This window comes from Myxocyprinus asiaticus, chromosome 9 (genome assembly GCF_019703515.2).
Source record: "Myxocyprinus asiaticus isolate MX2 ecotype Aquarium Trade chromosome 9, UBuf_Myxa_2, whole genome shotgun sequence".
Lineage (NCBI taxonomy): Eukaryota > Metazoa > Chordata > Actinopteri > Cypriniformes > Catostomidae > Myxocyprinus > Myxocyprinus asiaticus.
In genome coordinates, this window is record NC_059352.1 from 47,639,207 (window position 1) to 47,711,295 (window position 72,089).

At 36.9% G+C, this 72,089-nt stretch overlaps 2 protein-coding genes across 2 annotated transcripts; both read right to left on the minus strand.

The window, feature by feature from the left end:
* Nucleotides 1–29,529: 29,529 nt before the first annotated feature.
* LOC127446237 (POU domain, class 4, transcription factor 1-like) lies at nt 29,530–32,371 on the minus strand. The gene is made up of 2 exons (XM_051706990.1): nt 32,050–32,371; nt 29,530–31,753 (listed from the first exon to the last, which is right to left on the minus strand). The coding sequence occupies exons 1-2, from the start codon at nt 32,170–32,172 to the stop codon at nt 30,770–30,772; spliced, it is 1,107 nt and encodes a 368-aa protein (XP_051562950.1). The 5' UTR covers nt 32,173–32,371; the 3' UTR covers nt 29,530–30,769.
* Nucleotides 32,372–33,901: 1,530 nt separating this feature from the next.
* On the minus strand, nt 33,902–39,876 carry LOC127446256 (ORC ubiquitin ligase 1-like). The gene is made up of 6 exons (XM_051707016.1): nt 39,738–39,876; nt 39,293–39,428; nt 39,003–39,094; nt 37,641–37,862; nt 37,224–37,312; nt 33,902–35,396 (listed from the first exon to the last, which is right to left on the minus strand). The coding sequence occupies exons 1-6, from the start codon at nt 39,807–39,809 to the stop codon at nt 34,271–34,273; spliced, it is 1,737 nt and encodes a 578-aa protein (XP_051562976.1). The 5' UTR covers nt 39,810–39,876; the 3' UTR covers nt 33,902–34,270.
* Nucleotides 39,877–72,089: the final 32,213 nt, after the last annotated feature.

Consider the following 72,089-nt stretch of genomic DNA (forward strand, 5'->3'; position numbering starts at 1 on the left):
TATGACTAATTAGTATTAGCTAATTAGGCCTTACAAAGCTGTTCCTAAAAAATTACTAAAATCTTGTATTAAGGACAAAATTATCTAAAGTGATAATTTTACCTATTCAACTTATTTATTTATTTACTTATTTATTTGCATTATTAGGTGTCATTCAAGTTTATTTATATATATTAAGACATATAATTATGAGGGGGGCCTGGGTAGCTCAGCGAGTATTGACGCTGACTACCACCCCTGGAGTCGCGAGCTCGAATCCAGGGTGTGCTGAGTGACTCGGGCCAGGTCTCCTAAACAACCACATTGGCCCGGTTGCTAAGGAGGGTAGAGTCACATGGGGTAACCTCCTTGTGGTCGCGATTAGCGGTTCTCGTTCTCAATGGGGCGCGTGGTAAGTTGTGCGTGGATCGCGGAGAGTGTCACATGCTGTGAGTCTCCGCGGTGTCATGCACAACGAGCCACGTGATAAGAATCGCGGATTGACTGTCTCAGAAGCGGAGGCAACTGATGGTATGTTTACACGACAACGATGTACTAAAAACGGAAAAGTTTTTCCTTTGCGTTTTTGAAAAGTTTGACAGTGTTGACAAAACGATCCCCGTTCACACGGATCCGCGAAAACGACTTAAAACTGTATTATGCATGCCAGGCCAGTAGCTGGCGACGTCACTTTATAAAGAAACACTACGCGCCTGCGCACATAAGCATTCTTCCACAGAGCGGTGAATACAAACAATGAAGATGGCGAAAGCATCGATCAGTTTTGTCTGGATGGATGATGAGGTTGCTTTAATACTACAATTACTTTGCTGGAGTCAATAAACTCAAAATCTTGAGCAGCACAAACACAGTCCTGTAGTCCACCATTGTAGTTTTGAATGTCTCGTGCGTTGTTTTGAAGGGCTTTTTTTTTATTTTTTTTATCCTTTTTTTATTCCATCTGTTTTTTGTTTTTTTTAAGCTTTATTTAGTAAGAAATCACACAATAATCAAATACAAAATAACAATGACCATAATTGCAAGAAAATCAGTAAAAATAACAATACAAATAAATAAATAAAATAAAACAACAAAATAATTAAAAAAAAATAAGAACTATATACATAGGGGTATTGAAATCAAATCCATATCTCTAATTGCAAAATAAATACAAAAAACCTTAAAAAGGATAATATTTCAAGGCTTTACAACAATCTGTAGTCTTTTTTGCTTTGGTGTTCCTTACACCCTCCAATGCTTTAAGATACTGACAAAGCTCAAACTTAAATTGTACAAAACTAGGTGTACTTTTTGACCATCGACATTTATGAATGTGATATTTCCCTAAAATAATAAACAAATTAAGAATGTTTTGAAGTACTCGCGCGCATGCCTATAGACTGAACACGTAATACGCGTGCGCATGACGTCATCGTTTTCACAAATCGTTTTTGGATGTTTACACAGAGACGATAACGGCATCGTTTTCAAAAACTTGCACTTTGAAACCCGTTTTCAAAAGTGTGCGTTTTCAGGCCCCAAAACGCCGTTGTCGTGTAAACAAACAGCCAAAACGCATAAAAAGTTTTCCGTTTTTAGTTGAAAACTTTGTCGTGTAAACGGCCCCTGAGACTTGTCCTCTGCCACCCGGATTGAGGGGAGCAACCTTGCCACCATGAGGACCTACTAAGGAGTGGGAATTGGGCATTCCATATTGGGAGAAAAGGGGATACATAAAAAAAGAAAAAAAAAAGACATATAATTATGAATAATTAGTATTGGTTTTATGAATAAATTGTTATAGTTTTGTATTAAAAATAACTTGACCTCCTGTTCTAGTTACATTTATACCTACTCAAGTTATTGGATTGTTTCGCACTTATTAGGTGGTATTTTATTCGTTTATTGAACTGTATTAAGACAGTAATTATTAGTACTGGTGTTACTAAATTGTTACTCATGAACTGCGTTAATGAACTACTACAAATGAACCAATTTCATTTAGTGAAATGAATCTCAAAATATTTGATTAATTTGGTAATATTTTTGACTAATTTTAGGTGTTTTAAGTATTTGCAGTAAACCAAATAAATCTGTTTTATTTTAATTGAAACGTGCAAAAAAAAAACACACACAAAAAAAAACACTTTCATTAGTAACAGATTTGAAAGGCCAACACGACTGTAATTAGCCTTAATTACTGGCTTCATATTATATAGTCAAATTAAAAAGTGTTCTTTGAAACAGAGCATTAATTGCATTACTTTTACACAAAAATAAGACATTCAACATGTTGAAAATTATGACTAAGATGAGCCTACATTCAGTTAATTATTAATTACTGTCTTATTCATGCTTAACTAGTGCATTATTGTGGACCCTTAAAATAAAGCGTTACCAAAAAATAAAAATAAATCAAAAATGGGACATTTTTATTAAACATTTACTGTTTATCAACAATTGTTTCATTTATGTCTATTTTTATTTATCTTAAGGAATTTTAGGAGAAACATCTGAGACGTTATTTTAAGTTAATACTTAAATTAAACATCTCATATCTGAGAGCTCCATAAAGTCTCCTGAGCGTTAAAAGAGCAACATCTGAGCAGTAACATGTTCCTCTGGGGTTTCTGCTCGGATCTGTAATGTAATTTGTCTGTTGTACGCCCTCAAACGAATGTGTTTGTTTGTTCTCGTGCATTCTATAGTCCCACATTTGATGCCCGCTGTAACAGTCTTCTATTTCTCTTTGTGAACAGCAGGTGTTTATTTAGTGCTTTCAGTCAATGTGGTGCTAATGAAGGAGTGATAGTGGACAAGAGGGCTGGAATGCACAGAGTGTTTTTTTGTTGTTGTTTTTTTCTAGCAGAAAAATAGGCCGATTTCTGTCAGAAGGTTTGCTAGCTCTCACACTTAAAATGTGCTTAGGTTCTGTTGTCTGGTTTCCAGTCAGCTCAGGCAAAATGAGAGAGATTCTGCCAGCTTGCTGCACGTTCTGTGCTGACAAAGACTTTTTATGACAAAAGATACAAATTTTTAGCGGCCTAAGAGAAGTGTTAGCTGGAGGGAATATGTGTGTGTTTAAGAGAAATTGAGAGAGACAAGGCAGATAGAGAGCGGGGTAGAACATGAAAGCTTGTTTTCATGCATACATCTACCAGTTACACATCAGATATAGTATTAAAGGAACAGTTCACCTAAAAATTTAAATCATTTAATCACCTTCATGTTGTTCCAAACCGAAGTTACTTTCTAGAGAATTAATGAAATTTAATGTGGAATGGGGTTGTCAAGCTCCAAAAAAAAAAAAAAAAGAAAAGAAAAAAATCTAATAAAAATACCATAATACTGTAGATTGAAAAGACTTTGGATATAAGATCTATCAGAGATTTTCAGTCTATAACTTAAATTTGTATCTATTCCTGACACAAACCAATCATATGGCTTCAGAAGACTTGTAATTTTGTGCATAAGTCATATAAACAAATTTCATGGTAGTTTAATGTTGTATTTGTTGACATTTTGAACCTTGACATCCTCATTCACCTTTCACTTTCATTATGTGAAGAACGACCAGGATAACGACCAAAAATGCATCTTGAAGAAAGTAAGTCATGCAGATTGGTTTGGAACAAAATGAGAGTGAATAAATATTGACAGAATTTTCATTTGTGGCTGAACTAGACAGTAGATGCCATGCTTTCGAGTCTTTTTGTTGTCATTTAAAGTAGAGGTGCCTTAAATGAATTTGAGCATAAGTTCTAAGAAAAATCCAAGTTTCATACTGTCTGACATTTCTCTCTCTGTCCCTCTCTCTCTCGCCCATGAAAGCGGCGCCCGTGGATAGTTTTGCCTTCCTTTGGCACAATGAAAGTTCAGGGTCAGCATTGAGTGAAAATGATACACACTCCCAGGGGAATTTGTGCACTTTCCAAAATGTAAATCGCCCCTCAGAAAAGAAATATGCTTGTTTATGTGTGTGTGTGTGTGTGTGTGTGTGTGTGTGTGTGTGTGTGTGTGTGTGTGTGTGTGCGCATTCGCTCCACTGCTATTCTCTAAGCTAGAACTGCTCACCTTTAAACAGCACAACAATAATCAATGGGCCGTTCTTAATGATAAAAGTCATTTATGTACACAGTTCTCGCCTCCCGCAGGGCTCGATACGACTTTGTAGTTGTAGTGAAGCATTTGTGCTTGATCTGTGCGCTGTATTGGATTCTTCAGCAGGGCATCCAGGCTGACTTCAGTCCTCTCCAAAGCATCGAGAGGCTATCAGCTCAATCGCACAACGGATTGATCCAACCTTTCAGAAAATATGGATGTGCTCGATGCCAAATGAATTCAGCAGGACGGCTGTAATATGGACATTTCTTTGTTTCAATCTCAGTGAACTGAAAATCAGCGAGGCAAAATGTTTGATTATATTGATCGGAAATGTTGATAGTCGCCCGTTCTTCTCAAAGGCATGGGACATTTGGTTTGTAACAGACAAGAAATGGATTATGTTACTGATATCAGGGAAGCAAAATCTCTTTTCTCTGAAAATATTATAGAATCTAAATCAAAGAAAAGCAAGCTTGGGGAGCTGTGAAAAATATTAAGAGACAAAAGTTTTTAGGTTTTGTTCCACAATTTTAGCCATTATAGGCTTAAAATTGGCTTTTGGATCTCTCCAAAAGATAGTCAGAAACATTATGCTGGCTTGAAAGACACCTTTTGCTATGTATCCTTCATGGTAAATGCAATCCTGAAATGCATCCTAAAAATTCCATCCAAGATGGCAGATGGAGTTAAGTAAAATGTTCATTTGTAAATTACTTATTTCATTCACCTTATGTCTAAAAGTATCTATAAAATTGTCTAATTAGAATTTAAAATGTATTAATTTGCTAAAATATTTGTGTATGTTATGGTAGTCAGGGGTGGATTATGACTAATAAGAGCCCTGGGGCCAATTTTCTTTTAGGGCACCCCCTGTCCAATTATCTTTTAAAGTTGAGATCTACACAACCTATTTTCATTGATTTAAGTCTCTTTTAATACCTGTTCTGTAATTTAATGTCAGATTAATTCAAAAACACCACGTGTGTGGTAAAGAAACCATTCAACCGAAACACATTTGCTGAACGGCTACTGTTCTTAAAGAGACAGTACCATTTTAAAGTTTGTTATACATAATGTGAACTCAATGTAAATAATACAAATTATGCATAAAAAATGCATATATTTACAGGGACCATAATAAATTATGAAATATTTTAACTTCATCAAACACTTTAAACATTGATGAATTTAACAAATACTGTAGGCTCCTACAGTAAATACACTGTAAAATCTAATTAGTTGACCTTACTTAGATTTTTCAAGACAATCGGTTTGCATGCTTTTTCTAAGTAAACATACTTATTTGGTTCAAGTAAACCGAACTTAATTTTTAAAGTAACATTAACTAGTTACAAGAAAACCTAATTCATCTGTTATTCACATGTATTATACAGTGTAAAGGAATGTATGACTGGACTCTAGGTTAGCCATATGGCACACTGCCATACATTTTTAAACAAAAAACAAAAAAGTATTATTTTTCTACATACCTGTAAGTTCCCTTGTTTTAAACAAACATACATAATTTATTCAGATGCAGGGGCTTATGGGTATTCCACACAGCTGCAAATTTGTACTTGATAATTTTGAGTTACAGTAGTACTTGATGCCAAAGTTTAAATAATGTATATTTTTGAGTTATGATTCCAAAATGTGACATTTCAAGTACTGTTTAATTAGGACCACTTAAATGTTTTTATTAACGACAACTTTAGGATTTAGAGAGTAACAGGAACTTAATTAAAACTAGTAAGAATAGTAAAAACTTAAGCTCAATTGAGTAAACTATTTTTTTTTTTACAATTTAAGATTACTATTAGTGTTAACAATGTATGCAAAGGTTTGGTGAAATTCGGCAAAGAGTTCAGGTAGTTCTGGCTCGCACTGCTATATCTTTTCTAACTCATCTGAATGATGGAGTGTGTTCCATTCAGAAGTGATTATCCCTATACCCTATTTCCTACAAAGACTTTACCCTCCATTGTGAGAGCTTTAAAGGGCTGAAAGGTGTGGGGCTCAAAAATAGAGGTAATTTGGTCATTTTTGGGGAAATTCTGTTTGGAACGACCCCACAGCTTGGCTACCATTATTATTCTTACATCGAAGCCCTGCAAAGGCATCATTTAAGCCTTTTCAAAGTGTCAAAAAATCCCCTATACATTGACACAGTACATTGACGGAATGTTAATATGAGTTACGAGTCTGTTTTGGAATGTTCGTAATTTCAAACTTCAGCTCTCAAAATTTACACACTAGCCCATTAATCTGCTTTAAGATGCTCTCTTCTCTCTTTCTTTTCACATAAAAATGATGTGCATCAAAACATGATGGTAGCTGTTTTGGAGAATTATATAACAAGGTCTTCTACTTCCAGTACAGCATGGAAACTTTCACCAGGAGACAGTAGACATCTCATACAGATCGTGACGATGATGTAGAGGCTTTAGAAAGTCATGTATCAAATATGATACGCGCGGCATTATAAGGTTAAAGAGTTGCTCAAAATTTTTTTATTAGAAACAGGAAGGCAAAATAGTCTTATAAGAGGGCTGGGGACCCTCATATTTAAGCATATGTAAATATTTGTTGATGGGCCCCCCACCCCCATGCCCCTGGTAGTCAAGGGCTCCTGAGCACTTAACAACAATTATCTAACAATTTTAAATAGAGACTTTCATTTTTGTTAACACAGTGTTAATTGTTCCCTTTTGTTTTCCCTTTTCAAGTACGTTTTGTTTTACTGAGCGACTGACAAATAGAAAATTGCTGCTTGATTTCATGTTTACTTATGTTTAATGAAATGATTGTTAATTGCTACTTAATAAATTTAAAATGTATGATTAAATGTAGCAAAACATTTAATGAGTAATCCAAAAGTAATCACATTAGATTACAAAAAAGTTTAATCTATAAGATTACATAACGTAATGTCATTTTTCATCAGTACCGGATTACATCTCAGAAGTAATCAACCCAACCGTGATGTTATGTATGTATTAAGTTTATTAAACTATTTGACCATTAGCTTAGAAACATGCTAATGTCAAACTCTATAAACATCAATTGTGAGTCAAGTTTCCTGTGTGTTTCATGTAAGACATAATATTTGTGTGTCACATAGTGTATTTCTTTTTTTTAGCTTACATATTGATTACCCAATGATTGCATTGTCAATAACAGTGGCAAATCTGTGTCCCACTCACTTAAAGTTTCTTTTAACATCTGGGCGACACTGGGTTTCAGAACGGTTTGCAAGAGTTTTGGCTTGTATGTTAACTTTCCGAACCAAATACGTTTTTGTTTTCGTTACATTTACGCCACTCATCTACTCTGAAACTGTGTTTCCTCCAACTAAAATGGAGCATTAAGGAAACGCTCTCCACTACCGCATACTTTGTAAAACAATGACTTTAGGAGACTGACAATGGGAGTTTTCAAATGAAAATGGATTAGTGTGGACTTCAATATCCACTGGTTTGCTTAAAATGTGCTTGGTGAAAACGAAGCACGCCACTTTCCTTTACATAGAACAGCGCAAATGACATCATGTGATCTGCGACTAGTATACACAGGCCCAACTAGTGGTAGAACTATTGGTACATGCTGTGGGAATTAAAGATAAATTCAGAGTGAAAGAGAGAGACTGAAAGAAAAAAAGAGAAAAATCCCAGATCACAGTTCATTACACTAGCCAAGCATAAATCATATTAATTATGAAGGCAACTCTGTATTAAGAACTCATGGTAGGAAAATGAAATGATCAAGGCTCATCTCTGGCTGGAGTTAATGAAAATACTAATTACCTGATGATAAACTGAGAGCTCAAAGAGGAAGAGACACAGAGAGTGCATTTGTATTAATCGAGAGGTAATAATGTTTCCTTTTTATGCTGAGTCACACTGTTTGACTGGTTAATTGACCATCGCTACACAGATTTTATTGGTCAATAACAGCTCAGCATCTGATGACAAAAACTGTACCATGCTCAATTATTTATCATTCATTATAAAACAGATAGTTTCTAGATGGCGAATGGTCAATGCAGCGTTCCAGTCATACTAAAATATACACTATAGGAACAGTGTGTGTGTGTGTGTGTGTGTGTGTGTGTGTGTGTGTGTGTGTGTGTGTGTGTGTGATTTTGATAGTATGATCATAACATGAAGGGGACGCTAATTAAAAATAGAATAATGTTGCATATCATATAGAATTTAGCAGACATCATATGTCTGCTAAATTCTATATGATATGCAACATTATTCTATTTTTAATTAGCGTCCCCTTCATGTTATGATCATACTATCAAAATTATCTTGAGTATCTAATTGTTAAAGCAAATATACTTCCGTTTTTCATCGAGTCGTGACAAATTTCAGACATTCTGGCTTAGTTTGTACTTTTCCAGGTAAATCATTGCCAACATTAGCGCAAGGGCTTGCTTGGGTTGGCGAGTTACCAATTTCAAATTTGCGTAACAATAAGGTGTGTCAGAATGTGACATCGCCCTGTCAGTGCTGTAAATCATGATTCAATTCTTAGCTACATATCGTACAGTCTGACGTAAAAGAATGTTAATGTCCCACAATTTGTTTTGGCCTTCACTGAAGATCTCTTTGGGACCTTACCATACAATATGAAAAGCTACAATCGTAAAGGACAGAAAAAAAATTGCACAATGTACACCATATCTTCTAGCGAGCCTGATATCATGACAAACCTTTTTGCTAAATATTACGTGGCTCCATACACTTATTGCGACATTTCTGAGGTGAAATATCAACTTCGTGGCGCTAAAAGCGAGTTACATTTTCTTCCAAACTGATGAGATAAAATTTCAGATGCCATGAATTTTAATTTAAGGTTAATGCTCTATCGTGTTTTAAATCAGCAAAACCTACCCTAAACCTTAAACCTAACCAGTAGTGTCAAATACCACAAAAAGCTAATGTGACATGAAAAGCGCAATTGCTGAAGCCAAAAGCCTGAGGAGCAAGGCGAAAAGTCATGAATTAATAATCTGCTTTTTTCTCATGATTTATGTGAAAGAAAGTAATAGTAATTGTTGTTTTAGCACCACTAGTGTTCATTTCACCAGGAAAGTCCTGTGATCCACACAACAAGCCATGTAAAAATCATTTTGCAAAGATGTTGGTATAGTAACTTGATACTATGAGACCCGGTAACTTCTAGCGGAAGAATGGCATGAATTTGCATAAAGTTTCACTGAAATTCTGTGTCCTTAAAATATGTAATTTAATAATGTAAGTTACAGTAGGTTGTACTATTAAAGGGATAGTTCACCCAAAAATAGAAATAAATTCTATCTGAAAAGACTCTTATTGGGATTAATAAAAATGTAGAAATATTTCTATCATTTGGCGTAAGCCCCGACCTACGATTTAGCACACTGATAATTGCTTGAACCATCGAATCCTACCAGAAGCAATGACATCAGGGAAGTGGAGCTTTCCCCCACCCAGGATGGGACCTAAACTGGTGGTGATGGGGTGGAGGGGGGTGAAAACAACGAAAGTAAGCCAACAATGAGAAACACCTGAGCGGCCTTATAAAGCAAAGGCTGTGTGTGATTGGATGAGATGCCTGATAAAACGAATCCCGAGATCTTCCTGTTAGAACTACGCTTACTCTTACATTTTCGCTCTTATAATTTACTTTTCTTCATACCATTCCAGATGTGTATGACTTTCTTTCTTCTGATGAACACAAACGGAGATTTTTAGAAGAATATCTCAGCTCTGTAGGTCTATACAATATAAGTGAATGGTGACCAGCACTTTAAAAGCTCCAAAAAGCACATAAAGGTAGCATAAAGGTAATCCATACAACTCCAGTGATTAAATCCATATCTTTATAAGTGAATTGATACAGTAGTTGTGGGTGAGAAACAGATACATTTTTAAGTCCTTTTTTACTATAATTCTCCACTTTTACTTCCACATTTTTCTCCTTTTGTTTTTGGCAACTTGTATTCTTTGTGCATATCGCCACCTACTGGGCAGGGAGGAGAATTTATAGTAAAAAGTACTTAAATATTGATCTCTCACCTCTCACCTTATCACTTAAGTGCTACTATGATTGATTTTTAAGCTTGCTGTCTGGATAGCACAGAATATATTAGAGCATATTTTTTGTCAATGACAGCACTACAGTGTTTTAACGCAACTGATATGATAATCAGGTTTTCCAGGGCTCCACAAACACACACACAAACCTAGATCCAGTCCTGCAATCATCACAGCACCTCTCTCGTGCTGTCTTTGTTTAATTTGCAGTTAATATCAGATTTTTCCCCCATTGATTTCCTCTCTGTGTTTTCACTCTGAATAATTCAGTGACATTCTTCACCTCTCTCTCTCTCTCACTCTCTCTCTCTGTATAGTCATTTAGGGCTCAATAAGTGAGGGTAAAATTGGACGATGGTGGATGGGGCCGGGTTTGACGTGTGGTGGTGTGGATTTTGTCCCCTAGGGGTGCTGCACGGGTGGGTGGGGGTACAAGGGGCAGTAATACAGAGGAACTGTGTAAATTTAGACAGACGACAGAGCACCGCAGTCAATCAGAGCAATCAAGACATACATCAATAGTGGTTTCCCCTGTCTGAGCAATGGATAACGGACAGAGACCAGACATAGAGAGATTGAGAGAAAACTGAAGTAAACTGTCATTCAGACTATTTACACAAGTGGTGCTCAAAAATATTAATATAATACACTTAATTCAACCAAAAATAGTAAACAAATATTCCAGTTAAATAGACCAAATTCCAGGTCTTTCTCTACCATAGACCAAAAATACATATAACATCATCTGCTTAGGGCATATACCAATTTTCTTCCAATTAAATGCTTTCAAGAGTGAGAATGTGCAGGGGCCTGGGTAGCTCAGTGGTAAAAGACGCTGGCTACCACCCCTGAAGTTCGCAAGTTTGAATACCAGGGCATGCTGAGTGACTCCAGCCAGGTCTCCTAAGCAACCAAATTGGCCCGGTTGCTAGGGAGGGTAGAGTCACATGGAGTAACCTTCTCATGGTCGCTATAATGTGGTTAGTTCTCAGTGGGGCGTGTGGTGAGTTGAGCGCGGATGCCGCGGTGGATGGCGTGAAGCCTCCACACACGCTATGTCTCCGTGGCAACGCACTCAACAAGCCACATGATAAGATGCGCTGGTTGATGGTCTCAGACGCGGAGGCAACTGGGATCCATCCTCCGCCACCCGGATTGAGGCAAATCACTACGCAACCACGAGGACTTAAAAGCGCATTGGGAATTGGGCATTCCAAATTGGGTGAAAAAGAAAAAAAAAGAGTGAGAATGTGCCCAGTAACTTTCGCTTGATATCAATAACAGAAATGATACCAAAAAGGGATGTGGCATAACTATCTGTAAAGCACTTTTTTGTTTACATAGAGAAGAGTTCTGCAAACTCCCCTCAGAGGAATTACAAGAAGCAAAACCAGATTAATCTGCCTAGAAACATAGTCTCACCTCAAAAGGACAATTTAGACAACTTTACAGTTCAACTAATAAGATTTTACTAAATTAATGTCAAATACAAGCTTTGCATTTCTATTTTTAAACCCACCGGGATGCTTGCCCCATAGACTTTCATTGTATGTGCATAACCTTAAACACAATTTTCATTCATTTTAAGTGAGGGATGAGTGGAAAATATTTTCTGTGGATCTAAAGAAATATCCCAGTTTAAATACACAACCTAGTCTATTAGAGTAAACGTTACTATAACTACATTTTTGAAAACTTTTACGTGCTGCATTCTATGTTTCACCGCAGTTTCCTGTTGAAATGAACATTAGAGGCGCTACAACAAATGTAAGTTTGATACACTTCACACAAATCACGAGTACAGCTGATTATGACTTTATGAGCTCTTATTATTCGCTCTATTACTCACACACTATGATGTTATGATATCGAAACACTTTTACTCTTTGACGTGGTTGCTTCAGAAAATTTGCTTTTCATTTCGCATTTGCTTTTAGGACATTATCGGTTAGGTTTAGGTTAAAGTTTTAGGTTAGGGAGGTACGTTTTGCTCATTAAAACCTCCATCTAACATTCAACTTAAAAACTTCATCTGATTTTGACATCATTTTATTCACTTATAGCGCCCCTCTCTGGAAATTTCACTAGGAAACTGGAGCTAAATGTGTAATGAAGCACAATTTTGTTTTACAAAAATGTTGCCACAGTCGCTTAATTTTCATGAGATCAGGCTGTAAATACAAGTTAATCGCATTCACAGCATCTTTGGCATCTGTTGATTACCACAGACAATGTTGGTCGAAACACAAATATAGAAATGCACATACAAAAAAAGTACTCCCACCTTAAAAGGACAACGTAAACAAATATACAGTTCAAATTATAAGATTTGTACTGAATTAATGTCAGTAAAAATTCATGCAAGTGCTTTAACAAAATTCCATCCTTCACATTTCTGCTTTTAAACACTTCGGGAAACTTGTCCCAATGTTATTTTCTGTGGTATTGAAAGGAATATTACTCTTTAAATTAAGCTCTATCCACAAAGTTTGTGGCATTTTGTTGATTACCACAGAAACATTTTGAACTTCATCTGAAGTGTCCCAAAGGGTTTAAAAGCAGAAATGTGAAGCTCATATTTTTGTTAATATAATTTTTTTTAAATTTTCTTTTACTTGGAATGTAAACGTTATGGACTGCAGCAATATGGTTACTGTCTCTTTAAGAGGGTTTTCGAGCATGATACAATACTGAAGGCACTCAGTGCAGTTTGTTTCATTGAGTTTAATCTTTCGAGAGCTGTAAAGTCTCATTATTTTCGTACTGTGTCGTGCTGTTGCATCTGTGTTGATTTACTTTAAGTATTCCTTTATTTTGTGACAATAAACAATATTGTTTTCATTCTGCAATGCTAGGAATGAGGGTTTCAGAGATTAATGGATTGAGATTGTGAGACTACAGTCAGTATTAAACTTGTGAGGATCTTGTACCTGAAGCACGTTCATCCATTCAACTAATAGTATCTGTTCTCGCTGGATATTCAGTAATCCTTCCCCCGCTGTCAAGTGAAGTGTCCGTGATGGCGCAACAGCCAATGTGTCTCTCACAGCCCACTCTCTCATTTGTTTGGGTGTGAGCCAATAAAATTCAGTAGAGACTGTGTCTGCTATAATATGGAATGCAATTCTGATCCCTTAAATACTGGATGACATGGACAACAACTGTTATGCGACACATGATAAAAGTTTATTATGCGGACCTGCTGGCCCAATTGTTGACCGGACCACCAGGAATTCTCCCGATCCACCCAATTAGCCACTCCGGCCCTGCTTGTAATCTAGAATATTCCTTAATTGGAGTTCTCTTCATTTTTTTTTTTTCCAGCTCTTTTAATGACTCTGTTCAGGAGTATGTCAAAGATTGAAGGTAGTGCTGACGGTCCACTGATGATGTTGTTTCTGTTGATGTGACCTCTCATTCACCTTCATTTCCTGCCATCACCCTGACAGCTTGATCAGGTCGGCCAGATTTAGGAGAGCGTTAGGGGAGCGTTAGGGTGATGTTGAGAGAGCACAAGGGCAAATCCAGCTCACCGCGGATCCGGCCTTACCTGTCTGTCTGCAAGATTGTGGGGGGGGGGGAGGCTCATGGTGTCCCTGGTGGGCTCTGGTTAGAGACAGTTTTCACTGCTGATGACCCACGGCCGTCTCACCCAGACACAGAACCGACATGCTAATCAATGACGGCCTGTCAGTATGACGGGCTGATAAGAGTTGAGGAAAATGACTGGGAATGAACTGCAGCGCTGTGTGAGTATGTTTCAGGGTGTTGCAGGTGTCTGCTCTGGTTTGGTCATGCCGTGTAGAGAAACTGCCGAGGAAGTGATGCTATATTTGGCCAACAATTTCATTCACATGTTCAGATTGTGAGGAGTTTGTCAGGACTAATTTGTGTTTAACTTGCATGGTAAAAATGGGCTGAATGGGACTTTATTCTTATGACTTTTTTATTTATTTAATACAATAGGAATAAAATTCCTTGAATTTGTTCACATATGGTATCGGAAAACAAACAAAATAATTTTGACCATTTTCACTTTCCATACAATTTATTGGTTTTATTTCATTGTTACACCTGTTGTGTTCCCGGTCAAAAATGACCAGCCATTGGAAACTAATGGATTACACTACAAAATACAGAAATATTAAGTGTTCAGCACCATCCCAATCCTTTAGATGAGCACATATGTGGATGTGTGTTTGCACACACAAAGTCCTCGGACATGTGCGCACACACACACACACACACACACACAATGTGTGTTGAGCACCCTTTTGTGCATCGTCTTTCCATGTACACTCTTTGAGGAATACTTTCAAGATCTACTCATCATATTATGTTGTGTTTGAACTCGTTTGAATCAGGATAGTCTGCTGTAAGTTACGATACATCATTGTCTATGTTATATGTATGTTTCAGGAAGTAATAAGGAAAAAACTTGACAAAAACACACTCCTGTTTATTACATTTATGTGAGTTTGTGGGAGTTTCATACACTAATACTCACCGCAGTTTGGCCACTGAGTACAATTTTCTCATTGCATTCTACAAGAAGACAAATAAGACCTTTCCAACAATATATAACACATGGCTATCTCATATTTTGTTTATGTTTTTACCAACTCTGAATATAATTGTTGTGATAACAAATTTGCAAATTATGAGAACAAAACAGTTGTAATTTGTCAGCCAATTAAAATGCATTAAGAATTGGTAGGATCAGCTATATGCACTGTAAAGTCCAGATTCTAAGCTTTAAAATGACACCTATTTTATTTAGATTAAGCAAGCGTTTATTAATTTATTACATAATTATTATTATTTTTCAGCAGGGAGTGCTCCCCACTAGTATAAGCTCAGTTCAATTAATCCTTCTATCAATAATTGATTTTTATTTTTTTAAATATGTTCAAAATAGGAGTACAAAACCTGTCATAATTACTAAAAAAATAAGTTGACAAAAAGACCTAATGCAATATATTGGGATAATACTGTATATGCAATATGAGAGATTTATTAACAATCTTAGTGGGCCGGTCATTTTTGACCGGGAACACAAAAGGTTTTAGCACAAATGAACACAACACAACACAAGGGTTAAAGACTACTGTAGTTACACTAAGTAAACCCATTCAGATGTCAGCTCTTAAAACATTGCTAGGTTAACCATTTCAGAACATTTTAAAAAAAATCCAGCAGTTTTAAACACATATACACACTCATCTACACGATTTGTTCCATCATGGGGGCTTTCCATTGACTTCTGTTGTTGTTATACTGAGCTAATGATATTTTCTTTCATCTACCCCTAAACATAATCCTCTCAGAAATATTTTTGCACTTGCAGATTTCCATTAACACATTATTTTGAAGGTTTATTAAGCCCCCCCAAACCCATCACACACACAAACCAATCAGATGTTTTTAGAGACTTTTGAAAATTAGCAGAAAATATAAAGCATCCATTGAGGAACAAAACAACTCTCCATTAATTTTGACTTAATGCTTTTATTCTGAATATAAATTTGTTACATTTCCAGAAAAACAGCATTTCCGTGGGTCAATATGTTATAATCGTCATCACACACAATCTGTCACAGATCAAAAACAAACTCCCTGACATTGGCGATGCCATCAATTATTCATCAAGTTCTCTTTAATAACCAAGCAAATATTTAAAATATTATTATTTAATAATTCATGCACACAATATGAATTCATGCACAAACTGATGTGTAGTGTCACAGAGTTCACTAAACAAAACAGAAATCTCTTTGATTAAAAATAATGCTTTTAATAAACATTAAATTCAAACCATATTTTTGCATTTTCTGAAGACAATATCAATGGTGTTTCCCTGTGCAAACTCTTTTTCATTTTTGATGCTAGGTTGTTGTGGATGGTTTCCATGGCGTTGCTATGCAGTTGCTATGGTATTCTGGGTGGTTGCTCAAGTGTTTTGAGTGGTTGTTACCGCATCGCTATTCACCTTATTCAGCCCCGCACCCTTTCCGTGCTCCGCTCTTTCGAATATTGTCATCTAACTTCCTGTTTGTATTGATGTGTACTGAGTCGATCAAAATGGATTATGTGTGGTAGCATAGAAAGTAGTTTTCACCAAGAGTTGGTGGTGTGAGTCTACAGCACCCCTTTGCTATGTGAAAACGCTCATGAGTTGTTTTTTTCTGTCACTCTAAATGTTCATTTTTCCCGACACCCGCAGAGGTAAATTGGACCTGGCAGATCACATTCGGACAGCTATGACACACTGCACTTTTTCATGATACAAGCGTTTAATTGTTATACGTATAATTCTGCTTAATTTTTAGGTTTCAACTTGTTAATAATTTGTGTTTAAATGTGTAGTTGACATTAAATTTCAAACAGTGACAGTATTTCACATGTATTTATTAATTTGTCACCCTACATGTTTTAGAGGCTTGAATGTGATTAAAATAGTTGTAAACAGAATATCAAATAAAACAAACACTCACATGTTTGCGTGAGTGTGTGTGTGTGTGTGTGTGTGTGTGTGTGTGTGTGTGTGTGTGTGTTTCTGGGCAGGTTTAAGTGGTTTACAAGGACATTTTTTAGGTTACAACTGGTAATTACAAGGGTATTATGCTATAAATGTGGTTTATGAGGACATTTCTAGTGTCCCCATAATTCAAATAGCTTAAAAAAACATACTAAATGATGTTTTATTGAAAATGTAAAAATGTTAGGTTTAGAGTTAGGGGATAGAATCTATAGTTCATACAGTATAAAAATCATTATGTCTATGGAGAGTCCTCATAAGGTTAGCTGTACCAACATGTGTGTGTGTATGTGTGTGTGTGTGTGTGTGTGTGTGTATAGTTGCACCCTTCCCCCGCCCCGGTATAACACTCAAAAATCTGCTTGCCTTAACAATAACACGATGGGTGAAGGACAAGAAATGATGGCCAGAGGTTTCTTACAGAGATATTTTTAATGACGTTGTGTTGTCTCCTGGAGTTTCATGAGCACAGAAGAATATCAATACATCCACAGCATGAAGGTGTCTTGTGGATTTATGAATGAAGTGCTCTAGTTTTAAAATCTCCCTGCTCAGTTTCCAGTTGTTATGACATCCCCTGAACAATTTCAAATACTCATGATAGCTTTTGACATCTTTATAACCGGTAAATCCACTTAGATAGCTATTTACACTTTGACATCAACACAATAAATATCTTATAGAACCGCTAGAACGGAAGTTCCGAGACAAAATTTTCAAGATGGCTGCGTGCTAGTTTCTCTGGCGCATAAGGTTGCTAGAGTCATTAGCACATTACTATGAGATTTATTTTGGGTTCTGTATGTTTTTTAGGGTATTCTATGATGTTGATAAATGGTTGTTTACTATCTTAAAGGAAAATTCCGGGTTCAATACAAGTTAAGCCCAATCGACAGCATTTGTGGCATAATATTTATTACCACAAAACATTATTTTTGACTTCCCTCCATTTCTTGAAAAAAATTTGGGTTACAGTGAGGCACTTACAATGGAAGTGAATGGGGCCAGTCTGTAAACGTTGAAATACTCACTGTTTCAAAAGTATAGCCACAAGACGTAAACAATTTGCGTGTTAACATGATTTTAGTGTGATAAAATTGCTAACTACCCTTTTCTGTGTAAAGTTATAGCCAATTGTACAACTTTGTTGCCATGACAATAAAATGTCAACAAACCTTAAAACCCTATAATGACAATTTAAACAACTTTACAGCTCAAATAATACATTATTCCATTGAAAGTGCCTCACTGTAACTTCCATTTTTTATTTTTTGCAAGTTTGATTCTTAGGGTTAGGGGCTTTTCCAACCACTACTGATAATGGTTATTCATGTGTGATTGTTAAATACATATATATATATATAATATAAAACAAAAAACCAACATGAAAACCACCTACCTAATATTGTGTAGGTCCCCCTCGTGCCGCCAAAACAGCATCAATATCAACCCTATTCTTCTCACCACAACTGTACAGAGCGGTTATCTGAGTTACCGTAGACTTTGTCAGTTCGAAAGAGTCTGGCCATTCTCTGTAGACCTCTATCATCAACAAGGCGTTTCCGTCCACAGAACTGCCGCTCACTGGATGTTTTTTAGTTTTTGGCACCATTCTCAGTAAATTCTAGAGACTGTTGTGCGTGAATATCCCAGGAGATCAGCAGTTACAGAAATACTCAAACCAGCCCGTCTGGCACCAACAATCATGCCACGGTCCAAATCACTGAGATCAAATTTTTTTCCCATTCTGATGGTTGATGTGAACATTAACTGAAGCTCCTGACCCATGTCTGCGTGATTTTATGCATTGATCTGCTGTCACACGATTGGCTGATCAGATAATCGCATGGATGATTGTTGGTGCCAGACGGGCTGGTTTGAGTATTTCTGTAACTGCTGATCTCCTGGGATTTTCACGCACAACAGTCTCTAGAGTTTACTCAGAATGGTGCTAACAACAAAAAAACATCCAGTGAGGAGCAGTTCTGCGGATGGAAACGCGTTGTTTTTTTTTTGTAGTTGTTTTTTTCCTTTTCTCCCCAAATTGGAATGCCCAATTCCCACTACTTAGTAGGTCCTCACGGTGGCGCGGTTACTCACCTCAATCCGGGTGGCGGAGGACAAGTCTCAGTTGCCTCCGCTTCTGAGATAGTCAAGCCACGCATCTTATCACGTGGCTCGTTGTGGATGACACCACGGAGACTCCGCAGGTGGAGGCTCATGCTATTCTCTGCGATCCACGCACAACTTACCACATGCCCCACTGAGAGCGAGAACCACTAATCGCAACCACGAGGAGGTTACCCCTTGTGACTCTACCCTCCCTAGCAACCGGGCCAATTTGGTTGCTTAGGAGACCTGGCTGGAGTCATTCAGCACGCCCTGGATTCAAACTCGCGACTCCAGGGGTGGTAGTCATCGTCAGTACTCGCTGAGCTACCCAGGCCCCCTGGAAACACCTTGTTGATGAGAGAGGTCAACAGAGAATGGCCAGACTGGTTTGAACTGACAAGTCTACGGTAACTCAGATAAACGCACTGTACAATTGTGGCGAGAAGTATAGTATCTCAGAATGCTATTCTGAGATGCGGATTGGTGCTGTTTTGGCGGCACGAGGGGGACCTACACAGGCAGGTGGTTTGAATGTTGTGGCTGATTGGTGTGTATATATATATATATATATATATAAAAGACAATACAAAAAGTGGCTTTAAAATCCTATGTATTGTTTATTTCTATATTACTGAAAACAAAAGCCTATCATTGGTTTAGAGTTCACAGCATTCCATTTTGCAAAGGAATTCGTTAATCAGTCCGAGATTTATTATAAGGGCTTGTTTAAAGCTATACTATGTAACTTTTGGCCCTCTAATGGTTAAAAAATAAAACTGCATGCGTCTTGCGGAAGGACATTGTTTTGGTTGTGCTTCGGCTCTGCTCCTCTGCACAGATGAATGTGGTTCGAGGCACCGGTGTACACATTTATACAGGACATCTTATCAGAGCGAATTGACAAATAAATAACTAAAGAAAGGAAATCGGATATCCAAAAACATGTCATCTGAGCAGGTAAGTGCCATATCTTATTCTGTTGTTTTGACTTATTGGAAACATTGATGTTTTGAAATAAATTACGTTACAAAAGTTAGGGAACGTTCGTTAACATTAGACATAACGACTGCAGGTCAAACGTTGTAAAGTTTTTATAACTGCAGGATATTCTGGCCAAACAGACCATGGTAGTAAAAAATTTATAGATTGTCATTGTTACCAACCAGCTGCAACATCATTTCAAGACTCACATGTACTTGGCAAGCCTAGGACTAAAGGATTTATTTATATAAATTATTGTCGTTATTAAGACAAATACACACGTGTGCTAGCAAGTGAAAAGATCTGCACCGATTACAGTATAATTATTGTATTTCACTACACACACACACACACACACAGATGTGTGATTACACAACTATACATAAACAATATCAATAAAATATCTTACCTGTTGAGTAAGAAAAAAGCCATCTCTGGGTCGCTTTTAAATCCTTTCAGTTGTCGCCACCTCTGAAAAGCCAAGCTGATGTTGATTCGGGTTTTATTACGGACTCTGTTGCTTACCCTTTTTGCTTGTAGACTCTGCTCTGTTCAGGGTTTCTTTGATTCCCCGGAGGTTTGCCGTTTTTAATGATCCATGGTCAATTTTTCTCAATCGTTGTGACAACAAACTTTCAGCTTCATGCTACTCCCATACACGCTACAGTAGCCGGAGCTTATTTTCTCTGTGTACGGATATGACGTGAACATGCATGGGCGAATGACGTACAGTATGTATACAATTTCCCGCGAAATCCATCCCGACAGCTCTAAAATATAAATTATTATTATAGGTTTATCAAAGTGTATTTGGGTAAAGATATGGTTTGGAAGATGGATTTTTGTTGCACTCTCTTATTAATAACATTTTGTTATTTTTTAATTAATAAAAGTTACATTGCATAGCTTTAAGGACGAATCAACATACACCTGCATCAGACAGAGGCTTTTGGAGTGTCTCGGTGGCATCGTGTCATAAACGTACTGTTTTTAGGTTGCTGTGTCAAGTTAAACAAAGTTTGAAACTTAGAACTACATCTCTTGAGATCCATGCGTTCAGATTTGCGCTCCGTCAAGTTGCGGTTTACGTTGCCTATACAGCTGAAGTTTCGCTTACTGCCCCCTGGAGAAAACAGGTGGTACTACAAGCTTGAATAACTCAGATATAAGGAATATTCCTTATTACGGTCTGGGGACATGATTAATTGCATTTAACATGTTATTTTTTATATAATTAATCGCACCGAATTAACATGTTAAATCGACAACCTTAATATATATATATATATATATATATATATATATACTGTATATATAGATATAGATATTATGGAGTGTTAAGCCAAGCACACTGAGTGACAATACTAAAACACACATCTGACTTCTCCTTTTAAAGCTCTCTCTCTCTCTCTTACTCTCTCTCTCTCTCTCTCTCTCTCTCTCTCTCTCTCTTTGGGTGCTATAAATTAGTTGGGCTAACCTCTCTGACCACGCTCTTTCCTGTCTCTGCTGAACCACACATCTCATGAAATATTTAATGTGCTTGGGAGTGACCGACCTCTCCTCTCTTGTCTTCTTCTCTTCAATTCATTTTTTCCACCAATCTATTTCACTATTCCTATCCTGTCAAGTTCACTCCTGTCCTCAGACTGATCCTCTCCTCTGCGTTCTTCTTAAAGGAATAGTTCACCCACAAATTTACTTACCCCTGTGTCATCACAAACCCATAGGCTGTTATGTTTTCTGTTGAACACACAAAAAAAAGAACTTTTGAAGAGTCTTTAGAAAGCCAAAATCACCATTAAAGCACCATTAAAGGAGTCCACTAGTTGTGCTTTATTTTCCAAGTCTTCTGAAGCCATATGCTAGCTTTGTGTGAGAATAGACTAAAATTTAAGTTGTTATTCACTGAAAATGTTTCCTCCGCAAGAACTTTTAAATCAAATATGGCACCTTAAGATGCATCATTGCCAGGTTTGGCGTCATTGGAGCACTTTTTCAGCCATCTTGGTTTCAGATGTTTTTATCCCATTCATTTTTATTTATTTTTTTCATAGGGATTTTATTAAATCCTTCATAAAAGAGTTCAAAGCCATGAGCCAAACCAACCAGCTCTGAGGTGAATAATAAAGTTACAAACTTTTGGACAAAATGTCAAAGGTACAAGACTGTATAATTTATAAGATGTCTTAATTAACTACAATTACTACAAAGTAATGGAATAAAAAAGCTATGTAAAAATATAAAACTATCCACTTAAAGTTGTTGATTATAAGTATTCTGACATGACCTCTCCACTATCTCATTTCTTCTCTGTCCTTCTGTTTTTCTCTCCCATCATCATCTGCATGTCTAAAGTCACACCTAAAAGGCTGCTGTAATTCTGATGTCATGTCCGCCAACTCACGCTGACCTCATACTGCAGGACATTCCATCCTATTTCATTGTGTTTTTTTGCATATGGTTCGGCATTCTAGCACTGTGCCACCAGATCTGTGGCTGGTATCTTGTTTAATCAACACTGATGAATATTTGATGGTGTGGTGGTGAGCACAGGGGTGGCCCAAGCCGGTTCCCTCATTATCTACACACACACACACACACACACACACACACACACACAGCCTTCTTCTCAGCCAACAACACACACACACACACACACACACACACATACACAGATGACCTTTAAGCCTGAAGAATGCACACAAAGTTATAAACCAACTCTAGACTCAGTCATTCCCGCTAGTTCACGCTTATCCAGATTGAGATGTGACGACTCAATGAGTTTATAGTGACACGTTGTTGGCCCGTCTTGTCAGATCTTGTTTGGGATATGTTTCATGCATAATGTATCGCATTAGGGCTATCTTTACCCCTACGTGCAGACATCTGTGATCGATAAGCCATTCATTGGGATAAATGATCAGCTGCCTATTTTTCCCATGTACGTATTTTTGTGTCTACTAGAGTCGTTGGCTTTCAGACAATAATGGATCAAGGCTAATAGCCTCAATGGTTTAACATAAACTTGCAAAAAGTTGTATGCAAATCATTTTCACATGGAAAAGGACACTATTTTTCAGTACTGTGGTAAAATGATGTTTATAATCTATGAAAAGGGGCTATTTAGTAGACAATGTGCCTAGAAAAAAAATTATCATTTTATTACATTTCCATGTGTTAAAAACAGAATATAACAGAACATACATTTTACAGAATACTAGTATGTAAATACTGTATATGCTCGGATGGTAACACTTTACAATAAGGTTCCATTTGTTTAGATAACTAACAATGAACAATACTTTTACAGCATTTATTAATCTTGGTAAATGTTATTTTCAACATATTGGGATTTTTTTAAATCAAAAGTTGTATTTGATAACATTAGTTAATACACTATGAACTAACATGAACTAACAATTACTAATATGAACAAAGATTAATAAATGCTGTAAAAATATATTGTGCATTGTTAATTCATGATACCTAATGCAGCTAATGTTAAAGAACGGGATCTTATTGTCCTTTGGTCTCGAAAGAATTTGATCAGAAATGTTCATATTGAAATTTTGGCTGTCGATTTCATGCGTAAATTATTGCGATTAATTATATTTAAAAATATTGTTAAAAAAATTACGCAATCCATCATGCCTGAGGCACTGTAAAAAACAAACTAAAAAAAAAACTAAAAACAGCCATTTCGACTCTGTGAAGTATCGGCACTATAGAGCCACATGTTTTTTCTACATATGTAATACTTTACCTGCTAAAAATATACACTGATGTGGGTGAAAACACTGTGGACCGGAAGTTGAAAACAGGCGAATCCTGGAATTCGTGTTCAGGAAAAAGGTGGATTCACGGCTGTCTCTAGAAGGTAATCCCCTGACAGCCTAAGTCTCTCGAGGGTCTCATTTGCTGTTACTAAGGTTAGGTTTAGGGTTAGATTTAGTGGTAAGGTTAAGGGTAGGTTTAGGGGTAGGTGTAGGGTTTCTGTAGGACTCTAAATAAACACAAAAAACACAGTTTGTGAACATTCAATGCGGCTCTCGTGAGACTAGGTAACTGGGGGGTTACCTTCTAGACACGACCCTTATTCACAGTAACAGCCACCTTTGATTTCTGACTGCATGAAAAGGAGGCTGTAAGGAATATAGACTTACTGTCTCTTCAAGGACATGCACTGTATAAAGCTATCAAAAAGCTCCTGTAGATCACATCTAATTTAGCCACAACTCGTGTTGTCTGGAGTTTTTTGTCTACTGAAATTTCTTGGAAAGATTTGTTCAATGTTTCGTCAGTGGATGGATCAGAAAACATTTTAAACATCTGTACAACCCACTGAAGAGTCTGTACATCTATCCCTCACAACCTCATTGTCATTCCCACCAAAAATCAAAGGTGGCACTGCTGTGAATAAGGTCTATGAGAACCAGGACCCACTCATGAAAGCTTGATGAATTGGGGGGGGGGCACATGGGGTGCCAGGCTTCTGTCAGGGGGGGAGGGCCACTACAACAAGCAATTACAGTTTATTATAGTTATACCATGATCAATGGAAACATATAAATGCTTCACGCTGATACCCCCCAATATTCAAGCCAAATCTACACCATCGTCTGAAATCATGATGGAGAAAACAACATTTCTTCAGAGACATTCCACATTGTTAAAAATGATGTTGTCATACATATAACATCTCCAAAACACTTTCTCCATGCTTTCTTTAGGCAACAAAAAGGGTTCAAAACTCCATCTGAAGGGCCCATTTGTAAATAGTGTCACCCACAGCTGGTTTGTAAATATCTCTGCGCTTTTGTGAAGAGGGATCGGTGGAAAAAACGATGAACTCCGGAGGCAAAATGAGGATAATGATGAGGGGCGAGTGTGTTCAATAGAAGGTCAAAAAGTGTAGGGCCCGGGGCCACGAGAGCGTTTAAGAGACAGGATGAGAGAAAGCACTTGACATTTATACAGCCCTTCATAAAGAAACAGACTGACAGCTACTCTAACAATCCAATGGGAGAGTCAGATCACCCCTCAATTCTCACGTGCTTAGACCGTATTTAGATATTGTTAGGCAGAAACCTTTCTGGCTCTTTCTGTTAGGAAGGATGCATTTGCTTTTGGAGTCAACCTGTCTGTGATATCGAACACTGTTTGATTCACAGATAAATGCAGAGAGCAGAGCATGTTTTCATCTGCATAAAGACTTTAACCTCTATTTCCTTTAGCTGCAGTGAAGGCTCTGGTTTGGCATGGGATGGGGGATTGGGGGGGTCAACCTTGCTTATCAAATATTTTTCAACTTAAATGATGGATTTATTAAACAAACAGGTTTTTGGTGTGTCTCTGAACCCCTTGTGATTGAAATATGCCGTTGTGTCAACAGCCTGGGCTCCACTCAACGGTGAAGATCACTGAATAAATACAAGTTGGAAATGAATACAGATCCGGGAGGATTCACTCCTCCAACCCCCTGTCTGATATTTCCATCCATAGGCCATCCTTCACGGACATTGTTATAACCATATAATATAGAGAAGTGCATTTGCTCTGTCTGTGCATGTTTCCCTTAAAACAGAGCACTTTGGTTGCTATAGTGGCCAAATTACTAATTACACTGATTAGAAAATATAATCAAATAAATAAAAAAATATATAATTAGCCTACATTATTATAGCCTACATGTTATTATTATTTTCAAGCAGCCACATGAAATTACGTGTATATTTGTAATACAGGCTAAGTGAATGGGGAAAGTGGGACACATACAGATTATTTAAATAGTCTATATAAATGCTGTATAACATGACATTATACCTTTATAGAAAGCTTAGGATGTCTCATACCTTAGTCAAAAGCAAAAATTAAGAAATATAAAATACTGAGAAGAAGAAGAACCTTTGAAGACCCTATTTTAAACCAAATCCCAGATTTTTTCAGCCAGTACTGGTAAAGTGGGACACTTCATCCCCCCCCCCCCCCCCAAACAAGCTAGACAAGGTCCTGTACGTGGACATAGTTTAAAGTAAACATTTATTTTGTTTACAACCTAGGCTTACATAAATATGAAATATCCACTTATTAAATCAACTTAAATTGACAAACTCACATTGTTAATTTCCCTAAAAATATCCATTAAGATTAAACATTTGTATTGTTTTTAAATATTAGTGTAAAAAAGAAATCCCTCTGAAAAAGATCAACACAGTTCAGAATTAGAATCATTTTAATGTTGTTGCATTTTTATACAGATATTGTAACAATGCGTTAATTCGATGAAAATGGTTGCATATTGGATTAAAGGTTTTATTTAAATTGTTCATTTATTATTTCTTTCATTTTTATTTATTTAATAAAAAATTAAATTAGGTGAATTCTGTTCCCGTAATAAAACAACTTAAATTTCATATAAATCTGCTAAGTGTAAACCAAAAGGGAGAATATCCTGTGTAAACACGAGATGGGATTTGATTTATCTCCGATAGAAAAGCAGCAATGGTTCTTTAAAATCAAATTATCCATTTGAAATCAAACTATACAGGCTATTCGTTAATAATCAAAACGCATGAGTTTCTGCAGGAAAGTTGCAGCATTTTAAATTTGATTTCCTTTTTATCAAAGTTTTTGCAGTGACAATGATGCTCGTGATTTGCTCATTCACACTGCTTTGTAAATGCATGTAACAGCCTGCGTAAAAGACAGAGCCTGAAAACTACAAAATGCACACTACACAGTGGGTTGTTGGCTCCTTCACATCGCTTTTTTTTTCCCGCTTTCATATCAATCCACAGTGCACGTTTCTCTTTTTGCACTAAATGGGTTATAGCTGGTGTTTTTGTTGTTGCTGTTTTGAGCGGCTGAACTTTGAGGGTGGGATGCTGTTGTGTTGATGAAGTATCTCTTGATTAATAGATCCATGAGGCAAACCGGCTGACATATGGCTCATGAAGCAGCTGGGATCTGTACCTGCGGCATCCCCTCCGGCCATTAACATATTAGAGGCTTTAGTGCAGGCAGAAAGACAGCAGCACCCTAGAGCTGTTTGATATAGACTCTCAATAATGCATCACTCTTCAATCTGCGAGGGAGCTGTTCGTGGTGCTGAAATATGGTGCTTGCGTTCTATTCGGTGCCGTGAATTGCAGGCAAAATAAAAAGGGCCTTAGAGTACTTTTTAAATGCATATAAAAGGGAGGATCGGCCAAATCTAATTACAGAGCATGCAGAGTCGGAAAAACAATTAGAGGTAAATGTTAAAACTTAAATATAAAATATAAAAAAATATATAATAAAAATATCGTGTGCCTATAGCTTCGTTCATCTGTAAAAAAATAAAAAATAAAAAATAAAAAAATAAAAAAATGTGTCAGGTAGACTAAACTAAAAAAATAAATAAATACATAAATAAATACAAATCGTGATTGTTATTATCATAGCTTAGAATATCCTTAAAGTAATTCACAATCCAATTCCACATTTTCATTTTTCAAGCTGTATCTTTCGCGTATTAAGAACACATGTTCACCTAGAAATGCGCTTCATAACATCTAAATTAACTGGTTTGATTCTCTTATAAATAAAAATAAATTCATTTAACATCACTGAATCAATCTAAATACATTACACCAGCAAAACGAATTTGTAAGGTTTTGTCAGGTAGAAGTAGCTCTATAAGATAATAATTCCAAGTTACCACTTTTTTACAGGGAAAGAATCAATCTCAAAATTGGACAGACCGGGTAACCGAATAAAATTTTTAAATGACAATAAAATTAAAATAAACGCTTTTCGGGAGTGAAATGATTCGTTTACAGCAATTTTGTTAGAAAATAGGTTTGTTCGGATTTAATGCATTTAATAAAGCATCTGTTTAAAGGTTGGTGTGACTCAGCAACGCAGTGATGACGTGCCCAAGCTGGCTTGATGGCACTCATAAACTTAAACGAAAAAAGGGAAAATTTGCACTCACGAGCAAGATCGAATTCTTACCGATCAAAATGCACGACCCGATTTAAAGAATTGTAAAGAATGCCAGTCAAATAATAAGAGTCATTGTTTACTCCAAAGTAAATGTCCATATATACTCACGCAGCCGCGTTCTTCTCTTCGTTGCCAAAAGCCAAACAGTAGCAATAAATGTGTCTTTCTCCAGTAGCACAGCAGCTGCGACCTGCTTTCATCAAGTGCTTCCCTGCAAAACCCCGATAGCTGTCTGAAAATATTGCATTTTATATCAGCAAAGCGCGATTAATATTGCATCACCTACATATAACATATCTTTTTTTTAAAAGGCAGCAAAATGTAAAGCTCCCTCCCCTTCCCCCTGAATTTTCTCTTCAATATTCACTACACTGGAAAAGATCTGCAGTGTCACTGTTTTTATTTATTTTATTTTATTTTTTTTATGAATAAACAAACTTTTGAAATTAGACACCTTTCTTTTGCCACTGTTTTTTTTTTAACTCCCGATGACACTGTTTGGAGACGGCCTGGTCTCAGGCTTCATTAAATGTTTATTGTCAGTTCGGCGGGGCAAAACCCATCCTCTGTCCCAAAGCCTTTTGGTTCTCCTCACATCGAACGCGCAGAATTACATACATTCTGATGGGGTTTTAATGTCGCCCCATTTAGCGGACACGTGCATAGCCAAAACTTCCATTTGTTTGACACACTAACATCCCATTAGGGCGCCGATAACAATAACTGAGCTTTTTAATTAGTGCCTTGTTGTATTCCGTTTATTAATTTTCCAAACCACAGAGCATGAATTATTTAATCAACCGTAGTAAGGGTATTTAAATGTAATGCCCACGTAGAATCAAGGCCGGAAATGGCGCGACATTTAAAACAAATATTTGGAAATTATAATTATTATCATTATGATTATGTGGCATATTCCGTTACGCCGGATAAATTCTCTATAGGTTACGCAGTAAAAATGTGAATTCGCGGTAAAAAAAAAAAATAAAAAAAAAAATAAATAAATAAATAATAATAATAATAATTTAGTCTAACGGAATGTATAACCTCCGACAGTGTGTAGACAGAGAATTCCAGACCATGCAAATAAAAAGAAATAAAATGTATAAATAATTCATGCTTGCTGGAGTAATGACTGCATATCAAAGATTCGCGCTGATAAGGAAGCCAATCAAGTGACTGTAAAAAGAGAGAAAGAAAAATCTCACTGTCTGAGACAGTTTATTGGGCCAATTTCTCTTTCATAAAACGAGCGAGGCTTGGGTTCAATTTTTGCACTATTGAATTTTCCCGAGTGTGGTTTTATTTCAGACTAGTAGTCTCTTGGGGGGGAAAGTATTTCATTTCAGTATTTCATTATGGCACAAAACTTTTTGGTTCTTCTTTTCGACGTTTTCCCTACCATAGTAGCCTAAACTAATCTATCTTTATTGCAAATGTCATTCATTACTTTGCAGGCTTCCATTATAAACGAATATGTTTAGATAATTAGCGGTGTATATGATTTAGTGGACTGTGCTGATAATTTTGCTTTCAGTGTGAATCATAATAAACATGAATAAACTGTCCATTTCTTATTGGTGTGTAACTGTAGCTAAATAAGTGCAGAATATATACAGTAGCTAACTATGTGTGACAATAGGCCTACTTAGGCCTATCTGTCTATGCTGTAGAAAAATACATCCATCTGCTATACACTCAAAAACAGCCGTGATTTTGATTTTCCATCGTTTATTTAGAAGATTGCCGGGACTTGAGCCCCAGCAGCTGGATTTGGCTTACAGAATGGTGAAAAGTTTGGATGATAAGATGGTAAAGACAGCAGACTGTTGGACAGGTGCACAGGTATGACAGAGTGAGACGTCTCGTGATGCGCACGTGGCCGCTTTTTGTAAACATACTTGTGCACCCAATAAAAACATTACTTACATTTAAACTGCTTTCCCTCCCCCCCCAACAATTAACACGCCAAACACGTTGTGTCTTTATGTGAAAACAGGCATTAAACAGTGACTTACACCATCCATAAAGGTCTACCAGTAGATACTCTATAGTGCTTGGTCATTTTTTTCTTTTTCTTTCGATGCATAGAATGTTTGCACTGCAAACCAAAATACACAAACCAACGAAATTATATCCCAGGACAATTTTCCTTTAGAATGTAAGTAATAATCATCTTGATCATGCGAGTTAGCTAATATCCACCAGTGACATTTCCCCCAGTGAAAAGTCAGGGGAAGAATTCTGATTTGCAAAAGAACTGGGAAAATTGAGATGTGCACGGTGAGCAAGTGTCATTATTAGTATGTGTATATATACAAAAGCATTTGAATATATCTAACCAATCTAAATACCAGTAGATTTCAGTGCAATTTCACCAAGCGGTGGTTGCCACCTTTATTTCGCTTTTTAGTTTTGTATTCATCAGAGCAGACCTTTGAAACACTGAATGATAACATTAGTTCATAAACGGGATCTGCTTTGAACACGTTTAATAATCAAAAATATAGCAGTTCCCTGTAACGAATGAATAGATACACAAATATGCGGAAAATAAATAATAGAATTCATAAATAATAAATTAGGATAGAATTAAAACTATATGAGGTAATCCTTCAATGGCTATTTTTCATCTCATCATCATCATCATCATCATCATCATCATCGTCGTCGGGGCAAAACAAATCTTGCTAAAAAATAAAGCTGGATTTATTTCTCTAATTTCACAATGATATTTGAAATATTTACCAGTAGTTCATCTGGATTACCTGTTATTTGCATACTTCACATTCACTTCAATACAGTGAAAATAACAAGGAGTTCTCATCAAATAAAACAGTAATAATCATAAGTGTCATGACGAGCACACACCAGCTGAGCCAAAGCGATGTTCCTTGGTCCCCAAAACTCAGTCCAATTTTTTTTTCTTTTTTTTTTTTCTTTTTTTTTCTTTTTTAAGTTTGTTTGTTTTCGAAGTAGTCCATCAGTGAGCTGCAGAAAATTTCAACCTCTTCTGTTTTTGTCTTTGGTTGCAAAACCATACTCGCACCACATTCTTTTTTAGGTCCAATTTCTCAGCAATAGCCGCGATTTTCTCCGAAGACGGCCGAGGCTGGACCGCGAAATAAGCCTCCAGAGATCGTTTCTCCGGAGCGGCTATGGAGGTCCGCTTGCGCTTCTTCTCGCTCCCGTTGAAAATGTCGGGTTTGCTCATTTTCTCGCGCTGGGCGCCCTCGGCCTCTTCCAACCACGCCTGAAGGATGGGTTTGAGCGCGATCATGTTGTTGTGCGACAGAGTTAGTGACTCGAACCGACAAATGGTACTTTGGCTCAGTGAGCCCACGCCCGGGATCTTCAGGTTGGCCAGGGCGCCCCCCACATCCGCCTGAGTCACCCCGAGTTTGATCCTCCTCTGTTTGAAGCGCTCCGCGAACGCCTCCAGCTCCCTCGGGTCCGTGTCCGAGTCGTTAATAGAGGGCAGTCCGTTGTTGGTGAGTCCCGGTGCGCCATGATGCGCACCGCCGTGGTGGCCCGGTAAGAGCCCGTGGTGGGTGAGCGGCGAGTTCATGTTCATAGCAGCCTGGTGGGACAGGTGGGTCAAGCCGTGCATGTGGGAGTGCGGGTGGGCCGACGTGGAGATCAAACCCCCGCCGCCGCCGCCCCCTCCGCCGCCTCCGCTGGCTCCTTCGTGCGCGCTGGGCATTAGGGTGAGCGACGGGGAGCTGATGTGGTCCATGAGGTCGGGCGGCTCCAGGTTCTGGTGGTGGTGATGGTGGTGATGATGGTGGTGGTGGGCGAGTGGCACGGTGGACGTGGACGAGCATGGCACGGAGTTCATCGTGTGGTACGTGACGTCGGGCTTGAACGGGTGGCTCTTACCCTGGGACACGGCGATGTCCACGGCCGCCAGAGCTTCGGCGCGGGCCAGGAGCGTCTCATCCAAGCTGGCGAAGATGTTGCTCTGCAGCTGCGGTGAGAGAGAGAGAGAGAGAGATGTCAGCTAGGGAATAGTTTCAACACAAAACACAGAGAATATTCCTTTTAGAGGCTTCCAGTCACATAAATTAATGCAAAAAAAGGCTGAAGTCGGAGCCTTCTGTGAGCATGCTTTCAGAAAAGATCACAGACGTGCAGATGATGGCTGTGGAATACATGAAAAAAACATTAAGGCAGCGTGTGCCTCGCAGCGCTCCTTATTATTGTGCGCTCCTCATGCACAGAGAAACCAGGAGCTTTAGAAGAGAAAAGTGTGTGGTCGTTTACCTGTGGAGTTTGTAGACAGGCTCTCCTGATCGCTTCCGAGCTCGAGTGCAGAGTTGTGTACTTGTGCTCAGGTAAAGTGGGATGCATGGCGAAATGAGGCTGTTTACTGTTCATGGACATCATGTTTGCGAGGGATACGGTTCAGATAAAGTGCACAAAAAGGCTTGGAGAACACAAACAAAACAAATCCAGTCTCCTCGTCCTCTTCTGGTGTCCTCAAGCAGTCAGGCGGATGCAGTGGTTGTTGGCTGCGGAGATGCCTGCAGTGACTCTGTCTCTGTTTGACTCTGCTGTGTGTGGATGAGGAGCGCGCTTACACCTGAGTCCCTCACATCTCGTCCGGCAGACTCGCCTATTCTCGCGAGACGAGCGCGATTGACTGTCTTCTCCCTTCTCGTCTCTCCCTCTTTCTCCTCTCATTTCAGCTCATTTCCCCCTCAAACTGCAAACCGACCCGGTCGAACGGGAAAGAGAGGGGGGCTTCCACACCTGTGGATTCGGCGCGCATGCGTGCTTCCTGGGTTTATAGGCAGCTTGTTACATTTTTGCATATTAAACAGTTACAGTGTAACCACTAACATTCGATATGCAAATCAGTCGTTGTGTAAGTGACAACAGAAGGTTTGACGGAAATAAATCCGTCTTAAATCACATTACATAAAAAGGCATCTGAGAAGATCGGATATCTTCCGCTTAGCAAGACTTATAATAATACATTTAAACGTATAAATGAATAAAATAAATGCTAAATATTTACAAGTGAATACATAGGCTATAAATCTAGTTTAAGAGAAAACTAGATATTTTATCATTTCAGTTTTATCCGCATAAAATGTAAATTAAAATAGTTTAAACAGGCCTAGATTACAGAAATGTTCATAAAAATTATCAGATAACTTATATACATTTCAGAAATACTGAAACAATTCGTATTCGTGTGCGTATTCGTTTATTTCAGTTTCAGGAGAATTTGCATACATTAATATTTAAATGAAGGTCATGGTTATTCAAGTCCTGGTGGCACCGCCTTCATTGATCACGCAACTTGATTGATCACGCAAATATACCTACATTTAACCATAATGTATGTATATTTCACTAAAACTCTAATCTCTGCATGAAGTTTTCATTGCCTAAATATAGTTCAGGAAAAACAAATTTAATACAAGCATCTTTGTCATTTCATTTTTATTCGCATTCTATGTAAATTAAAATCGTTTAGATAGGCCTACATTTCAGAAATAATTATCAAAATTCTCTAATAAATTATAAAAATTGATACATTTCAGAAAAACTGAAACAATGCGTATTCGTGTGCATATCCGTTTAAGTTTGCATGCTTTAATATTTAAATGTCAGTCATGTTTATTCAAGTAGTTGTGGCACCGCCTTGATAGACGCAACTTTAACTTTCATGTATATTTAACTAAAATTTAATCTCTGCATAAATTTTAATTGCCTAACCGTTTTCAGTTGGAGCTAATTAAGTGTTAATTCACTAGGATTAATCAATTACTTAAAAGACTGCATGATGTGGATATTGCGTGGATTTGTTAAGTATTTTGGTGATGAGACAAGAATAATTCACCACCAAACTAGACCAATGTGTTTGTATGCACTTATTAAAATTACTATGATTGCTGTTGTTACAGCATTATATCATCAAACTACTTGGTACAACTTGAACAATTAACACCAATAAAGCATTAATAATTTTTCCTTTGTTGTAAATTTAACCCCACTGTTCTAAAAGATTTACTTGAAATACCCCCTGATATTTAAAATAACAGTTATAAACTCTCAAAAAAAAAAAAAAAAAAAAATAGGATTTTCACAATTTTTACATGCTCACCTTTTTATTTTTACTTTTCTTTTGACATTTAAATGAATTTTTTTTTTTTTTTTTAACATTCATTTATTTATTTGATTATAGATTTAATTATGCACTGGCATTTTTATCACAAGCTCGCAAACCCTCCACAGAAAATTATATTCAAATTGAGAAAAAGTTGAATTTCAAGAGAAAAATGTTTACACCTTGAACTCTTAGGACACCAAAGCTGTTTTTATAATGTACAGTAATATCATCCAGCACACACTGCTCTCATCATATTAAACAGTGAGGCAAATTTGTGATAAGAAGCCCTGAAGAAAAGAAAGGCTGTAAACCTGAACGCTCACTTAAAAGTTGCCACTGAATTTTCAAATATTTCTGCTCCTTTTACTTGAATTTTGAGAGTTTGGAAGGGCTGGAGATGGCCAATCCTGAGGGACACTTGCGTTTGGTGGATTGCCCAGGATTTTCCACCAGGCCTTCAACTCTCTCGCTGCACTCAACAAATGAAACTTTCTCCTCAGAAGCCAAAGCAGCATCAAGATGTACGCTCTGGGTGTTCTCCTGTGTCGTTAATGTAGTCTGGTGCTCTCTTGCAGGTCCAGGATCAGCCAATAGGTTGCTAGAAAAATCCAGTACTGGAATGTGGGTGGCATCAAAGTCTGGCGACCGTGAAGTTGATGCCAGGGGAAGGTGAGATACCTGACTGCTGGAGCTCTCGCCTTCAGCCATCATAGAGTCCAGCTCTGAGATCTTGTCCAGGTATGCTGCATCCATACAAGCTTCACTGTTGCCTGTTGGGTCCTCAGTTGGAGAAGCGCTCTCGGGTTGCTTGAACTTCTCTCGGTTTTCATCCAGATTGGGTAGCTCAGATCTGCGGTCCATCCAGGCCCCACACAACACCTCTTTGTCCGAGTTCAGAGTGGTTTGCTGATTGAAAGGACCACCCTTGTTTACTTGGAAGGTTCCTGGGCTTTGGTTGGCTGAGGTTGAGCTACTTGAGCCTTGACAATCATCAAAACTGAGTCTTCTCAGGTAAGTGAGAGGTTTGAGACCTAAATGTCTGTCACTACAAACCTCGGGACTCTTCAAGCTCAAAGATCTGAGAGCCGTGGAAGGCGTAGAGGGAACATCCTTGAGTGCATCCTTCTTTGTAGTCAAGGTCTCTCCTAAAAAATCTACCCTTTGGCACACATCAGATGTTGTCAGAAGACACCCGTGGTTGTTGGGGAGCTCGGTACACTTGCTGTCCAAGTATGTACAAACAGAAGTCTCCAATTCACTCAGGCTCCTCCGCATCAGGGCGATTCTTTCAACCCCTCCGTTTTGTGTCCCCCCAGAGGCGGTGTTTGAATGGCCACACTCTTCAGATGGAAAGCCGTCCCTCTGGTTCTGGGCTTCCAGTTCTTCAATGTATTTATCGCTGCGCTCCAGAGCTCTTTTCAGCTGGGCCACGTCCCGCTCATACTGCTGAATTTTAGCCTCGAGAGCTGCAACTGTATACCTGCCAAACCTTAATGTAAAACATCGACAAGCCACTTTAAAATACAAAAAATATTTTTGTACATACATATAGTAAGTTCCAAAAGTCTGAGACCACTAGTGAAAATGAGAAAAATGCTAAAAAGAAGCATTATTCTCTGCTTTTCACATCAAAGCATAAACAGGCATGAGCACAACACTTAAGAACCACTAAAAACCAATGGTCGACCAATATGGATTTTTCAATAACCGATGTCGAGAGCAGCATGGCTGATATAAACGGCAAGAAACATTATACCATTTAACGATAGTGAATCAGATGAAAGTGAAGCAAACACTTATTTTATGCAATATTTAATCAAATTTGCATAAACTTGAAAAGAAAACATGTTGAAAACAGAAAATGTGGACTATCAATTGACAAATCTATTGGTAGATTTTGGAAATGACACAAGGGAAATTTAAAACTTCTGTTAACTGACTAAGCACAGCTTAGTTAACACTATTATCGGCCAAACACTGTCCGATTAATCGGTCTGGCCGATATATATCTGTCTATTACTAGTAATAATGCTGGAAAAGGTGTTTTCATTATGTATGGGAAATTAGTACTTTTGTTGACGAGTACTCTATCCCACAAAAAACATGTAATCTATTACTTGTAAATTATAATGCAAGTTAAAAATAAGAAGTATGAGGCCTGGGTAGCTCAGCGAGTATTGACACTGACTACCACCCCTGGAGTCGCAAGTTCGAATCCAGGGTGTGCCGACTGACTCCAGCCAGGTCTCCTAAGCAACCAAATTGGCCCTGTTGCTAAGGAGGGTAGAGTCACATGGGGTAACCTCCTTGTGGTCACTATAATGTGTGTGGATGCCGCAGAGAATAGCACCATCTCTCCACGGTAAGGCGCTCAACAAGCCACGTGATAAGATGCACGGATTGACGGTCTCAGATGCGGAGGCAACTGAAATTCGTCCTCCGCCACCCGGACTGAGGCGTCACTATACCACCACGAGGACTTGGAGCGTATTGGGAATTGGGCATTCCAAATTGGGAAAAAATAATATAAAATTACACCTATGGCACATACATAAAATGTATTTTGTTTTATTCACAAACATTACCAAGAATGGTTTCTAAATAAGCTAACTTAATAAAAACAAAACGAAAAAAAAAAACAATATGCATTAATTCAATTATAATTACACTTTATTACAATTATCATTGCATTATCAGCAAGATTTTGTGAGACATTCACATGGAAAGTACAGTAAAATTTTGCATTGACTACAGCAGGCAAATTTGCAAAAGAAAATCCATTTGCAATTTTCGAGTAGTATTTTTAATAGTCGATTAGCTGGTGCTGAACGAGTACTCGATTAGTCGATTACTTGTGCACATCCCTAGTTTGCATGCAACACAAAATCAGGGTAATGGGCAAAAATCTATGTGTGCTGATCAGTTATTGCTTAAATCATTTATCCCTGATAAAAGAAATCCGTTTAAAGCATTTGCGTGACCTTAAACATTGTCGGCTTATTGAGTATAATCAAATGTAAGATTGTGCATTTTAAATGTAATCTATGTCACAAGTGTGCAACATTTAATTAATGACCAAGAAAAAATGCAGAATCTTAAATATTTCTTGTCCATTATACATCGCAAAATTGCTTAGTTTAAATAAAAAAAAATCAGAATTTCAATGTGGTCTCAAACTTTGGACCCCACTCTATAATTATATATTGCAAATATGGCAACAAATGATGTACCAAAAATTCTAAAAACAGAAAATATAACTCAAAAACCTAGATGGACACTTCACCAACAGTAAGTACATACTAACTATTGTCCTTACTTTTGGGGAGACCTGCTATCCACTTCGGCTTTTAAACGTATACTTTCCTGAATTAGGTCAAAATTCTGGGAGCGCAGTGTCTTGTTTGCCTGAGGGAAAGAATCATGATCGGTTTTAAAACAGTTTCCTTTTTATTTTTGAGCAACTCATGGACTTGCTGTGCACAGAGCACAAATAACACTATTTTCTACATTTCCTACAGTCAGGAAGAGTTCACATACTGTATAGAGAAAAGCTGGGACTACACATTTCCCTTTAGAGATAAAAAGCTATTTCATAAGCAAATTCTCAATATGCTTCACTTCAAACAAAGATGTCATCCATATCAGTTGTTTCACGATCTATACACGTGTCATTTTTTGCTCAACTTTTATGCTAAAAACTATTATTTGTTTGAAAGAGCAATCAAAATCATACCTCTTTCAGCCTGTCGAGATCCTGTTTGACCTTTCTGTAGAGGTCATTGGCAGCTCGGAGCTTATTGGCCGACTCCTCCAGAACACTCGGGTCAACAGTGCTGCTTTCACTCTGAGAAACCAAGACAGTGCTGGGTTCCAAAGCTGTCTTAAGTTGCATCTCATGGCTCAGGTTTTTGCTTTTCAACTCTTCGTTCTCTTTCAAGAGGGTTTTAATTTCTTCCTGCAAGACAGATGATTCATAAGCACCGTCAATGAATCTTACTGGCGTTTATTGCATAGCTAGGTCAATTTCATACAGACCCAACGAATTAAAACATGTTTTAATGGCCCCGTTGGAGCTTTGTAGCTTTTAGTTAAAGGGATAGTTCACCCAAAAATGAGAATACTCTCATCATTTATTCACCCTCATGCCATCCCAGTTGTGTATGATTTTCTTTCTTCTGCAGAGCACAAAGATTTTTAAAAGCTGTGCCAAAATGTTGAAGCTCCAAAAAGGACATAAAGGCAGCATAAAAATAATCCATATGACTCCAGTGGTTAAATCCATGTCTTCAGAAGTGATCCGATTTATGTGGGCGGGAAACAGATCAATATTTAAGTCCTTTTTTTACTATAAATCTCCACTTTCACTTTCGAAAGTCACATGTGGCGGCTGTTTAGTTTCAATTTCACATCTGAAAGTGGAGATTTACAGTAAAAAAAGAAATAAAATATTGTTCTGTTTCCCAACCACACCTATCATATCGCTTCTGAAGACATGGATTAAACAACTGGAGACTTATGGGTTCCTTTTATGCTGCTTTTGTGTGCTTTTTGGACCTTCAGATTTCTGGCCAACATTCACTTGCATTGTGTGGACCTACAGAGCTGAGATATTCTTTGAAAAATCTGCGTTTGTGTTCAGCAGAAGGAAAAAAGTCATACACATCTGGGATGGCATGAGGATGAGTAAATGATGAGAGAATTTTCATTTTTAGGTGAACTATCCCTTTAAGGTCTGACTGGTATGTATATTCTAGTGTACTCCTAAAAGTTGACATATTACATTTTAAGCATACATACACAATTTTAAAAAGTTCTTTCTATTTTTAAAGTCTTTCTCTCCCTGGAAAATTAATATTGATGACTCATTGGGCATATCATATATATATATATATATATATGATACATACATATATATTAAATAACATGTTCAAATGAGTTTTTTTTTTTAAATCAATGTTAGTATTATTTCCTGTTTATTTATCACACTGAATACAATGTCGTAAATGCAGGCTAGTAGATCAGCCAGGCTTTCTTTGCATATGGTGCACAGTATCCATACTATATATACTTTTATAGTGTCTATGAGCAAGAGTACCTCATATTCTCGCAAAAGCAGTTCCCCTCGAGTTTTTCGTAGGCGTCTCTTAACAGAAAGGCTTTCATTGGACTCACTGTCAGTTGTTGCTCCTGCGAGTATACGTGCAAACACAGGCACACAGATAAAGAGTGTGAGATTCAATCCATTCACACTCATCTCAACTGAAATTAGCATTACTGACATGCACAAATAGACTAGATCTAAATTACAGCACTATATTCCAAAAGTAACAATACATATACAATGCATACAATATACAGGAATAGTATGAGGTCTGTTTACATTACCAATGATCTCTCTGCAGGGGTTTTCAGGGGTGATGGCAACTCTGCATGTGGGACACTGGCTGCTTTTCTCCAGCCAAACTTTGATACAGTTGGAGCAGAACACATGGTTGTTGCAACAAATGACCGGCTGACGCACCTTTGATGCAAACCAACAGGTAAATTCATTGTCACGGATATTATTATTAAATGGAGAAACCAACTAAGTAAATGATATTATTGGACTGTCTTGGAGCTAGAGAGCCCAGTAAAGAATATTAAAAATGCATTTACTTTCTGATAACAGCGTCTCAATGAATAAATGCATATTAAAACAGTTGTATATTACGTTATAATGACAAATAAATGCTAGACTGAGATGAAACAACAACGATCAAACAATTTCACGCGCACATCACAATCTTGTTTCATTTCAGCAGGGTTTTACTCTAAAATAAACGTTCATTACCTTTCCGAGGCAAATCTGGCAGGATATCGGTAAAGTCAGAGAAAGAGTGACGTTTTGGAAGCTTTGAGCCATGATATATGTCTAACATAAAGTCTTCATATGAGTTATTTTTTGAAACATGTCGATTCAAAACTCCCTCCGATAGAAACAAAGTAACGAGCGGCGCATGGGACTACGGCAAGAGCAGAGTACTAAACTTTATGCCAACGCCTTTTCAGTGGAGTCTCTGATAATTGCCTTTTATGAAGTTTATTTATTTATTCCAAAGTCTTGTACTCGTAGCAATAGGTTAAGTTTATGTCAAAATGGAAATTAGATTTAATTGTAGTCCTTTAATACAGTACTTTGTTAAGACCAAGTCAAAATCTCAAATTTATACTGCTAAAAATTAATGTTAATACATGTTTTCAGTAAAAAAACAAAAAAACAATAACATTTCATTTGTTATAATAAATCAATTAATTAAAAAAATAAAAATGGATCATTAATTAATAATTAGATTATAATTTAACATGAATATTTTAAAAACTTCACTAAAAAAGTGAAACTCTTTTAGAGCACTTTCATGCAAGTAGATGCTCAAGGTGCTTGACAAAGAAATGAAATAAAATGTATAAATTAAAAAAATAAAATATAAAAATCTGATGAAAAAGATAGATAGATAGATAGATAGATAGATAGATAGATAGATAGATAGATAATATAAAATATAAAATAATATAATATAAATAATATATTATATAGATAATAAATAATATAAAAATATATTTATTGAAAAAAAAATCTGATGAAAAATATAGATGACAGACAGACAGACAGACAGACAGACAGATAGATAGATAGATAGATAGATAGATAGATAGATAGAATAATATAAATTGAAAAAAATATGTTTTTTAAATCTGATGAAAAATATAGATAATAGACAGAGAGATAGATAGATAGATAGATAGATAGATAGATAGATAGATAGATAGATAGATAGGTAAAATAATATAATATAAATAATAAATTATATAAATAATAAATAATATAAAAAATATTTATTGAAAAAATTAAAAAAATAAAAATCTGATGAAAAATATAGATGACAGACAGACAGACAGACAGATAGATAGACAGATAGATAGATAGATAGATAGATAGATAGATAGATAGGTAGATAGATAGATAGGTAAAATAATATAATATAAATAATAAATTATATAAATAATAAATAATATAAAAAAATATTTATTGAAAAAAAATCTGATGAAAAATATAGATGACAGACAGACAGACAGACAGACAAATAGATAGATAGATAGATAGATAGATAGATAGATAGATAGATAGATAGATAGGTAAAATAATATAATATAAATAATATATTATATAAATAATAAATAATATAAAAAATATTTATTGAAAAAATATAAAAAATAAATATCTGATGAAAAATATAGATGACAGACAGACAGACAGATAGATAGACAGACAGACAGACAGACAGACAGATAGATAGATAGATAGATAGATAGATAGATAGATAGATAGATAGATAGGTAGGATAATATGATATAAATAATATATTATATGAATAATAAATAATATAGAAAATATTTATTGAAAAAATATAAAAAATAAATATCTGATGAAAAATATAGATGACAGACAGACAGACAGATAGATAGACAGACAGACAGACAGATAGATAGATAGATAGATAGGTAAAATAATATAGATAGATAAATAGATAGATTATATAAATAGATAAATTATATAGAATAATATTTATTGAAAAAAATAAAATATTAAAATCTGATGAAAAATATAGATAATAGACAGAGAGACAGATAGATAGATAGATAGATAGATAGATAGATAGATAGATAGATAGATAGATAGGTAAAATAATATAATATAAATAATAAATTATATAAATAATAAATTATATAAAAAATATTTATTGAAAAAATAAAAAAAATAAAAATCTGATGAAAAATATAGATGACAGACAGACAGACAGATAGATAGATAGATAGATAGATAGATAGATAGATAGGTAAAATAATATAATATAAATAATAAATTATATAAATAATAAATAATATAAAAAAATATTTATTGAAAAAAAATCTGATGAAAAATATAGATGACAGACAGACAGACAGACAGACAGACAAATAGATAGATAGATAGATAGATAGATAGATAGATAGATAGATAGATAGATAGATAGATAGGTAAAATAATATAATATAAATAATATATTATATAAATAATAAATAATATAAAAAATATTTATTGAAAAAATATAAAAAATAAATATCTGATGAAAAATATAGATGACAGACAGACAGACAGACAGACAGATAGATAGATAGATAGATAGATAGATAGATAGATAGATAGCTGGTTGATCTGGTTATTGATGCAGGTGGACTAGCATGAAGCAAGTCTAATACGTTTGTATTTATACTACTCAATATGCATCTTGATGCTTTCAGTAAGTTGTAATAAAACATAACTTTGATCTATCCTTCTGCTTCCTCTAATGCATCTTGTCTCTCTCTCTCTCTCTTTGTCTGCCCTTTGTTTCAAGAATTTTATCACAACAATGTAAACTGTGAGAGTTCTTCTTCATTTTTATTAGATCTCATAATTCATTGGTCATTGCCAAATGATGGCTTTATTATCCCATAATGGCAGACCCAGCAGCCGAGCGCTTGTGAGCTAACTTTATTAGCATTGAGCTGATGCAAAACAATGTTGTACATTGATTGCATCAAGCGGACTATCGGTGCTACGACTACATTACTGTCATTTGTTGCAGGTCTTTCATGTCAACGCGACCCTGGAGTCTCTACTTTGTCTAGACTATGAATAGTCAAACTGTGCGAACTGTAGCATATGGGTATTGTGGAGATCTGAAACTCAGATTTAGACACCTGCATACCTAAAAGTTTGGAGACAGAGTTTGCGCACATTTGTGAGCCTGAAACAAACTGCTGAGCACGCTTTTACATAATAGTATAAATGTGTCTAGTTTTCTCATTTAAACAGGGGATGGGGGGGTTTTGTATTCCGTCAGTGAGATCAGCATCTCAGAAATACACACAAAAATCGCTTGCTCCTCACTTCATTATTTGTGAGTAGAACAAAACTGTGTGTCAACAAGACACGTCCATGTCATCATTAGGTCTCTAGTGGAATGATTTATCCAGTGCAATGAAACATCACATCACATTAAGTCTACAAAAAGCCTTGAGTCCTTCACACTGATGGTCTAAGATTATACATGGCTCGTTGTACGTATCGCTGGAGTTTACTGGTGAAATAAACACTATAGGTGCTACAACAACAATGACTTTTATTGCACTGGGTCTCACACAAAGCTATCTTATGACATCTAAATACTTTTACTATAGCTCATGACTTGTTAAGCGATACACTGTAATGTTTGCCTTAATGACCAACTACGTTTACATGCTTGTTCGAGAACAATGAGGTTGTGCGGTAGCTCAACTGATGGAGCATTGCACTTGTGATACGAAGAATTGGGGTATGAGTCCTGAAGAGCACCTGAGTCGACACATGAGCCAAGTGTCATTAAGCACCACAAAATGACGTGGTTGCTTTAGCAATTCACTTTTTCATGTTATATTTGCTTTTTATGGCACTATCGGTTAGGTTTAGGTTTAAGGTTTATGGTAGAGAGGTCGATTTTGTTGATTTAAAACTCAGTAGAGAATTAACCTAAAAAACTCATCTGTAACTCGCTTTTAGCACCATAAAAGTCACTTTCAAGGCATGTCAGTCCACTCGGCGGCCATTTTGTTTCTATGTGTACAATCAGCATAAAAGAACAGCTACTATCTACTTGAATGGGGAAAGACTGAAATCTCCAAAACGGTTGGACAACATTACGATCAAAGAACATATTTAAATCAGCAGTAAAATGTGACAAAATGGTAGCATAAATAGCTCAGATCACGCTAAACAACGCTATTTTTCAGGTTGGTTCAGCAAATGCGCATGCCCGTTCTCGATTAAACTGACAATGTCTCTATCTAATAAGTGATTGGCTCTTTCACTGTACCTGTAATGTGCGACTTCCTTTTCTACACCTTTCCTTCTTTGTATTGGCCGTTTCCAATTTCTCCCTTACATTTAAATGCAAGTGGTCCATCTTGGGCTGAACAGTCTCTGGCGCCACTCAGTGGACATTTCACCTCAGAACAGTCGCGATATGTGTAAGGAACCACATAATATTATTTTGCAAAAAGTCGCCAGAGTCAAGTAATTTTCATGAGATCCGGTTGGATTTTAAATCTATTTTGTTCATGACTAATGTTCCATGCGAGTCGGAGTACTTTAGGATTTTTGGAATGCTCATTTTTATTTTTCGAAAGAGACCATGACATGCTATTGGCCCCTTAGAAAGCCCATATTAAACATTGTGTGCACCGTATGTACTACAGACATGAATGTTGTTGTCGAAGTCCGATGTGCTGTTGCATTTCTTTCATTGATATGATTTTACGACTTACGATTTTTTGCTTGACAGGTGCTAAATAGGTGGAAAAATACTAAAGATTTACATTGAAGAAGGGAAGTTGCCATGTCTAGAAACCAGAATATCATTGAGACTTGAGATTTAAAGGGAATAGTTCACCCCAAAATAAAAATTCTCTAATCATTTACTCACCCTCATGCCATCCCACATGTGTATGACTTTCGATCTTCTGCAGAACACAAACAAAGATTTTAAGAATTTCTCTCTGTAGCTCTGTAGGTCCATACAATGCAAGTGAATGGGTACCAACAATTTAAAGCTCCAAAATTCACATAAAGGCAGCATAAAAGTAATCCATATGACTCCAGTGGTTTAATGATTACTTTTATGCTGCCTTTATGTCTTTTTGGAGCTTCAAAGTTCTGGCCACCATTCACTTGCTTTGTATGGACCTACAGAGCTGAGATATTCTTCTACAAATTCACCAAAAGAGAGAAAGTCATATACCCTGGGAGTCAGTAATGAGAGAAATTTTATTTTTGGATTAACTATTCCTTTAACATGATCAGGTGCTTCTCTAGTTTCGACATTAAAACGCCACGCACACTTTTAAAACATCGCTGTTTGTTTGATCACAACTAGCCTGACACAGCAACAATGGCTTAACCAATGGTGTTAGTTTGGGGTGGAACTATCTTTTTGTTTCACCAATGAAAGACGGCAGGTGTTTTTAGGAAACCTGTCGGAAAAACAACATTATTTTTGCAATTTCGTTTGATGATGCTAGTGGTGCAGAACTTACACGCTTTACCTTTAAGAAAATTTAATAATCTAGTTCGAATCATATTACTGTAACAGTTCATGTTCCCCCGATTGCTTTAAAGATTGTATTTTGCCCACATATGCTTCAGACAATGGTTTGTAATGTTTCCCTCATTAATTGGGTGACAGTCAATTAATCACAGCTGCTTGAGGACTCCAGCGTTTATTGATCTCGTCTGAGGCCTTATTTTTCATCCCTTAAATGACAAGGATCGGCACATTTGCCTTGGCCGGGTAATGGAGGGTGGAGAACCAATGACCCGTGTGTCAGGCCTACATGTGTCCCATGCTCCCCCATTGTGAAATGGCATCTTTACCATTTAAGATGGAAAGGTTTAGATTGCCCTAAGAGCAAGGCAGTGGAACCGGACCGGCTCCGATGCCTCGCTGACCTTTCTGTTTAAAGCTTAATCACTAACATATGCATACATTAATTAGCCGTCCCTCAAAATCTCTCTATCTCCCACCCACCTGATCCCTCACACAGACACATACGCATACACACGCCAACGTCATGCCAGTTGCTTTTGCATTGCCGACTAAACAGAATGCAGTAAGTCATAGTCGTGCACATCTCAAAGACATTAAGACATTTCCCTCGCACACCTGCAGGCTTCACGTATTGATTAGCGTGGCCCCTGACCGTGATCGCCACGGTGTGAGAGAGTGTGTCATGGAGATGAGGGGCCCCTGGTGTCCGCAGGGGTCTTTCCTAAGCCCCTGCTCGCTCTACGCAGTAAAGAAGCTCCACAGAGTTGCAGCTGATGCCCCCTCCGCCGCGCAGACACCTCTCATTGCCCTTTCACAACCCTGCCCTTTAAAAGTCGGAATGGTATCCGGTTCTTTACGTTTAGACTCACAGATTGAAGCTTAGCAACTGCGGTTGTACGTAATTGTGTCAAACCTGTGCTGAAGACTTGCAAAGGATGAGGGAAAAAAGCTTAGGAAGTGTTCTTGCGTTAAAGGTGATGTGTGTTTTTTTTTTTTTTATGTTAAAATACTATCTCACATCCCATCTTATTTTACAGACAGAAGACTCAGAAGTATGCCATTTGTAGGTTGAGTTCCCCCTGAAAAGCATCTTCAAAAGTAGGTGTGTGTATTCTGATGAAATACATTTTTGCAACAACATATTAATCGCCAAAAATTCACTATAATGTACTACAACTGTGCTAAATATTTTGGAGGGCTTTTAAAAGCATGAAATTAACTTTTGTTTCCCTAGTCTGCTGCCTTTTGTTACAACTTGCCGTTAGCCAATCAGCACTGTCATGATGTCATTTTCTTGTTGCTCCGGAGTGATTTGTCACATGATATTTATGGCTCAGTTGATTTGTAAAAAATTGTCTCCAGAACTAAGTGCCCATGAGCAAAGATGCATGCAGGCTGCATACTTCCAACTCGGTCTCATGACAAGTTGTAATCAGGATTGGGAGGATTACTTTTGAAATGTATTCCACTACAGATTACAGAATACATGCTGTCTATAGAGAAAAATATACGAGCCAGCAAACAATGTTATTGCAATTTTAAAGTTTAGCCTCTAACCCAAACCTAAACCTAACCATGATTTTATTAGGAAAATAACTTTTGTTTACGACGGTAAAAAGAAAACATTGGAGTTTGGAGCGAGACGAGGAAAGCGTATTACAGGTTATTGACATACATTGACCATTTGAATTGCACAAATAAATATGGAATGAGCAACCAAATTTGTTCACTGACTTTTCCTTTAATTAAGGGTTGAAAAGGAGGCTAGCCAAAATTCAATGCCTGTATTGTATTTTAAATTTGGTTTGTTGATCGGTTGGTCTCTATGGGAACAAAAGTCATACCTTTTTGTACGAGCCAAGTTATTACAAGTTGTCATGAGATGTTGGTATACTTTCGAGGATGCATGCACCAGCCAAGCAACTGCTATTGAGATGAATTGGAATGCTAACAGACAGCTCTCTCCAGGTATATTAGACCTCCTTAACATTCAATAATAGTGCAAACGGCAAGAACATGTCCTTTCTGAACGGCCCTTATTTGAGTCTAGTCCACCAGACACAAAATGAATACTTGCATATATACACTTCTTTAATGGAGAGAGAAAAGGATGCCACCCTAATTATTAGTATCAAAGTCTGTTCTCTCGCTGTGCTGCCACCCCCTTCCTCTCTTTCTCTCCAGCCTCATATTTATTCTCATCCGCGGGTGCTGTTTTAGGTTTGAACCATGCGTCGCGGTGCAGCGAGGAGAGGCATGCAGTGATTTTATTGCATCGCCTACAGGCTGGTTCAGCCACATGACTCACTCATTTTGCCCCCACTTCTCCAACCCCTCCACGGTGCAGATGAGGCTCCACTCAGGCCGAGAGTGGCTGCACTACACCCCTCTTCCTCCATCCATACCGCTCTATAGGGGCCCCTGGGAGCCGAGGGTGGATTATTATGGAAATACTATCATCCACCGGCCCTCTGAAGCACAGCTGGGCAGGGCCGTTATTTTTTGCATTGTGTCAATCTGTTCTGGGAAGGGCAAAGGCAAACGTCACGGCATAGACGAGAGTGGCGTGCCTAGATCACATAAAATAAAAATGTGCATGGGTGACGCTGGATAAAATACAGAAACTTGGTGTGGACACCTTATATCAAGTGCTGTCAAGATGACCTCAATGAATTTTTTTCTTTTTGCCTCTAGTTTTATTAGGCCTGTATCTTATGGGACACGTGTAAATAAGACCATAAATACATTTTCATCTCCTTATATTTTATGTCCGCATGCATTACACTGCAAAAAATCATTTTCAAACTCTGTATTTTTGTCTCATTGTCTAGTACAAAGTATCTAAACATCCTTAAAACAAGATATAATATTTGATATTCTTTAATCATTTACTCACACTCATGCCATCCCAGATGTGTATGACTTTCTTCCTTTTGCTGAACACAAACGAAGATTTTTAGAAGAATATATTTAAGCTCTGTAGGTCCTCAAAAAGCAAGTGAATGGGTGCCAACATTTTGAAGCTCCACAAAGCACATAAAGGCAACATAAAAATAATCCATAAGAGTCCAGTGGTTAAACCTATATCTTAAGAAGCGATATGATAGGTGTGGGTGAGAAACAGATCAATATTTAAGATCCTTTTTTACTATAAATTCTCCTCCCTGCCCAGTAGGTGGCGATATGCACAAAGAATGTGAATCGCCAAAAATAAAAGAAGAAGAATGTGAAAGTGAAAGTGGAGATTTATAGTAAAAAAAAAAAAAAGGGATGGCATGAGGGTGAGTAAATCATGAGAGAATTTTCATTTTTGGGTGAACTATTCCTTTAAGTCTTGTTTTCAGAAAAATCTAACAAAAAGACAAGGTACGTTCAGTCGAGAACATTTGTGGCATAATGTTGAAAATTATTTCACCTTGTCTTTCATTTATTTAAAACTAAAACGAAAAGGAAATATCACGATTACAGTAAGGAATTTACAATGGAAGTGAATGGGGCCACTCCATAAACATTAAAATACACACTACTTTAAAAAAAAAAAAAATCATACTGATTTTATTGTGATAAATTGCTTACTAATCTTTTCTGTGTGAATTTACAGTATATCCAATACTACAACGTCATTGTTATGACCATGTAACACTGCTAAATCCTGTAATCTGGTAAAAGCTGCAACACTAGTAAATCATTGATTTATCAGACTAAAATCATGTTTACATGTATTATGTTTACGTGGCTATAATTTTGTATTTTAACATTTATGAATAGGCCCCATTAACCATTGTGCATGCCGGTAACACTTTACAATTAGGTTCCATTTGTTAACATTGGTTAACAGTATTAGTTAACACTAACTAACAACGAACAATACTTATTAAGCATTTATTAATCTTAGTTAATGGTAATTTCAACATATAGTAATACATTTAAAAAAAATTCAAAATATCAAAAGTTGTATTTGTTAGTATTATTTAATGCACCATGAACTAACAATGAACAATAGTATTTTAATTAACTAACATTAACATAATAAATGATGTAAAAATATATTGTTAATTGTTTGTTCATGATACCTAAAGCATTAACTAATGTTAACGAATTGAACCTGATTGTAAAGTGTTACCTAAGTGCATTACTGTAACCGTGATTTAATTTTTTTTTATATATTAGAAATACGTTTGTGGTAATTCATATTGCGCCTAAATGACTGTTAACTGAGCATTTAAAAAAGTGTTTTAAGCTTGCTAAATACTCACTTAATTTTGTTCTGACAACAAGACTTAATATGTCATTTTGCTTCTCAAGTAAATGCATCTTGTTTTAAGGATGTTTATAAATTTTTACTGGAAAACAAGATAAGATACTGATCAAGAATTTTTTTAATGTTTTCTAATGTTGTGTTAAAACGCTGATATCAGTGTAATCTGTGTGGCAGACGTACCAGGTTTTGTTCTAGTCGAGGGACGGATGTTGTGTCCGTGAATCAATCATAGTCACCAGTCTGAACACTGACCAGCCTGTGAGTGATTGTGTTTAGTTCCTTACGAGATATTTCTGCCATGCTTGTTATCAGATTAACCCGCCCACTGTGGCCTATCAGTCACTGCCCAATAAACGGGGTCAGTCTCATCCATCAAATTACTGTACTCGAGTTTTCTGCCCCATTCTCTTTCACTCAAAGAGATTAAGGAACGGTTCAAAACACCTTTTAATGTAAGGGTAATTGACATATAACATGTCAATGGACTTTTTTTTTTTTTTCTCAACTTCAAAATTCAAGATTTTTGGTTAAAATGTATTCAGTATGAATGGATAAAGGAAAGTCTATATTTTTCATATTTTAGGGACTGTAACTGATCAACAAGTTTAAAACAATTTAATCTTTTTATTTTTTTCAATGTAGTCTCTGAATCAATATAAGGTCATTAAAACTTCGTACATAATAATTATGTAAAATTAGGCAAAATGCTGTTCAAAGTAGTTTTAGATTATGTACAACATGTAACACCGCAAGAACAGTGTTGGGGAGTAACGGAATACATGTAACGGGATTACGTATTTAAAATACAAAATATAAGTAACTGTATTCCACTGCAGTTACAATTTAAATCATTGGTAATCAGAATACAGTTACATTCAAAAAGTATATTGATTACTCAAGAGATTACTTTGCATTTTACTGTCATTTGTTTCATTTAACATTTAGTCCTTTCAGTTGGAAAACATTTATACATATAAATGATGTGATCCAAAGTGCATTTGAACAGCGGTGAAACACTTTCTTGTGTTTTACATTCATACAAGCAGACAGAGAAGTAAGTTTGAAGTAAGTTTGGAGAAGCAGAAATAGTAATAAACCTTGTGTAAATTGTTATGTGAACATTTAGCTTTATGCTAATTTAAAATGCTATTTCTAGCCATTTTACATGCACCTGTTACCAGACACGATAATGTTTTTTGGGGGTTTTTTTTCAAGAAAATCCATGTTAGATCATAATTTTTTTACCTAGTAAGACCTTTGCTATTAGGGCAAAAATCTTATTCTTGATGAGAATTTTTGTGCTGTGTTTCTGTAAAACTATCTAAAAATCCTTAAAACAAGATCAGTTTGATTGATCTTGTTTTAGAAACAACACTGCATAAGATATTTAGCTTTTTCAGATAATGTATTTTTAACATGTGTATTTTGTCTTACTGTACTGCAGATTTTTTTACAGTTAAAACAAGTGAAAAAATCTACCAGTGCTGAAGAAGTAATCCAAAGTATTTAGAATACGTTACTGACCTTGAGTAATCTAACGAAATATGTTACAAATTATATTTTACAGCATATATTCCGTAATCTGTAGTGGAATACATTTCAAACGTTACCCTCCCAACCCTGCGCAGGAAAGTTGTCAACCACATGTCAGCTTTAAAGCATTTACAAGAATTTAATGTCAACTACTCGTAAATAAAATAATAATGAAATCATCTCTGGTGCAACTTTTATTTCATAATTTAGCCCTATTCGTTGTATGTACTGTAAAAGATTTTTGGAAATAGATGATACAAGAGCATCACATATTCTCATGTTTAAGATACAGAGGAAGCTCATGGAATTTGTCACAATGATCCATTAAAAATGCATTAAACCTCATTAACTTTTGCCAGGACGGAGAAAGCTCTTTCTTATAATCTCTTTCTTTTTATATCACTTCTTTTTTTATTTATTTCTAGTATTGAACTGTAATGAGTCCAAGTTCTGATTGGTTGAATCCAGTCCATAAAAAATCTCTATAAAAACATGGTTTTCTGAAATTACATAAAAAATACTTTGGGAAAGTTGACATGTCTTGCGGTGTGACATGCTTGATATAAAATTTTGCTAATTTATAATTATTATGTATGCAGCTTTTATAACCTCATTTTAGTTAAGAGAATGCATGGAATATTTGTAGTTTTAAAAAATCATTTGTCACACCACTTGACCATTTAAAATAAATTAATTAAGGCAAAAATTCATTAAAAATAGTGAGAGAGAAAAAAGTAGAATTACTGTCACAATGCCTAAAATATACACTTTCCCTGATATGTTCATATAAATAATATTATTAACCTGAAATCTTGTTGATGTTGATTAATAATGTCAATAACATGTGATGCATTAAATACACATTTGCAGTTTTGAATTCCAGAATGTAGCCCAAAAACATTTCAATTAAAACAATAAGTTCATGCATAAACTATAGTAATTATGCAATAGCAATTTAATATCAAATCAAAATCATTGTTTGAATTGTGACCACATGGCATGCATGTTTGCATGCAAAAGCACGTGTCTTGTAATCAAACACACAGTCTCAACATAAGGGCTTATTCATTATTAGTGCCCACTTGACTTCATATTGTGCTGTCGATGGCCTGGTCAAAGATTATAATTACCACTTTGCTGTTTGTATCGTATTCATCTCATCTTGCTGGTAGTGCTGTATTACTCTCTCTCTCTCTCTCTCTCTCTCTCTCTCTCTCTCTCTCTCTCTCTCCCTCTCTCCCGTACACAAGACCAAAAGTGCAGGCACATCATTTATTGATAAGACAAAAAGAATGTAATGAAATTATCAATGTTCTTGAATTAATTATGAACATGATTAAGAAAGCTAAAATCTCAGGAGCCGGGATCCCATTACCCATTCAGTCTCAGGGATTGCTTTCATTCAGGGAGAGGCAAAAGAAGTCATCCACCCAGCCCGGCAAGAGCAGTCCTCTCTCGCCCCAGTATGGAACTCCTCTCTGCCCCGTTCCTCTGATTTATCTCCTCCTGGTCGCTACAGTGGCCTGAGAAGCTCCGTGGTGCTGGAGCCAAAATGAGATCTACGACCGTTTCCTCGTCGAGGTCCTGACCTCCCCCCTAGATATCAGCTCCTCTCTGGAGGTAAGAGACACAAGGCGGTTTTACTGGAGAATTTGGTGTGTGTACAGTATTCTTTGTTTTCCTCGGAATTGTGTTTTAATACTATAGAGTTTTGTCCTAATTGACCTGATAAATGTACAGTGCATGCACATGCCGTTATAACAGGTAATTGCTTTTCTGAACTGACCAGCAAAAACTTTTTCTAGTGCTTAGTTAAGCTGTCTTGAGTTTCTACAGATGGTAATGTTTAAGAAGTCTATGGGGGAAAAAAGATAATCTGTTTCAGAAGCATTCAGATCAAGTGTATCGTGTTTAAACTGCCATTACAGATATTTGAACTGAATTTAAGTTGATACAACTTAACCACATGAAATGAAAACTGTAACATTTAAGGCCACGGAGTGTCATGGTTCCAAAAAGAGGCCGTTCAAACTATCATTAACCTAAGTGCTTCGACTGGAAGGATTTCAGAGTATTTAAATGCATGGTTATTAAGTAAGTAGTTTCCGAAAGACTTAAAAATTCTGTGAGATGAAACTGCCATGCTTTATGTGAAAAGGTAAAGTTATACTGTATTTTTAAGATAGGGGCATATGTTAAAATGAAGAGTTTTTATTTTATTTTATTTATAAATAATACTTGGGAAAAATAGGTCTATTATTATAATATAAATATTACATCAATTCTCTATTGTAGCAGATATATTATTTTATTAAAGTATTATATTAATAATAATCATTTAAGTCTTATTAAAGCAATGAAATGTATTTAAAACTAGAGTATTAAGAGTTTTCCATTTTTCCCCCATTGAGTTGTTGTTGTTTCACTCATTTAATATCTTTGCAAATTGCATCTTCACTATGGAGTATTTGTTTTTACCTGCTTGTTAAGCATGAATTCGAATGAGTCACCCCTGTAGAGTGTCAGAATGACAATTGGTAGTTTTTTGTTTCTTTGGTCACATGGGGAAAAGTGCACAAGTATACTGGGCGTCCCCAAAGGAATGGAAGTGGGCTTTCAGAGTCCCATTTCTCTTTCCCAATGTCTCTGTATTTCTCTCTTCCTGTCTATCTGTCTCATATCCCTTTGTTTTGTTGCCTATATTTTTCTTTCTCTCCACCTCTTGTATCTGACTATCATCGGTCTCAAACACACACACTCACATATTTACTGCATGGTAAAGCCACCGGTAAGAGAACAGTGCACAGTTAGAGAATTGTGATTTTACTCCTCAATTTATCAGGACTTGCAGTGTATGCTTGAGACCTGATGTCTTCAGTGCCACCTAAACCAGTGATTCTCAAATGATTTTGCTTCAGGACCCATATTTTTCAACGGACTTCGAGTAGTGACCAACAAAAAACGAAACTGTCGTTTTTTACTCACGCAACCTAATTTGGCTGTAGTTTCTTCCAAGAGATGGAATTTGATTGGACGCAGAACCTTTGACGTCAACAACAGAAGATATGTGAAGTGTTTTCTCCTCCCTTTTTAAAAGTTGATCAGCATTTATTTTGCTGTCCTATCAACGATTAAATGGATAGTTGCATTTTATTCATTCCATTCAGCACTGTTTTTTCCCCTTTTGTTTGCAACCCAATCAGAACAGACCTGCGGCCAATTTTGCGTTGCAACCCACCAGTTAAGGACAACTAATTGAAACAAAATAACATTCCATATGCAAACTATTAAGTTGTGAATCTGTTTACGTGTATGCTACTCTTCTGTATTACTATTCAGGTTTATAAAAATCATTGAATATGATGTTTTGTGCCATTGAGTTGCAGTCTAGATTGTATATTCTTTTACTTTGCAAACAATGGTGTTTGTGGATGAGGGTATGTGGCTAGCTTCTACCAAGTGACTTTAATTTGCACCAAATTACAGAGTATAATTGAATGCTCTGCCTTTGATGTGAACAACAAAAGATTATATTTTCATGCAAATAAGAAGATTGATAAGTTCACTACTCTTCTATATTATGTAGATTTAAATATATATATATATATATATATATATATATATATATATATATATATATATATATATATATATATATATTATGTTTTGTGACCTTGAGTGGCAGTCCAACATGATCAGACGGGAAGTTGACATGTTGCTTCAGAAAGTTCATGTACCCTGAAATCAACCCATTTAGCCGAATAACTGAAAAGCGCTATCCTCCATTTTTGCATCAATTCAACCATGATCACATATTCCTATAGCGCTTCTGATTGCATGTTGCACAAACAGCCCTCGAGACTGAGTTCTGTTCCTGTGGGAACGAGGAAGTAATTGCGTGCGCATAATCAATGATAAGCGTGATGCAGAGGCTGCATTTTTGCTCTAAACTTAAGTTTTTACTCCACTGACGGTCAGGTTCAGGGTTGGTGTTTGGGTTGGGGGTACAGTTAATAAAATGTGCATTTCTGTTGACTGTATTACATTATTTACATATAAAAATACTACTCGCTTTTAGCGCCACTCTGTGGACATTTCACCCTGATATTAAACACGTGCCCATACGTTCAGATTCGGCCACTGGGGGCAGTGGTTTGAATTTCGGTAAGCACAGACCAATTTCAGCAGCAAAACATTCAATCTACTGTTGCTGAATTCACACTGTGATTAATCTGGTTGGCACCTGCCTAATTTGGCTAACTTTTACCAAGTGACAGATGAATTTGCACCAAAATACAGAGTTTGATTGAAAGCACTGCCTTTAGCGTGAACTACAAAAGAGGCATTTTCCAGCAAATAATAAGGTTATAAGTAGGGCTGTCAATCAAATAAAATGTTTAATCAAATAAATAACATGAAATACAAATGAATTAATCGAATTAATAAATAATACAAAAAATATTTGCAGAGAAAGGCCCTCAAATAACAATAATTCAAAATATAATGATTAAATAATTATAAATAAATTTAAATAATTATGTGTATATTGCACAATATATATATTGTGCAATATATTGCTTATTTCAATATTATTGAATATAAGCCTTTCATTGGTCAATCTGTCTGAGATAAATTTATTTGAAGGGCTTTTTAAGGACGCGTCAATGTACTCATGCATCAGATGGACGTCAAGAACTGCACTCCGCCCAACTGTGTTTGAACGCAAAAACATGTCCTCATGTTGCGCTGTCAGGCATGCTTGAATGTGGTTTGTTGTCTTTACAGCTATGTGTTGCCTATATAGTTTTGCTTACTGCCCCCTGCTGAAAAAGGTGGTACTTCAAACTTGAATTGCTCCAATGGTATAGGAATATTCCATATTACAGTCCAGGGACATGATTAATTAATTTTGAATGTGTTATTTTTTTATATAATTATTGCTCTGAATTAATGTGTTAAATCGACAGTCCCAGTTACAATTATGTGACTTTTCTGTATTAATCAAATTTATACAAATCATAGTATCTGATGCTTTGTGCCCAGGAATCGTGTGTCCTGTGTGCTTCAGTGGCTTAGAGGATAGGAAGCCTCTAGAGTATAATGAGAGCTCTCTGGCCTTAGGATTGATCCATGTATTGGATCTCACATAAGACCGCTGTTACTGGATATTACCCAGTGCTATCGGCCAGCCACGATGGTCTCCTGATAAGAAGTGCTTACCAAAGGGGAAGCTCCTACAGGGCAGATACAGTTTCTCAGCCACCCTCAGGGGACCGTCAAACTCATGCTGCTGAGCTCAGGAGCTTTTTACCTCATCAAGTAAATTCAGACCCTTATCAAGTTACCAAGCAGGCCTCTTGCAGTCCAACAAATATTTCTGCCCATTGTCATTGTCAGGGCTAAAAGACTGGAGTGGTCACATTACGATGCACCTGTTTTTCATTGATAACCGAGGACATTTGGGTGGTGATGGATTTGTTGGTGTAATTTGGAGGATGGAGCTGTGTTATATCTTTGGAAAAGTAGGGGAAACTGCGGATGTGCAAAACTCTATCGCTTTAGCTGTCTTAACTGCAGTGTTGGGGAAGCTACTCTGAAAGTATAGTTACAAGCTACTCATAATGGACCTTTTTCATTGAGACGCATTGCCGCTTTGATTTAGCAGAGCAGATTTTTTTCACTCTTTTAATGTACATTATTTCATGTAGATTTATATTACTGTACTTTGTGTTAAAAAACCCTGGCATTAGAACAAAAATAAAATAAAAAGGGAGGTTTAAATACAACTGATTAGGGAGTGAAAGTACATTTGGTATCTTTCTCTCTTCTGACTGCCTTATCCATCTTTTCCTCTTTGAAAAGTCTTGGAAATAGTGGATTTTTTCTTTTACTGTTGGCGCAAAAAGGCAAATTTATACTTACTGGGTGAACAGGCTTCGCTTGGTTCACTTACAAATGATGACGAAATGCAGTGATATTTTTGTCCCGCCAGTGATATTTTTCCTGTTCACATCTCTGAAATTCTTGACCTAGGAGAACTCACAGAACGTTGATAATTGGTTAAAACTAATCGTGAGTGTGGTTTGGAAGTGACAGCCTTTCATGATGTCAGTCTCATCTAACAAATGTTAAAACGACATTACGTGTATCTCGCTTCTTCCGGCTTCTTCCGTAGTATAAATCAGGCTAAAGGGGATACTGCTACTGTACAATGTTTGATATAGTCTACTATTTATCTTTATGTGCAAGAGGAGCCATTTAACTGCTATAGTTTACTTCCATGTTTCAAACCCAAAAATGTAAAAAAAAAAAAAAAAAAAAGGGGGGGGGTCCATTTATAGTAACTACAGTCAAGTTACTTTTTAAAAAGGTAGTTAGATATACAGCATTACTAAGAAAAAACTAAATGCCCAAATGTAATCTTGGCTAAATGTGCATATCTGCGTACACGTACTTGCGTAAAGTATGTTTCTGGCCTAAACCTGCATGCCCAATGCAATGCGTCAAAAACTGTGATCACTCTACACCACCAATCACTGGAAAATGTAGCTTGTTACTGGTAAAGCTTCACTATTTTTAAACAGCCGAGCTGTCACGTGAATGAAAAATTTAATTTAGTTAGTAGCGTTGCTACATTTAGCTAGTAACTCGCCAACACTGCTTAACAGTCTACAACTGGAGCAAAGACAAGTGCTTTTTCAAGATGTCTGGGATTCGTTTATTGAGTTGCTACTTTTAAGATGCTAATTATTTGGAATTGACACTGTGGACTGGAATTGCTAAAGTTTTAATGTACTTTAAAGATAATGGCATTGTTGAAAATGCAGTCCAACGCATGTAGGGCAGTTTAGTGTGTTGTGGAACTCTAAAAGATGCTAAGCTCTGAGATAATGAAGTGGTCTGAACATAATGTGCCATCTCTACAGTTTCAGAGGGAGTTTCAGACTATCGCTGCAGTATTTAGGGCTCAGCAGAGAGGCGGTGAAGCACTTGCGGCAGAGTTTGTCGGCACCGGCACTACCGCTGCGGCAAAATTAGCCTGGTGGCATCTGGTACCCGTTGCTTGCCAGCGAAGGAGGGCCCAGATGGTGCGTTAAGCAGGCTAATTATTTCGACACATAACTCTGATATCGCAGCCCGCCAGGGTCCAGTTTCCCTCTTTTGAATGTTGCTCACTGGGCTTTGTCTCGGAACCGCCCCTCCCTCCCTTCCAGTGAATGTGTCCTTGCGGGTATGAGTAACTAGATCCTACCGACCGGTGGTAAATTGTGAGTGATCCCGTGCAGTGGGAGAGGACAGCTGTAATGTTAGTCCAGAGAGGTGTCCTGGTACAAAACAACAGACTTGTAAAGTTTTATTAATTTACATGCTGAGAATACGCTTGGACAATATACTGGTGTTGTCACCTAGTCTTCAACAGCATCATTTGAATGATAACTGTGGTTTAATTATTGTTTTTGGGGTAATTAGGTATCATCCTTTATATCCTGTGCTTTTGGTATAAATTAAGACAGCATGACATCACACAGTATGTCCACAGTGCTTCTAGGTTCTTCAGAGCAGCATTTGTGAATGGTTAATATGAGCATTGCTGCAGTTTTGATAATCTGTTAAGCATTTAATAATGAAATAATATTTGTTAAAAATGTTGGATGTAATCTGATTACAAAGTAATTAGTTCTACTCAAAAAGTAATGTAATGCATTACATTTTAAATTCTTGTGATCAGATTACAGTTACTGACTTTCAATTAAGGTAATTACTTTTAAGTACATTACTTGGATTACAAATATTTCTAAAATAGTATTTATGTATAATACATTTAAAATCTGAATTAATATGTCTGTTTGCGTTTTTGTGACAGCTGGAGAATGTGTGACAATGAACAAAGAGGAAATAGACATTATTTTGAATTTGTTGAGCAGAAAAACAAAAACGTTTCTGTGAAAAGTGTTTTAGAAAGTAACTTAAAGGTAAAGTAATGAGTAATTAGTAACTTTTTCAATGAAGTAATCGTTAGAGTAATCTGATTACAATTTTAGAAAAGTAATTAGTCAAATGTAGTGGATTACTTTTTGCGTAACTTGCATAAAAGTTATTACAAGGGATATCTAAGGTTTATAGTGAAGAAATAAATAAGGTTGTTTTTGAACTATCGACAAAATTGTTGTCATATACAGTCAGTACATACTGCGGTGGTGGCAAGACAGGGTTTGTCTCATTAGATCTTACATGGTGATCGTAGTCATACATCAAGAAATCATATCTGGCCTCATATCTGTCACAGCAGTTCCGCGATCAGAGTTTGTGCAATTTAATTTGTGAGTTCATATCTACCAAAACCAACTGCTGGGCAAATGGGTTTTATTAAAGCAGACGCAATAACAATGACAGTGATCCGTGAAATTTATATATCCTGATGAAAATCTAAAATAGCCCAAATCTCTAATAATCTTTGATAATCAATCTCATAAACAATAATTTGGGGGCATTTCAGGTCAATTTCATAGAAGCGCCAGGATGGTTCACCCAAAATGAAAATTCTATCATCATTTACTCACCTTCATGTTGTTTCAAACCTGTATGACTTTCATTCCTCTGTGGAAAACAAAAGGAGATATGCCTAGAATTTTCTGTTCTCTCTATACTGTAATGACAATTAAAGTAGCAGCCAGAAAGATTGGAATTGTATTGATGAGTGATACAATACAAATCGCTTGCCAAACAATATTTCAGTGCTCAGCAATGCGAACAAATAAAACCGTAGTTTTGGCAGTGAATGTTCACCACTTCCCCATTCATTGACCAGACCGTTACTGTCCAGCGATAGGGCCACTGAGTAATGGGTCAATAAAGGCCAGGTCAGTGCAGGAGAACCGGCTATCAAAGCTCAGCAATAATACCACAATACCCCTCGCTTTGCCTTTAGAGACCTCGGACCTCATCATAGAGTCCAATCCAAAGTCTTTCTCATAATAAGGGTCACTTACTGAGTCAACGTTAAAAGCCTATTCCATTAGCAGTTCAGAGTTACACTGGACTTTAATGTCTTACAGGCTTCAAACAGCAGCAGTTCAGAGCGAAACATTAGCAAAACATGTTGAAATAGTCATGAGTTTATGAGCATATGACATAGTAGCATGTTTGACAATACAGATGATTTTATTCATGTTATACGTCTATTTCCAAGTCATGTTTTCCGCATGCTTCATGATGGCATATTTGGGAACTGTAGATTGTAGGAAAACAATATTTACTGTCAGTGTTGTCATACTGGGTGGTTCTTCACCCAATTTTTTTTTTAATTTTGATTGAATTGTGCAAGCAAAATGTGCATGGGCAGGTGAACAAAATTTGAGCAGGTTTTATATTTTACAATTAAAAACTGAACAAATTCCAGTGGTTAATAGAAAAACGAAATTTAAGAAAAGTCTTGCCATACTCAATATAATCATTTAAAACACTGATTGACACAAAACCCATCAGTGTGCTCTAAATGAGTGTGATTTGAAAATAATTTTGTCACTTGTAGATGTCTTAGACAGTCTAAATTAGTTAATCGAATATATGTAACAATATAAGAGTCGGGAAATTAAAGAAAACCTATAGAAAAGAATGGGAAAATGACACAGATCACAAGTCATGGATACTACTTAAATATATCACAATAATTTACATTTACAGTAAATTTTATTGTTCCATTATTAGTGCTGTCAGTCGATTAAATTGCGATTAATCACATTATTTTTTGTCGTTAATCGTGATTACTCACAGAATTTGAAAGTGCTGAAATTTGACTCTAAATATACTTCTTTTTTCTGTCAGAATGCATTTATTCCATCTTAGGAAAGAAAACAAAATGATATGTAACAATATAATGCTTTATTTACATTTTCCAAACAAAGCCTTCCACAGTATAAAGATAGAAATGCATTAAAATATCACCAATTCAAGTAACATTAAACATTTCCCAAAGTCTAAGTGGGAGGTTGACTAATTGAAAGAACTAGTCTCCCCATAAGTTGCATGTTCATTGCAATGGGCATTAAGTCTCTTAAACTCTCATCCTTCACAACAATAATCAGCTGGCAGACTGTGGCTACCCATTTTGCAACTGAAATCGTAAAGCCGCGTTCATGATTCACATCAGGGCGTCAGCGCCAGTGTCAAGCGCCCTTTGAACCACACATGAAAACGCTTGAAGACAAAAATGTCTCATTCTTCTGTGGTAATTAAAATGCACCTTAGATAGGGTGAAAAATACTTGATTTCTATCACAAGTCCCATCTGGGCTTCTTTTGTACATTAAATAGCCTTAAGATGTCCTTTCCCCATCATTTAATCACTGACACACAAGTGCTGTTGCGTGTGTATTGTGGTGTGTGCATCAGTGTAATAAGTCTGATTGAGTTTCCAATTGAATGTCCACAGAGTGGTGCCAAAAGCGCAGAATTAGGCGATCGCCTAGAGTTGGGGGGGGGGGGTGCCAGTGCATATGCCACATCACCTGCCCAACCTCTGATATACAGTATACTCACTGTTGTTTATGTGAACGCGATTACTTCCTGATTTCCATGGGACCAGAACCATGTCTCAGAGGTTGCTCGCGCAATGCGCAATTAGTAGCGCCAGAAGGAAAGGTGAACATGCTTGAATTGTTAAAAAATAGTCTGATGGGGATGGTGCTTGTCAGTAATTGGGCAGAATGGGGTCAATTTCTGGGTGCATGAACATTCAGAAGCAACATGTTTATTTTCCGTGTGATCATGTTGGTTATACTTAAAATGTTGTAGTAGAATTTCATCTGATTTTCATATACAGTGTTTTGGGTGGTTTCTGACACATTTGGCTGGGTTTTGAAAAATCATTAGTCTGGAAAACATCATTAACTAATTTGGAAACCCTGTTCACTTCACTGTGAATTTCCACCTTTGAGTTTAAGCATTCATTGATTGTATATTGGGACCGGTTAAGGAGAGGCGACCCAACTCCACCCCTTCTCCTCCTCTGCAGAGAGCACCAACACCTACACTTCGATAAAGACAAGGTGCAGACCTCCAACTGATAACCTGCTGACTCCTACATCACGTTTCCCCTTGGAAATTCAGTCCTACATCCGGATCAATTGGTTGATGTCATGGATGAGTAATGCTTCTTTACACTTTATCCCCAACACACATGTACGATTTAATTAACATACACATGCACATAAACAGAACGTACTCTTGGGTGAGAAAGACGGGACATGCAGGACTTTACTCAGCGTAGCGTCATATTATTTTTGACGGAAATGAAAACAATGCTGTGAGGGATAGACTTTACAGTGTCCTTAATGGGTTGTACTGGGGTTTAAATTGGTGTTGATCGTTCAGCCGGCAAAACTTTTGAAAATGCTTCTTTCCACAACAAAAAAAAAAATCAGTAGACAAAAACCTGCAGAAAACAAATAATTAGATAAATGTGTGTGTTCTTTAGTAGTGTTTTTTTTTTTTTTTTTTTTTTTTAAACAGCTATCGTCATTGAAACGAAGTTGTAAAATTGGATATACTGTAACTTTACACAGAAAAGGTTAGTAAGCGATTTTATCACACTGAAATGTTAACACACATGTTATTTATGTCTTGTGGCTATACTTTTGAAACAGTGAGTATTTTAACGTTTACAGATTGACCCCATTCACTTTCATTGTAAGTGCCTCACTGTAACCCAGATTTGTGCTTTTTTCAAAGAAAAGGTCTTTTTTGTGGTAACTTTATGCTGCAAATGTTGTCAATTGACCTGAACTTGCATTGAACCCAAAATATCCCTTTAAATGAAAATAAATTAATGTGAAATCTATCTTCCAAATAAAACTCCACTTTTATCATATTTTTTAATAATAACTGTTGCAGCCTGATCTCATGAACATTATTTGAAGTGGCAACATTTTTGTAACACGAAATTACGTGATTCATTACACGTTTCGCTGCAGTTTCACTTTTAAATTTCCAGCGGGTGGCGCCAAAAGCGAGTGAAATTGTTTACGTATTAAGACATGGTTTTTAAGGTGAATGTTAGATGGACGTATTAATGCATAAAATGTACCTCCCTAACCTAAACCAACACCTAAACCAAACCGATAGTTTTCTAAAAGCAAATGCGACATGAAAAGCACATTTCCAGAAGCATTTTGTGTCGCTTCTATAACACTTTTGTATCACGTGTTAGCTGGCTTGGTTGACTGGACTCTAACCTCGGTTTTTACGAGTTCAAAGTCCAATACTTTATCAGGTGAGCTACCGCATAAGCTAATCACTTTCTAATAATTGTGTAATTGTAGGTGGTTCTGTAATACAAATGTTAAAATGCACTGTTTTCCAAATGATGCATTATCATAAAAGTGTTTCGATATCATAACATAGCAGTGTGTTAGTACTGTAATAGTGTAGTCATAGTCGTGATTTGTGTGAAAGTGAATAAAACACACAGTTTTTGTTGTGTCTCTAGTGTTAATTTCACCAGAAAACTACGGCGAAACGCTGAATGCGGCACGTAAAAGTCAGTTTGCAAAAATGTAGTTGTAGTAACGTTTGTTCTGCAACTAGGTCAGTTGGGTAAACAAGTAAACACAACAAATGCACACTGTCATATATTCAAATGTTAACAGTATAATTAAACTAAAGCATCATGGACAAGAGAAGTTGTCACATTTGTTTAAAATTGTGTATTCTTATACAGTATACTACGAACATTTTTGCTGTTTTATGAATTGTTTAGTGTTTCAGCATTTCATGTCTGTTTACCACAGGAAAGTCAAGAGCATTTTTAAATAGCTAGTGCTTGGAGTTTGGACCCTAATTAAGTAGATATTAATAAATCAAGTAGCTGACTCCAGCCAGGTCTCCTAAGCAACCAAATTGGCCTGGTTGCTAGGGAGGGTAGAGTCACATGAGTATACCTCCTCGTGGTCGCTATAATGTGGTTCACTCTCAGTGGGGCGAGTGGCGAGTTGTGCGTGGATGCTGCGGAGAATAGCGTGAAGCTGCGGTAACACGCTCAACAAGCCACTTGACAAGATGCACGGATTGACGGTCTCAGACGCAGAGGCAACTGAGATTCGTCCTCTGTCACCCGGATAGTCACTACGCCATCATGAGGACTTAGAGCACATTGGGAATTGGGCATTCCAAATTGGGAAGAAAAAGGGAGGAAAATAAATAAATAAATAAATCAAGTAGCATGATAAAGGGATTTTTTGAAAGAGTAGAAGTGTGCTTCAGAGACATTTGGTCTGTACAAGCTTTATTTGTGACGGCTGTATTATAAAACACTATGATGACTACATTTCCAACACCTGCTGTGTGAAAGTTAATAATTTTTCGAGTGTGTCATTGATCACTCATACATCTGGAGACTGGCCTCCTGCCCTTCTCCCTGGAGTATTGATGCCCTGTGAATTAGCAGCAATAAAGCTATAAAACTGTTCATTTGTGACTCCACATCCCTCCACCTTTCTCTTCCCCCCTCCTTCACTCCCTGAAGTGTCTCCCATCTGCTTTTGGGACTGTCGGTTGTGGTCGTACAGCCAGAGTGAGATAAGCACAACATTTTCCTGTCGATATGTTTCTATTAGCCTACTCAGCTTCATCCATTAACTGGGCCTTGAGGAATGTACAGGACTAAGGGGCCATTTGTACAGAATGGGTTTATGTGTAAAAAAAATAAATGATTGCTTGAGCCAGCTCATGCATTTAACGCTAAAATAAAATAGTGCAACGCGGCACAACGGTCTAAGACATACTTCTTGCATCGCCAAATGGAATAGCAAAAAATAATGACTGATTTCAAACAAGTTTCCCGAAAACTCTCCCCATCTGCCATTGGTTGGACAAAACAGGTGGCACTGCACCATTGGTTGAGCCAATGTTGCTGTGTCGGGCTGGTCTCGATGCCCAAAGTAACAAGGCAAAGTTTTGAAAGCGACATAAAGTCACAGTGTTTACATTTTTCAGGGCAATCAACCTATGAAAGGTTTACTTGATGCTGGAACAAGAGAAGGTATTTTAACAGAAACAATTAAACATTTAAAGGCAATTTATGTATTCTTTTTAAACTTACTGACGTAATTAAGACCGCACTTTACATTAAATCCAATAGTTAATCAAACTTTCAATCCAATTGCACAGAGATGGGCAATAAAGAGTGTGACACTTTTTTTGAATATTTCAGCTCCTTAACATATGTATTTAAGCTTTAATACCTTATCTAACTACATATAAGAAGGATTTTTGTTTTGAATTGGAGGACAAATGAATTTATAGCAGGGCAGATTTTCAAGAAGCAATTAGTGCAGAGTGTCTTCATTTCTAATCCACTTTAAGAGCATTACGGCGGAGACACAAAGCCACTAAAGAGGACTAAATCAAACATGCTCTATTGATATTGCCAAAGGTCATGACCTGGAAATGATGTCCCCCTTTTGGTCTCTAACCTTTGCGTGTGGTTTTGCAATAGGCCTAATGACGTTGCAAAATAGCAGCGAATATTGAGACAGTTAGTGTTAATGTCTCATTTAAACACAAAAGAAGAGCCAAGTCACAGTGAGATTGCTTATTGATTGCTAGTTAACAAGTTGAATCATGGAATCTGCATATTTGGACTGTCAAAGGAAAGTGATTTTTGGTCAATGCAGTCAAGTGTGTAGTTTTTGATCAAATTCCATCCTATTATAACTTCCCAGTGGAAACTTTTATCACTCAGAGATCACACTTCATTTAAAGTCAATGCAAAACAACATATATAACCCATTTTAATTCCATAATCTGATATATTTCAGAGTGAAACAGGATATTTAATGAGCAAAATGTAGAGTGGGACTTGATTTGATCCATCGGAAATGTACTGAATAATGAAAAGTGGGCGTTACATACAAGAAAAATGACACTTAATGAATTTGCTAAATAAATATTTTAATGAAGGTGAGTTTTGCATATGCAAAAATAACTTTTTTTTGTGAAAATTTAAACATCTATAATGTGTCAGAATCTTAAGGCACCTCATGATTTGATTTGATTCAATTCTGTTTCAAGGAGTCACAATCCAATTCCAAAATGATTCTCAATGCACCTCATTTTATTCCATTCAAATATAGAGTTTCAAGACACCACTGTTTCCTAAAGAATGCTATTTTTGCCACTTTATTTTAAGAGTCCACAATAATGCACTACAGTAGTTTAGCATGAATAAGACAGTAATTACTGTATAACTAAATGTAGAGTAAGTCTATCTTAGCCAAACTTTACAACTTATTAAATGTCTTATTTTTGTGTTGAAAGTAATGCAATTAATGTTCTATTTTAGATATCATACATATAATATATCAAGTTTACTAAACAATATTAAGCCAATAATTAAAGCTAAATAGTATTATCTTTACAAAGGTGTTACTAATAAATTACTAAAATCTTTTTGTGACGAGGAGGAGGACGTGGCCAGGCTGTGAGGATGCACACCTGGCACTGAGTTGCCCAATCAGCGGGAAAGAGGTAAAGGGAGGAGCCGGGGACGCCAGAAAGAGAGAGAGAGAGCCAGACTCACAAAGCTTTGTTTGTGTGTATGTCTCTCTCTCTCTCTCTGGCGTCCCTAATCGTACATTGTTGCTTAAAGGAACTGTTCACCCAAAAATGAAAATTCTCTCATCATTATGCACCCTCATGCCAACCCAGATGTGTATGACTTCCTTTCTTCCGCAGAACAAAAACTAAGATTTTTAGAATATCTCAGCTCTGTAGGTCCTCACAATGCAAGTCAATGGGTGCCAAAAATGTTATGCTCCAAAAAGCACATAAAGGCTGCATAAAATTAATCCATGTGACTCCAGTGGTTAAATCCATATCTTCAGAAGTAATATGATATGTATTGGTGAGAAAAAGATCAATATTAAACTACATTTTTGCTAGAAATTCTTCTCCCTGCCCAGTAGGGGACGTATGCATGAAGAATGTGAATCACCAAAAACAAAAGAAGAAGATTGTGAAAGTGAAACTTAAAGTGGAGAAAGACTGAGCAGGGAGGAGAATTATATTTAATGGACTTAAATATTGATCTGTTTCTTGCACACACCTGTCATATCGCTTCTGAAGACATTTATTTAAACACTGGAGTCTTATGTGTTATTTGGAGCTTAAAAAGTTTGGCACCCATTCAAATGCATTGTAGAGTATGGACCTACAGAGCTGAAATATTCTTCTAAAAATCTTCATTTGTGTCCTGCTGAAGAAAGAAAGTCATACACATCTGGGATGGCATGAGGGTTAGTAAATGCTGAGAGAATTTTAATTTTGGGGTGAACAATTCCTTTAAACCTGTTCTTAAGATAAGCAGTAGTGTGTGTGTATATATATATATATATATATATATATATATATATATATATATATATATATATATATATATATATATACGTATATATCGGCAGAAAAAATTACTGATGTGTTGTTGTGGGTCCACACTGCACTGCTCATTGCTTACTGTGATTATGAAGTGCTAAACAGTCCACATGTGCAAGACACCCACCAGAGGCAAAGAGAGAGAGAGAGAGAGAGAGAGAGAGAGAGAGGTATGACATGTTGTCTGCAATCTCTCCTGGAAGCATCGAAAACTGTCCCTAAGAAACCCACATGTCGTTCACAGCCATATGCTCATATCTTCACAATAAAGGTATTTGTATGCACATTTTGTGTCTGTCTGGCGTATATGTGTTCATCTGCTTGCATTGTGGGATTTCCATTGATCTGTGTGTAGCAGACAAAAAAGCAACACATTCATAAGTGAGAAAACTCCAAAATGAATCTTTCATATTTAGCCCTAAGCACAGTATGAGTAATTCGGCTCTCTCTAGTTTTCATGTTTAACTGCTCATTCATGCTTTGTGTTCCTCTCTCTCTTATGACATTACTGAATCAATAGCTTCAGATGTAGTTCCTGTAGTGCTTTTGTTTCAAACTGAGGAGCGTTACGGGAAGTAGGCCAGTCTGCCATCGCATAAAGAGTCTGCGCTTTAAAACAACTCTCTCATATAACTATATCAGAACTACATTTGGAGGCATCTGTCTAGAATCCATCATTGATGGTCTTTTGGGCAAATACAGTGGAAATACAAGCAAAAAATACTGGAATGTTTCCATTCACACAGCTGCATGCATATACTGGACCCTTTTCAAATTTCCAGTTATAGCAGGCTAAACTTTGATGCTGACATATAGAAGTAGACTATGGATAATATTATTTTTTAACGTTTTCTTTGATCTAGCAGCAAAAGAAAAAATACAATATCATATTTCCACGACTTTTCTTAAAAGGCTAAAAGAGAGAGAGACGGATTATGGCTTTCAGAAGAGAGAAGGATGCCAAATTTACTGTCACTTCCTCAGCAGCTTTATTTGAAAACCCATCACAGCAGTGTTAGGATTTTCTTTTTATTAATGCCAGGGTAATAGAACAAAAAGTACAGTGATAAATATATTTTATATAGATTTAACCTGCCAAATTAAGGTGGAAATGCATCATCGCAATCTGTGAAAAGGGTCCATATTCACTTATATCAACAATCTTTCAAACTGTTCTTGGATTTGACAAGATACCAAAGTCAGCAATCAAAAGACAATCTAAATCTAAACTCAAACATTTCACATCAAATTATTCCAAGACCAAACTTTCTGAGATATGACATTAACTGTAATTGCACAAGGAGCCTAAGAGACATAGGTTCTTATCCCATGGAAACCAGGTAGTAATCGCATTCACATAATCAATGATGAGTGGGATTCTTACAATACATTTTTACTCCACTGATGGTTAGGTTTAGGGTTGGGTTTTGGGTTAGGGGGTATGGTTTATAAAATATGCATTCCTGTTGTATATTACATCATTAACAACTAAAAACAAGTAGCTTTTGGCACCACTCTATGAACATTTAACCTATGTTCAACAACACTTCCACCTTCCGCCACTGGGGTGGGGGTTGTTGTGTTGCTGTCCTTTTCTGCATATTGCAGCCCCCTTCAGCATATCGCACCGCCATTTTGCAGCCCTCTTCAGCTTATCGCCGCCCATTCGGCACCTTTCAGCCCCATTTCGCGGCCAGCCCAGTCCACCACTGGATTGAGGTACAAGTAGGTTTAGGGGTAGGGGTAGGGGTTAGGGTTTAGGATAAGGATTGGGGTAGGGTTAGGTGTAGGATTAGGGGTAAGGTTTACAGTGTAACTACAAGTGTTGTTAAATGCAGATTTTTTAAATGTAAGTGCAATGCAACAACACGTTTGTACATAATAAGTACCTTACATAAACATTACATCTTTCTTGCTAGAAGGTATAATCCCACTGATACATATATATATATTAGAGCTGTCGAAGTTAACGCGTTAATAATGCGTTAACGCAATATTCCGTGAACAGCAATTTTTTTTTTTTTTATGCGGTTAATGCATGTCCTTATATGACCCTTTAAATAAACCATGCATTGACCGTAGTGAAAGCAGATGGTGAGAGACCTTATGCTGAGATCAGTGCCAAGCATTTTATCAATGTAGAAAAGCAGGGGAACATTTAGAATGAAGCAAGAACACAAAAAACACAGTTAAAATAGTGCTCGTAACATGATTGCAGTGGCCATTTGAACACCTGCCTTGCACTGCGCACCAGAGTTTTAGTGCTGGCCAACATCTCCAGGAATTATAAAGTTTGCCGGATAAATTGGAATAAAATTTGCTGGCACGCGAGACAGGAATAACGCAGACTGCATTTGAACTTTGCAATGTCGGAAAAGTCCTTGTGGCAGCACAGCGCAAACAGTTTTGAATTTGTCTGACATTTCCAGCTAACGGAAACCCTGCTACAATCTCCAAGGTTCTGTCACAATGTCTCTGCATAATAGTGCATTTGATAGTGCACTAGCCACTGTAGAACAGCAGACAATGCTGGAACATTGCAGGTAATCTACACTGTCATTAGCCCATTTAATACCACCGAACGGGGTGAAAGGCATCTAAAAGGAGTTGTTAATGTATTTTACACAGAGTTGTCAATTGTAAATGACAGTGCAGACCTTTTTTTTTTTGTATGAGTGGTGCAATTAGTCACATGACCAGAGCTAATGAATTCCACTGTGCTCCTCTGTGCTGTTAACTTATTTATTTATTTTTATTATTATTGTGCCATGTTCATTTTATGTTGTACCAATTCTGTTGGTAGGGTAGATTGTGTGTAAATGACTGAAAAACTATAAATACATCTGAATGAAGCATGTGTTCTCCACTCATGAGATATTGCGATTAATCGCAATTAACTACAAGAAAACATGATTAATCATGATTAAAAATTGTAATAGTTTGACAGCCCTAATATACACTATATTGCCAAATGTATTCGCTCACCCATCCAAATAATTGAATTCAGGTGTTCCAATCACTTCCATGGCCACAGGTGTATAAAATGAAACACCTAGGCATGTATACTGCTTCTACAAACATTTGTGAAAGAATGGGCCGCTCTCAGGAGCTCAGTGAATTCAAGCGTGGTACTGTGATAGGATGCCACCTGTGCAACAAGTCCAGTTGTGAAATTTCCTCACTACTAAATATTCCACAGTCAACTGTCCGTGGTATTATAACAAAGTGGAAGCGATTGGGAATGACAGCAACTCAGCCACGAAGTGGTAGGCCACGTAAAATGACAGAGCGGGGTCAGCGGATGCTGAGGCGCATAGTGCGCAGAGGTCGCCAACTTTCTGCAGAGTCAATCACTACAGACCTCCAAAGTTCATGTGGCCTTCAGATTAGCTCAAGAACAGTGCGTAGAGAGCTTCATGGAATGGGTTTCCATGGCCGAGCAGCTGCATCCAAGCCATACATCACCAAGTGCAATGCAAAGCGTCGGATGCAGTGGTGTAAAGCACGCCGCCACTGGACTCTAGAGCAGTGGAGACGCGTCCTCTGGAGTGACGAATCACGCTTCTCCATCTGGCAATCTGATGGACGAGTCTAGGTTTGGCGGTTGCCAGGAGAACGGTACTTGTCTGACTGCATTGTGCCAACTGTGAAGTTTGGTGGAGGAGGGATTATGGTGTAGGGTTGTTTTTCAGGAGCTGGGCTTGGCCCCTTAGTTCCAGTGAAAGGAACTCTGAATGCTTCAGCATACCAAGAGATTTTGGACAATTCCATGCTCCCAAATTTGTGGGAACAGTTTGGGGATGGCCCCTTCCTGTTCCAACATGACTGCGCACCAGTGCACAAAGCAAGGTCCATAAAGTCATGGATGAGTGAGTTTGGTGTGGAAGAACTTGACTGGCCTGCACAGAGTCCTGACCTCAACCCGATAGAGCATCTTTGGGATGAATTTGAGCGAAGACTGTGAGCCAGGCCTTCTCGTCCAACATCAGTGTCTGACCTCACAAATGCGCTTCTGGAAGAATGGTCAAAGATTCCCATAAACACACTCCTAAACCTTGTGGAAAGCCTTCCCAGAAGAGTTGAAGCTGTTATAGCTGCAAAGGGTGGGCCGACGTCATATTAAACCCTATGGATTAAGAATGGGATGTCACTTAAGTGCATATGCATCTAAAGGCAGATGAGCGAATACTTTTGGCAATATAGTGTATATATGTATGATATTCACAGTAACTAAATGAACAGATGTTTCATGTCATAGATGTTACTATATCATGTATTTTAGCATGAATTAAACGTTGTTGTCACGTCTAGATGTGTTCATGTTCACGTTTTGTGTTTATGTCTTTTATTTTGAAAAGTAGTTCCATGTCATGTTATTTCCTGTTTCCTTGCCATGTCATGTGATTCCCTGTTTCCATGTCAAGTCATGTGATCTCCTTGTTTCCCATTGGTTCATAGTCTTCTTATTGGTTCTATCATGTCATTGGTTTATGCTCATTGTCTTGTTATCTTGTTTAGAGTTCTGTTTGTTCATTGGTTTATGTTTCCCATGTCCATGTATTTAAGTCTCATGTTTCCATTCTGTCTGGGTCAGGTATTGAATGTATTGAATGTGAATGTTCCAGTGATTGTTTGTGTTGGATTGCTTTTTGCTACGTAGTTCATAGTCAAGTCAAGTCAAGTCAAGTCCATGTTCATGTTCATGTTCATGTTCATGTTTAGTGTTATGTTATTCAAGTCAAGTTAAGTTAAGTCTTTTTGTTTGGATTCATGTTTCTGGATATACCACTCTACAAGTAATAAACTGCACTTGGGTTCAC

Bases quoted from the DNA above. Each gene is read 5' to 3' on its own strand.
- LOC127446237 (XM_051706990.1), bottom strand. From the start codon at position 32,172: ATGATGTCCATGAACAGTAAACAGCCTCATTTCGCCATGCATCCCACT. The intron at 31,754-32,049 runs GTAAACGACCAC...CTCTCACCGCAG, and splicing joins CCTGTCTACAAACTCCACAG to CTGCAGAGCAACATCTTCGC.
- LOC127446256 (XM_051707016.1), bottom strand. From the start codon at position 39,809: ATGGCTCAAAGCTTCCAAAACGTCACTCTTTCTCTGACTTTACCGATA. The intron at 39,429-39,737 runs GTAATGAACGTT...TTTGCATCAAAG, and splicing joins GCCAGATTTGCCTCGGAAAG to GTGCGTCAGCCGGTCATTTG. The intron at 37,863-39,002 runs GTACTCTTGCTC...TCTGTCTTGCAG, and splicing joins TGCTTTTGCGAGAATATGAG to GAAGAAATTAAAACCCTCTT.